The following is a 72089-nucleotide window of genomic DNA, read 5'->3' on the forward strand; positions in this document are numbered from 1 at the left end:
TTCTTTTGAAAAAACATTTTTAAAAGTATTTTTCTTTAAAATTTTATTAAAATGATCTATATTTCATTATTAATTATATAAAATAATTTAGCAGGTAATAGGATTGTTTATTGGCAATATCATCATAATGAAACTATTCTATCACTTTTGTCTGGCCTCTGTTTCTACAAAGAATTGATTTTCAGTCAGGTTGTTGATCCATTTTGGGAAATGGATCTTTTCTTTTTACTGTAAGATTTTCTCTTTGTCTTCAGTATTCTGTGGTTTTGCTACCATTTGTCTTTTTTAAATTTATCCTTAACTTTGTGCAACACTTCAAACTCTGTGATCTATTAAAAATGACATGATGGCTGACACTAATACGATGGATTGGCTTTCTCAACTTAGCGTCCCCCATCACCACCCCACATAAAAGACCTTTGATAAAGACCTTTGAAAACTTCTGTACATAATTTAGATTTCAGTATTAAATGCAGTATATTTTGAACTTAGGTAGTGTGATTATACTTCCAGCTTTGTACTTTTTGTTCAAAATTGCTTTGGCTATTCAGGGTCTGTTGTGGTTCCACATGAATTTTAAGGTTTTTTTTTTTTTTCCATTTCTGTGAAAAATGTCATTGAAATTTTGATAGGGATTGCATTAAATTTGTAGATTACTTGGGTAGTATAAAAATTTTAACAATATTAATTCCTCCAATCCATTAACATGGGATATCTTTCCATTTATTTGTCTCTTCTTCAATTTCTTTCATCAATGTTTTATAGTTTTTCGTATACAGGTCTTTCACCTCCTTGGTTAGATTTGTTTCTGGGTATTTTATTATTATTCTTGTAGCTATTGAAATGGGATTGTTTTCTTGATTTTTTTTTCAGATAGTTCAGTGTTAGTGGATAGAAACATTATTGATTTTGTATATTGACTTTATATCCTGTAACTTCACTGATTTCATTTATGAGTTCCATCAAGTTTTTTGGTGGAGTCTTCAGGGTTTTCTATATATAAGATCATGTTGTGTTCAAACAGGTACAATTTAACTTCTTCCTGTCCAATTTGGATGCCATTTATTTCTTTCTCTTTCCTAATTTCTCTGGCTAGGACTTCCAGTACTCTGTTGACTAGAACTGGTGAGAATGGGCTTCCTTGTCTCCTTCCTGATCTTAGAATTAAAGCCTTAAACTTTCCCCCATTGAGTCTAATGTTAGCTGTAGGTTTGTCATATGTGGCCTTTATTGTGATTATATTTCATATCCTTCACATTTACATATTTTGTCTCAAATATATTAACTTTGAACTTACTGAATTTTCACTGCCTAATAGTTGCTAAGTCGTCTTTTACATATGTCCTTTTGCATCATTATGCAGTTCCTCTAAAAGTGTTTGTATGGCTTTCTCCTTACTATTTGAATTCTTATTTATCCTGGTTCATTACCTTAACACAAATGGAAACAATAAAACTTAATAACTGTCCAATTTTATAATTGCTGGTAAATATATTTCTAACAATTAGAATTAAGGTATTACAGCCATAGGTGAATTACTAGGACTATTATTGAAAATTTACCTGTATTGTTTGTTCGTTTTTTTCTTTCAACACATGTTCACTGGTGAACTGCTATGTGGCCATAGCTGTTCTGAACTCTGGGAGTATAGAATTGAGTAAAACAAATAAAAATTAAAATGCCATCATGCATATTACATTTCCATGTATTTTGGATCTACATTGTTGGAGAAAATGATCATGCAACACAAGTGATATTTCTGTGCAGGAAGAAATTATGTTACTTCTTACACAAACTTTTGGAGTATTGTGTCCCTTTGATTCTTCATCCATTACACTGAAAAAAATTTATTTTAAAATACATCTAAAATACAGAAAGTTATTCTCAGGGAAGTTCTTAACCAAAAATCGGATTTTGCTTTGAGATGAGGTAACTTCTCAGGGCAACACATTAATTAAAAATGGTACAATCACCTTTTCAACCAGTTCTGATGGTATGTTTACCTCTAGGAAGGAGAGCATGGGATTGCTGCTTTTTCTGATTGACATACTATTCTTTGTAACACAATGAATTCTTATTCAGTTTATAAGACACAATCCAATACCAATACTTTTATGTAGCCTATTGTTGTTCTTCCCCATCCTCAGGGAAGTAACCACCTCTCTCTCGTGCTTTATAGTCACTTTCCTACTTACTAAATGAAATAGTTATTCCATTACCAAATAAATGATGTAAAACATCTAAAAAGCTGGTTTTAAAAGTTCAGCTTGTGTAATATAGTCAATATCTATCATTTCACTTACTTTAAGAGGCCAAGGTGAAAAATTAAAATGTCCTAGCCTGGGTCCTTCACTTCTTACCTCCCATCCTATCTTTGGTATCCACCACTCATGAAGAGTATAGACTTTTAAAGTTCAAAAAGAGAAGTATCCTTTATTCGAATCTCCCTAGGACACATTTATTTAATTGTAGTTTCTAGTAATAAGAAATATGCTTCAGTAAGTAGAAGGATATGATCTCAATACTTTGGCAAGCTTCTGCTTTCTATATATACAAAAAAAATTAAGTAGGAGCTAAGGGAGAAAGAAGGAAGGAAAGAAAGACCATAGTGGTACATTGGACTTGAAGAGGGAGAGAACATACATTGGGATACAAAGTGGATTGGGGAATGTGGAGGGGGAGGGGGAGGGAGGCTGTGGATAATTGGGTGGGGGACACGGGGTACAAATGCAATTTGTGATAATGGACATGCTGTCAGTATGAATCTGGCCTTCACGTCTTGGGCAAGAGGGGTAACAGTCAGCTCTGTATCTCATGAGTATTTATAACCAATAAATATTAGTCAATTGTCAGCTCTTCTTTTAAGCTGTTCTAGGGGAAAGAAAGAGAAGGGTTTTATGCAGCCTTGATTCTCTGTGCACTGTTGATGGAGTGGTGTTGGCATGAAGTAAGAGATCCCCAGAGAGAAAAACACATTCAGGAATTGATGGACAAGGTCATGTGGACCAGAAATCTCTCCCTATTAGAAGATTCTTCTTCCAGGCTGAGCTTACAGTTTCTACAATTTTCTCATAGAATGTTAAAGTTGTTTAAATCCTGATTTATAACTTCAGTCCTCCCAGACCTTTTAAAAGTTGAGTGTCTTTCAACAATGTGAAGGGGTGTGCTTAATGATGGGTATCAATGCTTCAAGAAAAATTGTCAGAGCAAATGATTTACTCACCAAAGACTGCACACATATAAATAAATGGAGTAAGAGCCAGAAATGGCAAGCTTGCTTTGTTGTCATAAATGATGGTTAATAAACAAATTGGTAAGTAGAGCTCACCATGATAGGTAATAAGGGTTAAAAGCAGAAATATTAAGGGTTAAAAGCAAAATGTTCTTTTAGAATAACATGAGAGTTTCTCAAAGAAAGTAAAAGATAATTCAAAATGTTGGTATCTCTCATGATAAATATGAAAATAGAATAATAGGTTTTATATTTTACCAAGTATATTTTCTGTTAAACTACCAAACATTTTCAAGCATGTTTAAATTTTATTTTTCTAATAAGGTTGGACATGGGCTTAGATCCCAAGGAAAATAGACCCTGTTTCCTTGGTATTCATAATTATACTCTCCTTGAAGCACTCTTTTTACTGTATATTAGGCAGGGTTTGTGTTTCATAAGAGACCTGATTACAGTAGCTTTAGCAAATACAGCTTTATTTATCCCATGCAAAAACAAGTCTACAGGTGGTATTCTAAGACTAGAATTCTGCATCAATAATGACATCAAGGACATTTGCTACATTTTCCTTAACAATGACTGTTTCACTGTCAGTTATCCCCATCATTCCTGGAAAGAAGAAGGAAAAGCCATGGAGATTGTGCCAGTTGACCTCTACTTTCATTTCTTGGGCTAGAAATAAGTCGCATGAACACTATAAAGTTCAAAGATGTTTTGAAAAATATACAGGATTTTTTAAAGTTTTCCCATCTGTATTTTGGAGGAAGAGGAAAAAGCCATTTGATTTTGAGTGAGCCAATATACAGTATCTGTCACACTTTCTTCTGTAATGCTACTACACTGTTATCATCCCAAGTCTCTGGCTGACTTTTCTTCCTCTGCATTTAAATGATACCACTTGGTTTGTAGTTGCAATAGTAATGCACACCACTCAAATTTCCAATTAAATACCTATTAAGTCAAACAAAATTTAAAAATGAGTATTAAGATAAATGATAAGATAATATGGTATATTTTAGGAAAAAACACTACCAATGGCAGACTTTGCATTGGCTGAGAAACCCATTTACACTCTCTGCCCTGAGGGAAAATAAGAAGTATTAATGGCCATAAAGAAGGTATAAAGAATATCTTATTATTTGCCACTTCAGTATAAAATTGCCTTCTTCTAATGCAGCTCTGTACTTTTACTGACTATGACCTAGCACAGCCAGAATTTTTTATCTCTTAGCGAGTTCTTATTTGTCTGCATCGATTCCTAGAGTACAATGACTAGAGTATGTAATATGACTTGGGACAAGGGGAAGTGGACAGTATCAATTCTGTACTGTTGTTCATAATGGGTATTTGTAAAGAAGCATTCTATGTGGGGGAGAGTGATGTCAAAATGTTCACCATGAGCAACAAATTATGCATATATATATACACACACACACATATACACATATACGTGCTTAATGATGATTTTACACACACACACACACACACACACACACACACATACATAGAGAGAGAGAGAGCATTTGTTGCTCATGGTGATTTTATATATATATATATGATCAGCAAACCTGGCTGCCAAATGATCCTTGTTTCACAGAACCTACGTGATATGAATACCTTCCAGAGTCCAAAAATTTTCTAGGAAGTGTTCACATTGCACTCCAGAGCAATTTCACTGAAGAGTGGGATATATGAGTGGCTAAAAACCAACCATACATCTGGTTTTATGCTAAACACTTGCCTGGAAATATGGCTTTCTGCATAAAGTTATATAAAAGAAGATCTGTATGGTTTATATAAGTCATAGTACTAATTTAGAAGTAAAAATCCTGAATACATTAATGTCTACACAGTAAATTTCTCATTTTACCAAGGGGGTAATAAAAAGTTACTTTCAAAAATTTTTTTTGTGAAAAATAGAGAAATAAGTTTTAAGTTTTAAGTCTCTGTGACAGAATATATAGAGAAAGAAATTAAATTATTCATTTTCTAACCTGTAAGTATCAGAGAATAGAGTTGGAGGAAACACAATTTCTCTCCATCTCCAGATATAATACGAGTTTGATGTCCTAATGTTCCTTTATTCTGTTGAGTCATGAGATACCTAAAAATCATTTGCTTTTGAAAGTCATAAATTAGTCATAAATGGACAGTCAAGAGATCACATATGACACACTCATTTATTTGATTTAGCCTACATAATTTGAGCCAACATTTTGATTTCAGAAAACATCAAATAAAAATGCACATTTATGATTTCTCTTTCAGAATCAGTAGCTCTGGCTATACTAATTTCACATTTCTGCTTGGCACCATTAACTGGCATTGAGCAGTCCCAGTCTCCTGTAGATGTGGCATGTGCTTTATCACACAGATTGCTTCAATCATTTAACTTGCTTGGCCCCTGCAGAAGCAGAACTGAATATAATAATTGGAAATAGGATAGAGATGAGTTTAGAGTACTTCATTAGTGTACTATTTAGAGTACTTGGTTAGCGGGATTATTTTTCAGGATGTTCAGTACATCGGAATTAGAAACAGTATAATATTAATGCAATCAGGCTATGAGTCAACTAGGGTACAAAATTTTATTTTATGGGACTGAAGCACAATATGTGCTCTGTTGTATTAGTCCATCCCTCCCGCCCCCACATTTATATAGATTCTTCCATTGACATGCATTTGAATATTTTGCTTATACATAAAGCCATTATTTATTTATTTGCCGTACCATTCTCTACTATAAGCAATAAAAAAAAAGACCATCTCTGAAAGTTAACTAATGCCAGATTTCAGTCAGCAATCCCCATACCACATCTCCTCTGATTTCTGTCATTTTTGATTGGTGCTTTTTTGTGTGTGGAACATGCAATGTGTACTCTTTTGTGCCTTGGATCTTTCATTAACATGATATTGTTTGAATTCATGCCATTTGTTGATTATATCAGAACCTAATTATTTTTTAATTTGCTGAATAGTTTTCTAATGTACAAAAGAATCACAATGTCTTTATGTGTTCTCTCTGCATATTTTGGTTGTTTCCAGTTTTTGTCTACTCTGAAAATAGCTTTTTTAAAATGCATTTTGTGTGTATCTTTTTGTAAAGATTTGTCTTCATGTCTCTTTAGTAAATTTCTAGCCAGGGAATTATAGCATCATAGGACAAATAAATCCCAAGGTTGTTATTTTTCTTAAAATTAAAGTTTTCCAAACTAACTGTACCATTATATACTCCTACTTACATGTATAGGAATTCCAGTTGGTCTATATATTCGCCAGACATTGGTATTATCTGTGTTAGTAATTTTTGTCAATCTTTTGAGTGTGAAATTCAATCATTGTGGTTTTAATTTGAATTTCTCTGATATCAAATGATGCTAACTGGCTAAATACCAGTAGATATTTGGCTGTAAACTTTATTATGGTGGGAGAATTTGAGTTTTGACCTTACCATTACAGTGAATTCTTAATATTTTATACTGGATTTTTAAAAATTTTTTTACCTTTAGGTGAATTACTTTTTTCATACATAATTTTTATTTTTGAAGTGTATCTGTTTGGTGTATCACTGGAAGCCTGATGTATTTAATAATATTCTCTAATTGATGAAATTTAAACTAAAAAATTTGTCTGCCCTGTGATAGGTAAGCAGTTTAAATCTTGGTTTAGCTCTTTGCATTTGGTAGTTATAATTTAATTTTTATTCTTTTAGCTTTATATAGATATATTTTTGTATTGAGATCCCAAAGGGCACCATTAAGTTCACTGATGCACTTGAAGGTCTCATGTGACTTAGAAAGACTCTTATACTCACGTTTATAGTTTATTACAGCAAAAGGATAGAGATTATGATACAGGAAAAAATCTAGAAGAAACCAGGCTCGAACTTTCAGGTGTCATCTGGTGGAGTTGCAGTTTTGCTTAAATCTCCCAACAATAATATATGAGAGTATTTCTGAAGTGCTGCCAACTAGGAAATTCACATGAGTCATGCTGTCCAGTGTTTTTATTGGGAGTCATTCTTGTAGGCATGCAGTGCCTGCATGATTAACCCCAGCAACTCAGATTCCTGTGCCCCCTCTCTGAAAACCAAAACAGGCATTCACCATAAATCACACTGTTAGCATATACTATCTGTTTGAACTGGTACACTGTGGCCCAAGAATTCAGGGATGCAAAAATATTCCTATCAGGCAGAATATGCCAGGGACTCTAGAACCAGTCAAAGGCAGTCATGCAGAGAGCCTTTTCTTGGGAATATGCAGGGTTTGAGCAACTCAGGCCTGCTGATAATTTTACATACCACAAAATTCATCCATTTGGCGTGTACACTTCAGTGGTTGTAAATATATTCACAGAGTTGTGTAAACATCATGACAACCTAATTTTATAACATTATCACTCTCAAAAGAAACCCCATTCCGTTAGCAGTCATTGACCAGTCCCACTTTCCACCCACCACTCTAGCTTTCTACTACTAATCTAATTTCTATATTTTTGGATTTGTAAGGTTTTTTTTTTGTATTCTGGATAGTAGTCTTTTATGAGACATATGCTTTGCAAATATTTTCTCAGTCTATAGATTGTCTTTTCACTCTCTTATAGCATGTTTTGACCAAAAAGTTTTCAATTTTGATGACATTCAATATGTCTAAGTTTTTCTTTTGTCACTTCTGCTTTTGATGTCATATTTAAGAAACTACTGCTGATCCGAAGTCATGAGAATGAACACCAATGCTTCTGCATTAGTCCGTTTCTGTTGCTTATAAAAGAATACCTGAAACTGGGTAATTTGTAAAGAAACAATATTTATTGCTTACAGTTTCAGAGGCTGGGAAGTCCAAAGTCCAGGGAAGATATCTGGTGAGGGACTTGTTGGTGGGCGGTGACTCTTCAGAGCAATGCATATTATCTATCACATGGTGAGAATGGCAGGAGCAAGACAGAGTAACTCCTTGCTCACTCTCCTTATAAAGCCATCATAACCATGTTCATGACCACTATTAAATCATCAGGGGATTAATCCATTCACTAGGGTATGGTCTTCACAGTCTAATTACCTCTTCAAGGCCCCACCTTTCAATTACCATAATAATCTTTTAATGCTGTCACAGTGGGGATTAAGTTTGAACATGAGCTTGTGAGGACAAACATATCCAAACTATATCAACTTCATTCTGATACTGCATAGTTTTAGATCTTATATTTAGGTCTATGATTTATTTTGAGTGAATTTTTGTATATAGTATGAAATACGGATTCAATTCTTTCTTTTCCATGTTCTCCGATCACCATTTGTTAAAAAGACTATTCTTAACAAAATTCTAGGTTTTCTTCCATCTTACACATATATTTTATGAAGTTCTAATATACTGGTATTGACTTATCTTCAAATTCTTTTAGTTAAAATAAAGACATTGTATTAAAGGACTCAAGTAGATAAGCAAACAAAAAGACCATTCCTTCCGCATTTAATTGTCTTGGCATCCTTCTCAAAAAAATCAATTAGCCTTAAATATGAGAGTCTATTTCTATGTATTTATCATCAGGCTTGTACTACTTTCATACTGTCTTTTTTATTAATATTATATTAATTAACAAATAATTGCATTACATTTAAGGAGTACAATGTGATGTTTTGATATATGTATATGTTGTGGAATGATTAAATCAAGCTAGCTAACATCTTTGTCACTTCATTTAACATTTTTTGTAGGTATACATTTGAAATTTACTTTTATTTTTTTGTTTACTTGTTTGTTTTTTAAATGCAGTACTATTTATTTAACTTTAAAAACATTTTAGCATTCAAAACATACAAAAAAATAACAGAACATTGCACATTGTCTTTAAATGCGCAAGTTTCTTGAACTTTCATTGATGCAATGTCTCTTCACTTGGCTGACAATAAAGAGTTCTACAGTTTGTTGAGAACAGTTTAAAAACTATCATACTTAAGTAAAAAAAAAAAAGTAAAAAAATTCAAACACTTCTCATGCCAGCTGATTCCCCTTTTCCACAGCTAAGAATGACAGAATACAATGTCACTATATATATATAAGCAAGACAACCTGAAGCTAAAATAGATGCCCACAACGATGTCAACAGGTCCAGCCTCACACTGCATGCCCCGAGCTATGGCCCCACCAAAACACACCCTCCCCCACAACCTCAATGCCAAGCAAGGAGCATCAAGAGTTTGTGTTGGTTGTTTTGTTCTTTTTACAAACTACAGATATGTACAGTTGATAACTCAGGCCAATAACCACAGAGTTAACACCACCTTACAAATTAAAAAAAAAAAAAAAAAGCTCCATATTTCAATGTCTTGTCACAGAAACAGCAAAGTGCACAGAGTGAGGAAAATACCAGTGTGCCTTTTCATTTAAAAAATGTTTGGAAATATGTACAACTTTGATACAGTTTCAGGGCGCTCCAGACACCCATGGCCACTTCATGTAAATCACTGACAATGTCTAGAGCACTTTGAGAGACTACAATATGATCATGATCAAATTTTGTAATTAAATCTAATGAAGGCAAAAGACACACCTTAAATAAAAGGCGTCAATTTCTCATTCCCCTGCTCTGAGGTGTTCATAAGGAGACAGACAACAGTTTTTTATTCTTCCCCACTCCCTCCTCCCCCTCATCCTCCTCTTCAACTTTCTCTTCCTCTTCCACCTTTTTCCTGACAACTTTAGGGGCACCCTTTGCACTACCAAACTTTACTTTAGATTTATAGTCAGCACCGTCTTTCTCTTACTTCTCCTTCAGCATCCCCGCCTTGGTGATGTGAGGCTGCTTTTCACTGTCGTTTAAGTCATTACACCTCTCACCCAGCTTCTTGGCTTCATCTCCAATAGAAATGCCAGAGTTTGTGGGTTTGATCTTGGGGTGGAATTCTGAAACGGGAGAAAAAATCCAGATGGTGGCCTTTTGGGAGTATTAGGGTGTTTCTTCTTGTCTCCTTTTGTTTTCTAATCCTTCATTTCCTGGAAATAGCATACTTTATCCACATTTGCCATTTCATCAAATTTAGACTTCTGTTTCCCACACATTCTCTTCCACCTCTCAGAGCACTTCTTGGAAAACTCTGCAAACTTGACAGGGACTCTGGGTTTTTCTTCCTATGTTCTCTGCAAGTTTGCGTAATGAAGATATGAGCAGACAAATTGCTCTTTGGTTTCTTGGGGTCACTTTAGCCATCCTTTATTTCCTTCTTTATTTATTGGTTAAGAATATTCATGGGGTACAGAGCAAATAGTCACCTCTCGTGCCTAAGATGTGATGGCCAGATCCATACTGGCAGCATGCCCATTACCATCTTTTTTTTTTTTTTAATTTTTATTTTGTCGATATACATTGTGCCTGATTATTGCTCCCCGTCACCAAAACCTCCCTCCCTTCTCCCTCCCCCCCTCCCCCCAACAATGTCCTTTCTGTTTGCTTGTCGTATCAACTTCAAATAATTGTGGTTGTTATATCTTCTTCCCCCCCCCCCGGTTGTGTGTGTGTGTGTGTGTGTGTGTGTGAATTTATATATTAATTTTTAGCTCCCACCAATAAGTGAGAACGTGGTATTTCTCTTTCTGTGCCTGACTTGTTTCACTTAATATAATTCTCTCAAGGTCCATCCATGTTGTTGCAAATGGCAGTATTTCATTCGTTTTTATAGCTGAGTAGTATTCCATTGTGTAGATGTACCACATTTTCCGTATCCACTCATCTGATGATGGGCATTTGGGCTGGTTCCAACTCTTGGCTATTGTAAAGAGTGCTGCGATAAACATTGCCATCTTGACTGTATCGTTCTCTAGTCTGGGCAGCCCAGGACACGACACGCTGCCCAGCGCTCCGCAGCTTTGCACTAGCGGCCTCCATGAGAGCCACCTACTCTCTCATTCTGAAACGTACAAAACATTGTTATTAACTTCAGTCATCCTGCTGTGCAATAGATCTCAAAATTTATTTGTCCTGTGTAGCTGAAACTTTATTTTTTGATTAGCAACTCTCCAATCCCTGCTTTCCCCACCCCCCACCAGCCTCTGGTAGCCATCATTTTACTCTCTGCTGCTATGAATTCAACTTTTTTAGCTTCTTCATGTAAGTGAGATCATACAGTATTTGCCTTTCTGTGCCTGGCTTATTTCACAAAGCATAATGCCTTCTAAATTCACCCCTGTTGTCCCAAATGACAGAATTTTGTTCTTTTTTAAAGGTTGAATAGTATTCCTGTGTGTGTGTGTGTGTGTGTGTGTGTGCGCGTGCGCGCGCGTGCGCGCGCGCGCATATCACATTTTTATTCCTCGATCAACACTTAGGTAGATTCCATATTTAAGCTATTGTGAATAATGCTACAATGAACATGATGGTGCAGATATCTCTTTAATATATTGATTTCATTTCTTTTGAATGTATTCCAAAAAGTGGGATTGCTGGATCGTATGGTAGTTCTATTTTTAATTTCTGGGGGACCCTCCATACTGTTTCCATAATGGCCGTACTAACTTAACGTTTCTCCAAAAGCGTACTGGATTTTCATTTTCTTTGCATCATTGCCAATACTTATCTTTCATCCTTTTGATAATAACTGTTCTAACAGGAGTGAGGTGAGATCTCATTGTGATTTCAACTCATATTTCACTAAGGATTAGTGATGCTAAGGCTGTTTTTATGAACCTGTTGCCCATTTGTATATCTTCTTTTGAGAATTGTATTTTCAGGTCTTTTGCTGATTTATTAATTGTTTGTTTGTTTGTTTATTTATTTATTTATCTATTTATTTATTTTTGCTATTCAGTTTCTGAGTTCCTTATATTAATCCATATCATATATAGAGTTTGCAAAAATAATTATTACTGTAGCATTGTGGTAAGTTATGAAATTATGAAGTATGAGCCCTCCAATGTGTTCTCTCTCTTTTTAAGATTGTTTTGAGTATTTGGGGTCTATTGCATTTCCATATGAATTTTAGAAACAATTTGTCAATTTTTGGAAAAATAGAAACTGAGATGTTTGATAGGGATTGCATTGAATCAGCATATAATTTGGAGCATATATCCATGTAAATGATGTTAAATCTTCTGATCCATCAAAAAGGCATGTATTTCCACTTATTTTGATCTTTAATTACTTTCATTGACATTTTGTAGTTTTTGCTATGTGTATATTACGTCTTTTTAACTTTTATTTCTAGTTATTTTATAATATATTATGCTATTAAAATATAATTGTTTTTACATATCATTTTTCATTATTCATTGAAGGTATAGAAAATACAGTTGATTTTGGTGTAATAATCTTGTCAAACCTGTTTATTAGCTGTATTATTTTTAGTGAGTTTCTTAGGATTTCTATATACAAAATCGTACCATGTACAAATAGAGATAGTTTTTACTTTTCTTTTAAATATGTATGACTTTTATCTTTCTTGCTTAGTTACCATGGTTAGAACCTACAATATATTGGTGAAAAGAAGTGTACAGAGCTAAAAATTGTCTTGTTGCTTATCTTAGGGCCAACAAATTCTGTCTTTGTTCATTACATATGATGTTTGCTGTGGGCTTTTTATCAATGCCCTTTATCGAGTTAAGGAAGTCCCCTTCTATTCCTAAATTGTTGGGTGTTGCTATGATGAAGGAGTGTTAGGTCTTGTCAAATTCTCTTTCTGCATTTTTTGAGATGATCCTGCTGTTTTTGACCTTTGCTATTTTATTATGGTATATTACATTGATTTTTGTTTTATGTTTTGTCACCATCCATTCCTTTTGGATCATGTTGTACAGTCCTTTTTATATGTTCCTGTATTTGGTTTGTTAGTATTTTGCTGAGGATTTGTATTTCAATATTTATGAGGAATATTAGTATGTTTTCATGTGATGTCTATGTCTGGTTTTAGTATTAAGGTAATTCTGGCCTCATAGAGTGAGTGGGAAACTGTTCTCTACCCTTCTATTTTTGAAATAGTTTGTAAAAGATTTCTGGTAATTTTACTTTAAATGTTAATAGACTTCATCTGTGAGGCTACCAAAGCTTGGATTTTCTTTTTGAAAATTACTAATTGAATTTATTTGCTTGTTACAAGTCTATTCCGATTATCTATTTCTCTTTTGGCCATTTCGGTAGTCTATGTTTTTCTAGAAATGTATCCTTTTCATCTAAATTTCTAGTTCATTGGCATATGATCACCTATAATATTATCTCGTAATTCTTTTTATTTCTATAAAGTCAGTAGTAAACCTCTTTTCTCATTCCTGTTTTTACTAGATTTTGTTTCTTATGGTACTTTTTTTTTTTGTCAGGCTATTACAGTTTATAAAAATTTTGTAGATATTTTCAAAGAACCAAATTTTGGTTTTGTCCATTTAACCTATTATTTTTCTATTTCTTATTTTATTCATTTCAGTCCTAATCTTTATTATTTCCTTCCTTCTACTTGATTTGATTTTAGTCTGCTCTTGCTTTTTCTATTTTCTCAAGAAAAAATTAAGTTATTGATTTGAGATGTTTAATTTCTTGTAATATGCATTTATAAATTTTCTTCTAAGTACTGCTTTAGCTGCATACCATGTGTTTAAATGTTCTTTCTGTTTTATTTATCTCAAAGTATTTTCTATTTCTCTTGCAAATATTTCATTGGCTTATTATTTAAGGACAGATTATTTAATTTTCACATATTATTGAATATATAAAATATTTGAATATATAAAATATTCTTTTGATTTGTAATTCATTTCCTTTATGTTAAGAGAACATGATTTGTATGATTCTGATCCTATTAAATGTACAGAGAATTGTCTTATGGCAAAGCATACTTTAGTGAATATCCCATATGAACTTGAGAAGAATTTTTATACTGCCATTGTTGGATGGAGTGTTCTTTAGATGTCTGTTAGGTCTAATTGGTCAGGGCTTCAGGTGGCTCTGACCCCACAACTTTGATCTGCACAGCCCACACCACAGTTTTCATGGGTTGGAGTCATTTGCCTGTAGCTCTCCCAGGCTGGAGTTACATTCTAGTGGCTTCATTGGTCTGGGGTCTTAGGGACAACCTGTCCCCCACAGTTTCATTATGCATTGACCTAGTGGGTCTCTCTATGATGGTCCCCCTGTGGCAATTCTCTGATTTGGCTTCAAGGGTCTCCAGGGAATCCTTTGAAATATAGGTGGATGTAGCCATGTCTTTGTAGCCTGTGCACTCTGCATGTCTGCAGAGTTAGCACCATGTTTACACTGCCAAGATTTACTGCCTACACCTCTTGGAGTGGTGGCCCAAGCTATACCTGGGCCTGTTGGCACCACACCTGGGCTTGATGAGAAGTGCTGTGCTAAAATGAATTGAACAGAAACCTGAAACTGCCCTGGACAATTAGCCCTGAGGTCCCAGAACTCCTGTGCCCCTCCTTTGAAAGTGTTCTGACTTCAAGGCCCTGGCACTTTGGGCTTATGATGGGTAGGAAGCCAGGAAGATCTCAGAAATGCTTTCAGAATCATTTTTCCATTGTTCTGATGAATAGCATCTGGCTTACCTCTATCCAGACTAATATCTTTATCAAATGTTCACTTGGCCCACCCTTGTTGTTTGTGCCCAAGCTCACTCTTTATTCTTTAAAACCTGGCCAGGCTGAGATTTTTCCAAATGTTTAAATCCTGCTTTTATTTTGATTATAAATTCTATGTTTAACTCATTTCTTTTTCATCACATTTTACTGTAAGCAGTCAGGAGAAGACATGCAGCATCCTAAACACTTTGTTTAGAGATTTTTGATGCAAAATAGCCTAGTTCATGGCTCACAAGTTTTGCCTTCTGCAAAGTGCTAGAACACATACACAATTAGGACAAGTCTTTGCCACTTTATAACAAGGATAGACTTTCCCCTAATTTCCAGTACCTTGTTCATCATTTCTGTCTAAGACTTCTATCAGAGTTGCCTTTATCATCCATATCTCTCCCAACATTCTGTTCACAAACACTTAGGTACTCTCTAGGAAGATTTAACTTCTCTCTACAGCTCTCATCTTCTAAGCCCTCACTGGGATAGTCCATTATGGTCCAACCTCTACCCATTACCCAATTCCAAAACTGCTTCCACAGTTTGGGGTACCATTATAGCAGCACACCACTTCTCAGTACTAATTTTTTCTTAGTCTGTTTTTGTTGCTATAACAAAATGCCACAGACTGGATAACTTATAAATAGTAGAAATTTACTTCTCACAGTTTTGAAGGTTGGGAAATCCAAGACGAAATTGCCTATAGATTGGTATCTGGTGATGTCTCCCCCTCTGCATCCAAGATAGCACTTTTTTGCTGTATTCACTAGAGTGTGTAAACATCGTTTCCTCACATGAATGAAAAGACAGAAGTGCAAAAGGGACTAACTCTCTCCCTTAAGCCTTTTAATAAAAATACTAATCCCATCCATGAGGGCAGTGTCCTCATGGTCTAATCACCTCCCCAAGTCCCTACCACTTAATATCATCACATTGGGGGTTAGGTTTCACCACATCAATTGAACGGACACATACATTGAAACCACAGCATATATCAAGAAATAGATTAAAGGAAAAACTCACATTAAAGAGTTATAAGAAAATGTAATATGATATGTGATTCTCAATTATTTTTTAGAGTCACTGAATATTGAGCACACCTAAAATAAATTTCAAGTCAAATTAAGCATTAGGATTTTGATTTGCAAAATCCCATGCATGCCTATATCATCTTTTGTTTTGCAGACGAGAAGTAATTGCAAATTTGGTCTATTTCTGTATATGAGATAGTAATCAGTGGAGGTATAATCAAATTAGTTTTTAAGTGAATAATTTTTTTCACATTCATTATGATGAATTATAAGGCAGGAAAGAAAGGTGCAACTTTTATTCAGCTCTCACATAGTTGGGCTTTTTAAAATCAACATAGTCATAGGGTATCAAATTTGCTTCTTCTGGTACAATTCCTTTCTGTATTCAAAAACAATTGCAGTTAATAATGGTTACAATAAGAAAGGCAATGTATTAGTCCATTAATGTTGCTATACCAGAATACCTAAAAGTGGGCAATTTATAAAGGAATGAAATTTATCTCTTACAGTTTCAGAGGGTGGGAAGTCCAAAGTCCAGGGAACACATCTGATGAAGGCCTTTTTCTGGGGGATGACTCTGTATAGCAACTCAGGGTATCACATGGTGAGAGAATGGCATGAGCAAGAGTGAGTTAACTTTCTCACTTGCCCTGGTTATGAAGCCATTAGAACCATGTCCATTAGGCCGTGAATGGATCAATCTATTTACAAGGGTAGTCCTCATGATCTAATTACCTTGAAGCCCCCACCTTTCAAATACCATAATTGGATGTCTCACCCTCTTAGCACTGTTACAATGGGAGTCAAGGGGACATTCTATCCACAGTATTACACCCTGGTTCCTCCAAACTTATATCCTTTTCATATACAAATACATTATTTTTATCCCATGGCCCCCAAATCTAGACTTATCCCAGCACCAACTCAAAACATCCAGTTCATCTGTGAAATTAAAACAAGTTATCTCCTTCCAAGATACAATGGTAGGACAAGCATAGGGTACATATTCCCATTCAAAAAGGAGCAATAAACCAAAAGAAAGGGTAACATGTCCTATGCATGTCTAAAACCCAGCAGGGCAGGCATTAAATCTTAAAGCTGGAGAATAACATCCTTTGACTGCATGCCCAACATCCTCTGCACACTGGTGTGGGTTGGGCCTCCAAGTCCTTGAGCAACACTGCTTCTATGGTTTTCCTGGGTTCAATTTATGCTTCACCTCTCCCAGGCTGGTGATACATGCTGGTAACTCTACAAATCTAGCATCTCAGTGGTGGTCTCATTCCCATGGCTCCACTAGGCATGGTCCTGGTGGGGGTTGTTTCCTGTGACTCTGACCCCACATTTGCCGTCAACATTGCTCTACTGAAGGCTCTCTGCAGTGAATATCTTTCTGAGTCTCCAGGCTTTTCCATCCATCCTTTGAAATTGGGGAGATGGCTGCCATGCCTCCACACTTCTGGCATTCTTTTAGTCTGTGGAGTTAACACCACGTGGATGCTACCCAGGGTTCCAGCTTGAATCTTCCAAAGCAGTGGGTCCAGCAGCATCTGGGGCCAATTTAATCATGGCTGGAGTAGCTAGAGCAGCTAGGATGCAGGGAGCAGCATCCCAAGGTGGCCCTGGGTAGCGAGCTCATGGAGGTTGCCTCAGGGACTGTTCCCCTAAACCATTGTATCTCCCCAGGCCTCTAGGTCTGTGATGGGAGGGGAAGCCTCGAAGATCATCTGAAATGCCTTCAGGGTCTTTCTTCCATTTTCTTGATGAGGCTACATTTATTGAATAGTTAGTGTCATATTTTAGTATGTCTAATTTTTAAAATCTCTCTCTGTTTTTCTCTCTCTCCTATTAATCTCTTTCAAAACTCAGACTCTACAAGTAAGCTTAAAACCTACTGGTTTATAAATATTTCATAGTCATTAATAAAAAGATTTGTTTTGGAGATAAAAAGCAACTAGTGATAAAATAGTGACCAAATCAATGCCTGTAAACTCAGGCAGGGTCCAATGAATACATAAATAAATAAAGGTGTTGGTATATTTTATGTCATTGTCAATGCAGAATGCAGGAGATCATACTTCCCAACCATTTTATTCCATAATTGAGAATGCAATGCAACTGAGTGGTATGACTGAGGATACCCAATTAATTAACATAAAATTAGTACTAGAACTTATAGTTAGCTGTAAGTTTAATTGTATTTCTACCAAATGTTTAAAATAATCATATGTTTTCCATCTTAGGATGATGAGAGAGCTGGGTTATTAGTAGTAACCATGCTCATGGAAAATAACATTTTAGGTCTTAAGCAAATAACAAAAGTTTGAACCTGCAGAAAACGGAAAGAATCCAAGAGATCCTCAGAAGATTATATTTTGAAAATCTTTGCTGCAAGATATTTTATCTTCTGTTTTTTTTTTTTTTCTGTTCTTCAGTTACACATTCACTACTAATTTATTTTCCATTTATCTCCATAACTATTTTCGGCTTTCCCTTTCAAATTTCTTATTTGGAATATCTAGGTAAAGTTTCTCATCTTATTGAGGTTAGCATATACTCCATCATTTCTTCTTCCTCTGCTAAACTGCATGGAGCAGATCTCTCCAATAATTAAAATACACCTACATAGAGGCTGCACCATTTTGCAGTGGAGGTTCCTCAAACAATTGCAGATAGATCTACCATACGACCCGGCTATCCCACTGCTGGGAATATACCCAGAGGAATGGAAATCATCAAGTTGAAGGTATACCTGTTCCCCAATGTTCATCGCAGCACTCTTTACAATAGCCAAGAGTTGGAACCAGCCCAAATGTCCATCATCGGATGAGTGGATATGGAAAATGTGGTACATCTACACAATGGAATACTACTCAGCTTTAAAAACGAATGAAATACTGCCATTTGCAACAACATGGATGGACCTTGAGAGAATTATATTAAGTGAAACGAGTCAGGCACAGAAAGAGAAATACCACATGTTCTCACTTATTGGTGGGAGCTAAAAATTAATATATAATTCACACACACACACACACACACACACACACACACACACACACACACACACACACACACACACACAACCCGGGGGGGGGGGCGGGGAAGAAGATATAACAACCACAATTACTTGAAGTTGATAGGACAAGCAAGCAGAAAGGACACTGTTGGGGGGGGAGGGAGGAGGGAGGGAGGTTTTGGTGATGGGCAACAATAATCAGCCACAATGTATATCGACATAATAAAATTTTTTTAAAAAAATATAAATAAATAAATAAATAAACAAACAAACAAATAAATAAATAAATAAAATACACCTACAGCACTTCTGCAATAACTTTGTATGGAGGAAAAGATACATATAATTCTCATTGAAAATTTTCTTCAGTCTGTAAAGGATCTGAAGAAGTTTTTTGTTTGTTTGTTTGGTTGGTTTTAACGAGGTTTTCATGATAAAAATATCCTTTGGGCAAATAGTTTATACTAAAATCTTAAAAAGAAATAAGTGCATTTGAAGACTTCCTACATATGTACATATTTCTAGAGAGATAATTACTATTTAAATTTAAAAGCCACATGAAAAACTATTACACAATAGCAAAACATATTGTACTAGTGAGTTACAAAATTTTATATATGCCTACATCATTGTTATCACACACAAATTAATTTATAAAACATTTCCACTACTCTAGAGTCTCTTTATTCCCACTTTTCATTCCATGCCGTTTCTGTGGATAACAACTATTCTGATATCTACTTCCATAAATTAAATTTGCTTATTTTTTCTTGAATATAAATAGAATAATCAAATGAACTTTTTCAATTTTGTCTTTTTTACTAAACATTAAATCTGTGAGAATCTAATGTTAGTACAAGTATCAGTAATTTTCTTTTCATTCTTCTGTTGTATGCTACTGAATTAATGTAACATATCATATTTACTCTTTACATTGCTGATGAGTGTTTGATCTAGATGGAGATTTTAACACAATATGAAAAGTTGATTTAATGGAAATTCAGAGAAATATGTTCTAGTATTAGTAGACTAGATAGTTTTATCCCCTAGATTCTGATCTGTAGAATGGTAAAGACATTCTAAGTCTTTTTAACAAGAAAATATTGGTCAGTTGTGAGATTCTATTTAGTATTGACCTGTTGCTTCTGACCAAAGACAAGACAATCAGTGATTAAATAAATATTAGAAAGGTAGAAACCTACCTGTATCAGTCTGCTAGTGTTGCCACAACAAAACACAACGGACTGGGTGGCTTAAGCAATAGAAATTTATTTTCTCACAGTTTTGGAGACTACAAGTCCCAGGTCAAGGTCTGGCAGGTCGGGCTCACTTCCTGGCTTGCAGACAGTTGCTTTCTTGCCATGTTCTCACATGGTCTTCCCTTTATGGAAGCAGAAAGACAGAGAGACACACACAGACAAACAGAGAGAGAAACTGAGAGAGAGAGAGAAAGAGAGAAAGAAGGTGCAGGAGCAAGCTCTCTGGTGTCTCTTCCTATAAAGACACCAATCATATCAAAATCAATACAAAAATCATTTTTATTGTTATGGTCCATCAGCAAAACAAAAGTTAATTAATAAAAAAACACTACTTGCAGTGACAGCAAAATGTGTGTGGTTTTTAGGAATAAAACCAAATAAAAGTAGTAGAAGATTCAAATAGTTGAAATTATACAAATACATTCAAAACTTTAAGGAAGTAGAGAAAAAAACACATTCATTTTAGAAATAAAATTTAAAATAGCAATTCTCAAAATTATCTATATACTCAGTATCATTTCAACCAAAAAAATGTTTTTTTAATTAATAAACTTTATTTTTGGAGCATTTTTAGGTACACAGAAAAATTGAGCATAAAATACAGAACCAAATTTTAAAGTGATTTTCCAAGGAACTTGATAAACCGATGCCACACAGAAAACACAATGCTACGAAAGAACCTGAAAACACTCCTTATAAGACGTATGTTAGGGTACTTGTATTGTTGAGTATCAGTATTTGTTACAAAGCTACAATAGATAGGGCTTTGTAAATTAGCAAACAAAAGAAAACAAAACAAATATATATGTATATATAAATTGAAATAGCACACAATTGTGGAAACTCACAGAGGTTATACTGAAAACCACTAAGGAAAGAAAATTTAGGTCAATAGAGTGACTAAGTCAATTTGTTATCTTTATGGAAAAAAATAAAATCTGGGTACTCATTACATCATTCACCATAATTAATTTTAGATGGATTAAAAAAGTAAGCATATATAAAAATAACTAAAAAGAAAATGAATTAAAGGAAAATAGAATTACAACACTGGAAAAGACTGAAAATTAGACTGCATTAAAATGACTTTTTTTAGCAAAAGAGACCAAAGTAAAAGTGAAAAAATATACAAATTAATACCACAGTTTAAATATAATCTATAGAGAAACCCAAGTAAACTAGGAAAGAAAAATAAAACAATGTATAATAATTTTTAAAAAGTATAAAATTTCCATACACAAGGGAACGAATTCTGGATTTAAAGTACTAAAAGAAGATCTTCAAACTCCTTAGTAATCATTAAAACACAAATTAAGACTGCAGTGATGTCAGATTTTACGTCAAATGAGAGTAACAAAAGTTAAGATGTATGAAAATATAAATTAGTGAGAGATTGGAACAAGAAAAACCCTTCTATGTTTCTGGAGGTTAATTTGTTACAACCACTTTGAAAAATAGTTTGGCATTATATACATTTTCAACATACACCCTTCAGTCAAGCAGTTCCATTCCTAGATATAAATCTTACATAAAGTCTTGAACATGAGCAAAAAGGGCAATATTCAAGAATAGTAATAAACAAAATTATTCATAATAGCAGAAACCTCAAAATAATGTTTGTTGACAATGTATAAATAAATTTTGATACATTTACAAAATGGAACACTCAATATTGAAAATAAATGAACTGGAGGAGTAAGAATAACACGGATAAATTTTAGAAAAAAAATTAATTGAAAAAGCAAGTCACAAAATTGTGCTTTTGATGTGATTCTCTAAAATATGAAAAATGTGTTAGTGCATTAATTAAATATGCACAGATATGTACATAGTTCCATAACTATGAAATATTGAAAGAAAGCGAGAGAATGATACATGTGAAATTCAGGCAGGGAGATGAGATTAAGACAGTGCACTTATGTAGTTTATTTTTGGCAATGTTTTGTTCTTAAGTGTATGGTGAATTTAGGGCTGTTCATTTTATTATCATGTATCATAACTTACATGATTAATACATTTGTTCCTTTCATGGTACATGCTTTAAACTATTCCATGGCAAAACATTAAAAATAAAATAAAAGGAAATAGAATTTGAAAAAGGCAGTCTAGAGTGTTGCATACCCATGTCCAGCACTAGTAATTTAAAGCCCAAAATGTGGCATGAAATTGTTTTGTAGTCTGTACTAACTTTAGTCACCTTCATGGTTTTAACCTGAGACTGCAGTCGCTGCTGAGAAAGAAAATGGAATAAATAAAAATTGTTCAACCTACATGAAATCCACATTGAAACTCTGTAACTTTTGAGGTGAGCATAGTCTTGCATTAACGACTTTCTTTTCCTGATCATTACAATGTTGCCTTGTCTATACCACTAGCTGTAGTACCAGCTGTGGCCACATGCTGAGGTTCCTTAGACACAGAGGCCTGCACAATCTGTTCCCCCAAGCCATGCACCTTGTGTTGCTCAAACCTGCACCTGTTACAAACACTTACCTGCCTTCACACACCTGCTGCAACATCTGCATCAAGAAACTAGTTTCACCTTGGTTATTTTGGACCCAAAATGCTACTACTTTTGGCAGTTTCTCCAAGTTTCCTTGCCAGTGCTCCGTGTGTTAGTCTGAAGATGATAATTTTGCACATAACCCTAATATTCAAGTTTTCAAACAATATGAATGTTATGTTACATTATGTTATTCTGTACTGTGCTGTGCTGTACTGTACTGTTCTATGTTATATTATGTTATCATTGGATACTTCAGCTTGTGCCTGAGACCAAAATGGTCTTTTTAAGACTTCCTTCACCACAAGCCTAGACCTTTGGACTCCTTGCTGGGGATAGTACTTTCCCAGCCAGATTTACAAAGGATTGCACTCTTCCTTGGATAGGATTGTTAAACATGTGGAGCAAAAGAAAATCTTGTATTTTATTGGTGATAGTGTAAAGTGTTAGAATCATTTTGAAAATTATTTGTCATTATCTTATGAATAATCATTCATACTGCTAACACTATCTGAGGGTTGTATTAGTCTGTTTCTGTCACTAATAACACAATACACAGAACTGGGTAATTTGTCAGAAAATGAAATTTATTACTTAGAGTTTAAGAGGTTGGGACATCCAAAGTCTAGAAAACACATCTGGTGGGGGTCGTGGTGGTGGCTTTACATAAGTTCAGGGATCTCACATGGCAGAAAATGGAGGAGCAGAGAGAGAGAGACTCTCATGTGCTCTCCTTTTTAAAGCCCTCAGAACCAGCCCCTGACCACCATTATTAATCCATTCAGCATGGCATGGTCCTAGAATCTAATCACCTCTTCAAGGCCCTACCTTTCAATTATTATAATAGGATTTTCCACCCTCAAAAGTTACAGTGCAAATTAAGCTTCCAATATAAGAACTCGGGGGGACACAATTCAATCAATACACAGCAAGGATGTTCATGGAAAAATTTTATACACACACAGACACACAAATATATACATACATACGTTCCCAGCAATTATGTGGAAAATGTTGGCTATGATATTCCCTAAATTAGAGATTAGTTTTAACATGCATTGGTTTATTACATAATTTTTATGATAAAAGTCGTCAAGTGTATAACCATGTTCATTTTGTACTGGACAACATTATATGTCGTGTTCTTATAATTACCAACTATGTATTTGCAATATTTTATTCGCTCAGAAAATTTACACAATCTAAATTGGGATTGGCATGATTTACTTTCATTGTCTGCTGTGACTCAAAATCTATAAATTAATGATTTAAATATGCCCAACATGTTCAAGGGCTACAAAAACAAGGAAAGGTATAGATACTTCTTTCATGAAGCCTACTGATAAGCAGAGAAAGACAAACATAAAAACAAATGCAATTAAGTTTTACAGATTCTGTGGTATAAATATGTATAGCACATACTAGGGGTAGAAAGGAGGGTAGGAACAATTTCTATCTGAGAATTTTATGTCAGGAATGGCTTTTAAAATGCAATATCACTTGAATAGAGTTACAAATGAGAAGTTGATTTTCTTAGACCAACTGATGTGGAAAAATTTTTTTCCAGGAAAGAGATCAGATGAATCAAATACCCTAGAAAATTTAAATAAATAATCAAAAGTCCTGAAGGTCGTATTTCTGGACAGACAAATGTGTTTTACTTCATAGACATCTTTAAGGAAAGAAAAACCAGAAGTATAGCCAGGTAATTCTCATTTCCTTAATATTTTAAGATAAAATGGCATGCCATAGAAAAGTCAAGTTATTTGAACTTTACATTAAAAAGATTATTTTTATTTTTATTTCATTTATGAAAGTGTTTAGGATAATAGGTTTTTGTGTGGACATAATTTTTCAACTTATTTGGGTAAATGCCAAGGAGTGAGATTATTGCATCTTATATTAAGAATATGTTTAGTTTTGTAAAAATAATCAAATTGTCTTAAAAAGTGTCTGCTACTTCAGATGTTATGTATTCTAGCTGCAAGTGTTGCCCATAGAAATTGTTTTTCCTAATATTATGCCTATATTACCATTTAGGTAGAACTTGACACTCTGCAATGGAACTATGAGTGTTTGGCATATCTAGACAGCCCCACAACCTAACATAATTTTCATGGAAAAAAAATAAATATTTCAACATGATTATCTCATGTGTTATCCATATATTAACAGTTTCTGGGTAAAACAGCAAGCAATTTATACTTTGAGAATAGGTGGGAGAAAAGATGATTTCATATACAAAAATATTAATGAAATATTTAACAACATCAAACACAACATGAGAAAATAAAGAGATCAATAATAGAAACTTTGAAGAGGAAGGGGAATAGGTCTCACAAAGCTCACTTGACAGTGTATCCTTTTCATCTATCAGCTTTTGTAATATTTATAAAGCTGACTGAAGAAGTTTGATTTTCTGGTTCCCATTTGCATCACAAAGTGCAACTCCGGATAAAAGTTACCAATTGGAATGAGGGTTGGGGCTGTGAGAAACATTAGTAGTGAGAAGCGAACAGTAGTGAGAAGAAATATTTACTTTAAAAAATCTAACCTAGAGAGCCCAGATCTATAGTTACTAGAAGTGGGAAAGGGGGAGAGGGATGGAAGACCGGGAGTAACTGGATAAGGGACAGAAAAAGTAATTACGATTTATAATGATGAATATGCTAATAATATTGATCTGATCATCACATACTGTACACTAATACTGATAGTCAAATCTGTACCTCATAAATATGTATAAATTAAAAAAAATCTAACCAAGTAAAAAAGAAAAAATCCATAAATGCTGCATCAAATATAAGTATCCTAAACCACAAGAGTAGTTGAATTGTGTTAAATAGTTTGTGTTTGCTAGGGCAGTGCACTAAGAAAACACTCAGATTTATTCATTTATTTTTTAATTACAATGGGAGTCATCTCTTCAAAGATGTAGATATTTAAGCTACTTCACTGTTTAACATTTTTTCAGTAATTTCCTATAGCTCTCAGATGTTACTCACTATATCATTCAGATGCTTTTCTTTTTCACTGATGGAACACTCTGCCTCTATGCTTCATGTAGTGAATCATGGCACTACCACTAACTCAAGGGTATCTTCCCTGAACCTCTCTAGACTAGCTAGTTTTTCCCTATCATATATACCTCTTTTCCACTTTAAAAAGAATCATCAATTATAGATACCTGTTTAATGACAGTCTTCTTACTGAGACTGTAAACTCCATGAGGTTAGAAACAATTAGTAGTATTAATCAAATTGGTATTTAATGAATGAATTTATATATAAATAATAAGATAAACAATTTTTATACCTTTGACTTAAAATATCACCAAACAAGAGAAACCCGCAATGTCTTTAACAACATACAATGAAAAACAAAGAAATACTATAAAGACCAAGATGAAACCTCTACTTCCAAAAAAAAAAAAAAAAACTTTGTAAATTGTTGCTATACTATCAGTCCAATTTTCATTACCTATCATGCTTAAGGAACTGGTTTAAGAATAAATGGATTAACCATGCTCAGAAGCAGCACGGTGATCCTCCACATCTGAAAATTTACTCACAGATATTTCATGGCTTTCCCCAAGTTTACCAGCGTGTTTAGAACTGTAAGAACAAGACAGACAGAAAAAACAACCCTAAAATTCTTCTTTTTAGGAGGAAGGCTGTGCTTCAAAACATGTGTATTAGTTTGCTATTGCTGCTGTAACAAATTACCCCACAATTGCTGGCTTGAAACAATACCAGTTTATTAGCTGACAGTTCTGAGGCCCAGAAGTCTAAAATGGATAGTTAGGGCTGTGTTAATTCTGAAGACTCAGAGGGAGAATCTGTTTCTTTGCTTTTTCTAGTTTATAAAGACTGTTGGCATTCTTTGGCTTGCAATATATAGTATTACTAAAATATTTATTAAATTATCATTGATTAAGTACTTACTACATGGTTGGATTTGTACTGTGCAATGTATATTTTTCATTCCATTCTGATGATGATACTGTAATATATGTGATTATCTTTCCTCAAAAGATAAGAAAATTGAAACAGAATAAGAACAAATGTTGGCCTGCTTCAGTTTGAAAGCCTTACTCTTCAGTGAAAAGAATTCATCACCAAGATAGCCTAACAGAAAGTGTAAGTTATGTACACAACCATCAACACCTACTATTTCTTACATTCCATTCTGTAGCAGAAATAACATTATATATTAGTATAAATGATACGGAGTTTTGTTAACAAAAGTGTGCTGTAACCAAACATTTTTAATACAAATAAGTTGACTTTTATGAGTGGTGACAGACAGCATGAAGCCCTTCTATGATGCATAATTTACTATACACATACTTTTGAGAAAAATACTTGATATATTTAATTTGACTGAAAGAATAATAAAAATTACTAAGAGAAAAATTGGGAAGATATACAGAAGACACTAGAGAGTTTTCTTTATTTAAATTGGACCTATTTTGGTTATATTTGATTGGAAGAATTTACAGACTAGAGGCAAAATCTTGATCATGCATAGTTCCTAGATGACCTTTTCCCCTAAACCACATAAGAAAATTGCCTTTTAATCTTAGAGGCTATACTCTATAATGAATGTGGATTTTTTTTTTTTTTTTTTGTCTTATGAGATCTTAAAATCCAGCCATCCAACCAACCATCCAAACAGCAAAACAAACAATCTCTTTCCATCCTAGTCGCCTGATACTCTTTATTTCTTACTATTTTTTATTTTAAAAAGTAAATTATTTCTGAGGATGAAACACTAAATAAATTATTTCTAAACAATGTACCTAAATTGTTCTCCAAGGTAGAGTAGCTTAGAGTTGCACAATTCATTCTTGTCTTGCCAAGCAGTTGTGTAAGTAATATTAAAAAACTTGAGTCTCCCCCCTATACTGGAAAGAATAACAAGCTCAGCCAATGGCAGATGTTATCCATTAAAGGCCCTTTTTCATTTTGTGATTTCTTCTCTAAAATCAGTAAGCATAGCAGGTTCAATAAATGAATAAACATATTGTAGATAATGGGATTCAGTTTTCTCACTGTTGAAGGAAGACATTACAATTAATAAACGGGTGGGGGTGGGGATGGGCAGAGAATACAGAATCAACCTTATGCTGCTTGATTAAGTCAAGAGGTATCAGTTTGAATTCGTGTTTTAATATACTGTTGTTTTAATATATATTAGATATAGAAATAAATTTAGATGTATATACATGGGTTAATACATACATATACACTTATTTCCTATCTCTATCCACTGAAAGTGCTTAGATGCATTGTCATTCACCTCAGTAACAATGAGCACAATTAGCTTCCAGATCTTGGTTTCTAATACTATTCTTTAGGGAAAAAATGAAAGTGAAGCAAGACACCTGGGAGAAGTGGATGATTCTTGTCAGAGTTAGAGAGTGTGCAAAATGAGCCTATAGCGTCTATGGTGACAGAAAAGAAGTGCTAAAAGAATAATAAAAGTTGGGGCACATTGTGAGGGCACAGGAATCAAAGTAAAGTTACTCCAAATGTCTGAAGATGAAAGAATTTGAGCTACAGTGTAAATAATAATATTAGTTTATAATCAACTAATAAAATAAATACCAATAAGTTCATACTAATATCAATAAATAACAATAAAAAATCAATTGTGGGAGAAGCAACTACTCTTTGTTACAGAAGAATTTCAATTAATAGACATAAAAAAATGAATGAAATAGAAAATATCCATTAGAAAACTAATGTAGGCAAGATCTGATGGATGCTAAAATTAGTGGGCAAAATTTAATGAGCAATGGGATATTATCAGAATCTCAAAATAGCTCCCTCAAAACAAGTCTTTGTTAATTACAAACAGAAAAAAAAAAAGTAATTTTACAGTGGAAAAAATTTGCCACAAAAATCTTCAGTAAATATAGAAATGATTAAATAATAACTGCATATTGAGTAATCTAATTTATACTTAATAACATTTTTAAAAGTGTTTTCTATGCTTACCAGAAATCTGAATGACATTTTTTATTCTCAGTTTTCTTCAGGTAATACTTTTTTATGTGAGTATAGAAACACATATTTGATCAGTAAAATAAGGTGTGTATGTGTGATATTCAATATTGATATTGAATCTCATGGTATTCAATATTGAACTTATATATTTATGTTTATAGTTCTGTAAAGTAATGATTACATAAACACTGGAAAACAAGACTAATAAATAAATAGTGGCAAGAAAATGAAGGTATCAGCTTACAGAAAAAGAGGGAAAATACAATAATTCCAAAGTATATCTAAGTTTGCGATTGTTTATTTCTCTGTGTGTGCTTATGAGTACTTAAATTGAAAAACTTAGTATGTTTTTCTTCCCTAAAAAGAGGTGATAGAGAAAATGCAAGGATTAGAGTTAAACAGATTGACTAGTTTTCTAGAGCATTGAGAGAAGTTAGAATCTATGACACTGGTTAAAATGTCTGCTTTGTAAAGAAAAAGAATATACTTAACTCACAGAGGAGATAAGTAAGAGACAATAGATGAAGATACAGTATGGATGAAAAGGAAGTGGAAATAAAATACAACAGAGGATACAAAATCCCATTAAATATCTAAGATATGTCATATGCAGATTTCAGGATGGTATTAATGAAATCGAAGACTAGAAAAAATATTTAATAAAATATTTCCATGAAACATGGTATTTAAGTTTGAAAAAAAATTATTTCCTTAAAGAAATAACTTTATTTATTGGTTCTCTGTGTGATTTTCCTAATCTGAATGCATCATGTGTAAATATTGTAAATCCTAAGGCAGAAATGCCTTTTTGTGCACAAATATTTACTGAGTTTTTGATACAGTTCTTGATGTATAGTGGGACCTCCACATACATGTTTGCATAGAAAACTGAATCACAGCAGGTGAATTAAGGTGTTACTTCAGACTGAGTAGCAAAACTTCTGGGTGAAAATATTTCAGTGGCCTAGAATCCTATTGCTTTTGAAAAGGTTCTGAAAGTGGTCAAATTTTTGAGTACTAAAACTCAGAAAGGATAACTAGATTTTTCTTCTACACTGATGACAAGGGATCATTTCTTCCAACTACTTATTTTTTCTATTTATTTTTCATTATAATTATGGCCTTTATTTTCTTGATCACTTTACCTTCTTTTCTTATGGAATGGACTTGACAAAGAAGCAGTCAGCACTTAGAAGGTTGGAGAGTCAGGTATTTTACTATGCCAGAGGGCCCAGATGAGCAAGTGCTCCAAACTCTACACCCTGAGTTTAAGTCTTACAGGGTTTATATAGGCAAACTATTCCAGGTTTTAGATTTCACTTTCTCGGCATTCATGTAGCCAGTACAGTTTACAGAAGTGAAAGTTCAGAGAAGTTGATCATCAGTAAAGCTGAGATTTTTTTTCTTTCCAGAGTGTGTCTTGCCCTGGAATGTTGGTTGGGGTTTCTCCCCGCTTTTTGGGCATTCATTTTTCCAATGGCCAAGCTCCCTGCAGAAAGCACACTGGTTGGATTGTAGGGGTGCCTGTCCTCCTCGGCAGCGGTTCTTCTTCAATATGGAGTTCTGGTCTGGATTGAGTGCCACTGCCAAGAGTGCCAACTTCTGCCTTAGGCATGTATCCACTTCCTTTTGGACCTCCCAGTCCCTATTGATGAATACCTTTTTGGCCACCTCCAGGAGCTGTGTGGCATTCATCCTAGCAAAATCTTCCAGCTTTTGAAGTTTGTGATGGATATTGGCATAGGATGGGGCCACAAAGGCTGCATTGACCATCTGTTGATATTTGGCTGCCTTGGGATCAAATGCTATGTAGATCCAGAAGGCCTTTCATAGCCTTTCATAAAATTCTGCAGGTGGCTTATCCAGTTTCTAGGTCATGATGTTTGTCTTGGACATATTAGTGGGTTTCCTGGCTGCTGCTCTCAGCCCTTGGAGGAGCGCCTCCCTATGTAAGTGGAGTTGATTTCTCCCTTCTTCCTCACTGAAGTCCTGGTTTGGAGCAGCACCTGCTACAGCATCTCTTTCCCAGTTTTCACGATCCATGGTGGCTGCGGGTGCCTGCTGTTGTAACCATTGCCTAACTCCAGTAAGCATACATCACTGTTACTTGGTGCTGAAGAGGGTGATGAGTAACTGACAACAGTCTTCCCAGGTGGGCTGGCGGCTGAGGAAAATTGACTCCAAGAGACTGATGAGAGCCTGGGGATTTTCTGAATGTGATGGAGTATGGTATTTCCCATTCAGGAAATCTGTAGTTGTAAAGAGTTGGTAGTAGAAGAGGGGGCCCCTTGCTGTACACTGCAATCTGGATTGATTTGCTATGGGTCTCAGGTCTCCCACAGGGGCATCTGGAAGGCTGAAACCTGTTGAGTGTAGCAAAATCACCTTCACAGTGGTTTAGGACTCTCTGGACTCTCTGGTGACCATGCTGGTAGGGCTGTTGGAACTGAAGTTGGAGGCTGTCTGGCAAGGGGTGCCTGGGGCCAAGTGTTTCTGAAGGAGTGGGATACGGTGGAGGCAAGAGTTCTTCATCTGGATCTCCTTGATATGTAGGATTTTTTGTTTCTTGCTGGTTGTGCTCCAACTTCTGGACTGCTTGTGCAGCAAGAACCTTACACTTTTTCTTATGAACACAGAATTGGACCCAGGGTAGCAGGGTCAGAACTATTGCCAACCAGGAGACTATGTATGGAAGTTGATCCAGGTGCCTGGCTCCCCTGTTATGACCTCTTAAACTGCTCAAACCTTTGGGATTTCTAGTGTCCCTTCTGAAGGCCACCCAACCCTAAAGTTGGGCCATTCTAATTCACACATGATCTGGAGTTTTACAGGGGTCATTTTAATTCCATATTCCCCAGAGTAGCCCTTTTTAAAGTTCTTTAACACACATTTAAAGACAGTAGGTTTTGAAGCACTTGTCCCCATACTTAATTCTAGCCTCTCTTTCCTGTCTCAGGTGTTTATATCCCAGATGGTGTTTGCTGTCGTTCAACAAAAGTTCAGAGCTCCCAAAAGTTGTTACCAACACACAAGGCTTGGGTTGCCTTCTCGTATTAAACAAACAACTGGAGAGTCCAAAAGTTGCTGCAAGGACTGAAGGTTCATTCAGATTACCAGTACTCAACAAAAAGTCTAACCAAGCAAACAAAGAGAAAAGTTGAGCAGTGGGGTCCATTTTAACCTAGTCCCAATTGGAGGGGCCAACCCATTCCACTGACATAGTAGTTGATAAAAGCAGTTTTCCCACTGCTGTCAACACAAAGAAGAATAGTACTAAAGAGATTCAAATCAGAGAAACAAATCACGGTCAGGAGCCCTCCAGGGTGCACCTATACAGTAGTAGATACTGTCCAACCAAAGAGTAGAAGAGAGCTCTGAAATACAGAGAAAGGTAAAGAGAATTTTAGCAGCTTCCGGACCTTCAGTCTCTTCAGAGGCATGGGAATGAATTCTCACCATTCTTATGTATCCCCCATCAGGGGAGACCTGCTCAGGCAAGGCGTTCATGGTGTAGGACTGGTCTTCCCACCTCTGCTAGTTACCCAGCAAGGCAAGCTGCTGCCAGCCAGAGGAGCATGTTTCTCACAGGCAGAGAGGACATTAAGTTGTAGTTGTCCGGCAGTCATTTTAAAGAGGAAGAAAAGGGGAAGAAAGGAGAGTAAAAGAGAGTAAAGCATTGCTTTGTCAGAATTTAGGCCAGGGACTCCAGGAAAGACTTACCAGCAGCAGAGACATGGGAGCAAAGAGTCCCAGTGGCCACTTACCTCTTGCAGCTAGAGTCTTCTCTGGTGCCCAAACCTTCCCAATTTTCACCAGTACTTAAATTAGACTCTTGGATTCCAAAGTCATAGAGATGAACACTGTACCCAGCAGTAAAGCAAGCAATGCTTTATTAAAGGTGGAGGTAGACTTAAGCATAAGCGTGGTGGCTTCCCTTCTTAGTGGCTGAATGGGGGCTTCACCCCTGGGGATGTATGGAACTCATGTGTGGGGAGGGAAACTCTGTTGCAGAATGAGCAATGGATCTCCTGGAGCAAACAATGTGAAAGTATGTGTCGCTCCTTGGGAGTTAAGTAAATGTCACCTAGGCCCCCAAAGAAGTGCTCACCTCTCTTTTGGATGCACTAGAGAGCACTCAGACAAAAACAAAGGCCTTTTTTTCACCGCATGTGGGACCCCCTCCCAAAGCCCTCCCTGCAGCAGAGACACAACAGACAAAGGCGCAGGGAATTCCCTCTCCCTTTCGAAAGAGGAAACAATCTGGCATCCACCGGAGGGACTTTGGGTCTGTCTTGGCTAAGGTGTATCTATAAATCCCGGACCTGGTGCAGTCCACCAGAGACTGGAATCACCATTATGCCATATGATGTGACCATGGAACCACAGGTTAGGACCCACTCAGAGTCTTGATTTCATACACACTCACACACACTCACACAGAAGCTAAGATACTTTTCCCTCCCCCAATCGTGATCTAAACTGAACAGAGGGACTTTGAAACAAGTTCCCAACCAGTTGGGCCTTACTATAAAGCCCAGCACAGATGGACTTACAAGGTCCAGACCAGATGGACCTCACGACGAGGTCCTTAACCCAGATGTGTCCTCAAGGAGACCCTTTCAGAAGGCAATCAAGCTTCCCTTCTACCCAAAAGCAGGCCTGAACTGAACTGACGATTGGGGGTTCCTACCTTTCCTGCAGGTGGTAGAGGTCTGACTGGCCCTTCCCTCCTTTGAGTCCAGTTGAACAGGTGCTCCCTAGGATCACTGAGGTCCCATTCTCCAAGGTCCTGACAAAATGGCAGGGCGATGCCTCCTCAGTCCTACATGGCATTGCAGATCCACTGAGTCGCCCTGTCCAGACCAGTGGATCAAGGGAAAAATCCAAGTCACTTCCCAGCCAGCGCACCAGAAAATGTTATGGAACGGACTCAACAAAGAAGCGGTCAGCAGTCAAAAGGTTGGAGAATCAGGTATTTTACTATGCTAGTGAGCCCAGAGGAGCTAGTGTTCCATGCTAAAGCCCTGAGTTTAGGTCTTACAGGGTTTAATAGGCAAACTCTTCTGGGTTTTAGGTTTCACTTTTCCATCATTCATGTAGCTGGTACAGTTTACAGAAGTGGGAGTGCAGAGCAGTTGATTGGCAGTAATGCTGATACAATAAGCAGGTTCTGTTTTTAAAGGCAAAACAACTCACTGAAAGAATTAATTTTGAATTTTTCCAATACTTTTATTTTATCATTTTTAAATTATAATTTGTACTATATTAATTATATTATCATATTATGTTATATTATTTTAAAAATTGAATCTACCCCTTTCTCATGTTTTGCTAATTACTGTTCCCACTGCATCAGGAAACCAGAGCAATTATTTTTTAATCTATAAGAAAATGAAATTTATTACTTAGTTTATTTTTTTAAAAAAATAATTAATTAATTTTTATTTTAACTTGTCAATATACATTGTAGTTGATTTTCATGTCCCTTTACCCATTCTTCTTTCCCCCATGCCTCTCTCCCCTACCCCCCACTACATCATTTCTGTTCACTTGTCTTAACAAGTTCAAGGAATTATTGTGATTGTTGTGTCTTCCTCCCCACCACCATTTATTTGTTTGTATATTTATTTATTTATTTTTAGTTCCCACAAATAAGTGAGAACATGTGATATTTCTCTTTCTGTGCCTGACTTGTTACACTTAATATAATTTTTTCTAAGTCCATCCATGTTGTTGCAAATGGTAGTATTTCATTCTTTTTTATAGCAGAGTAGTATTCCATTGTGAAGATATACTACAGTTTCCTCATCCAGTCGTCTGATAATGGACATTTGGGCTGGTTCCAACCCTTGGCTATTGTAAATAGTGCTTCAATAAACATGGGAGTACTGGTATCCCTTCAGGACGATGATTTCATTTCTCTGGGTATATTCCCAGCTGGGTCATATGGTAGCATTTTTGATTCTTCCGTTTTTTTGTTTGTTTGTTTGTTTGTTTGTTTTTTGTTTTTTTAGCTTATAAAGCAGCAATACACATAAAATCTGAAAAATAGTAAAAGCTTTTTGAAAACCAACATTGCCATAATTTTCTTGAATATATTTCTAAAACATTACATAAATATCTTTATATTTCCCCTTATCAAACTTAGTTATATATTTATTTGTTTTATGGCAGGGCCATTGTCTTAAAATATTTATTGAATAATAGATATTTTCTTCACTGATTTGATATACCGCTTTCATCATATACTAAGCCAGAGTTTTCATTTGTGTAAATTTATGTATTGTAGTCATTTTCATTCAGAGGCTTCTTCCCTAATGTCCTTACCTTTTTCAAAAATACTTATAGCATTATAATAAATTATAGTAACAGTAGGGTTAAACCACTCTCAAAATAGAATTTTATATAATTTTAGTGAAATTGCAAAAAGTCCTCTAATATCTAATTGATATATCAGTTGGTATACCATTAGAGACACAGGGTTGTCTAGGAGAATTAGCAATTTCCCCCCAACCCCCCAGTGACTCATCCTTTCTTACTATTATTCTTCAGGTAGGTAAAACACATTCTTCTTTTTTCTCCTATATATGTGCTTTGCTTTTCTGTTTGTAATGGTATATTTTCTTCCTTACATTTTCTGGTTTTATCCAGTATATAGGAAAATTAACAAATTTTTATCGAGTAATGTTGTAGCAGGTCATCTTACAGAATATTCGTATTATTTTGACTGGATTTTCAAATTGATCTCTGTAATTTTTCAGGCATATAGTTTTATTAACTAAAAGCATTTAGATTCATTTCTAATTGTTTATTTTTACTAAATAATTGCCTAGGTATGTGTCATTAAGTAAACACTTATTATCCATAAAGTACTGAAAAACAACTTCAAATTGACAAAATGAAGTATTTATATTTGGCCAGAATAAAAACTTCAGATGAGATAATTTTCAAAAATCTATGAGTAAACATATGTAGAGTATAAATGATTAAAGAATTTTAATTTTTCTAGTAAAATGCATTCACTTTACATTTATTTTATGAGTATCTTTTTATAAAAGCTTTGCTAGCACTTTTTCAAAGTACTATAAGATATTTGCATGCATATACTGACATCTGGTGGATATTCATTATATTATTTCTAATGCAAACTGAACAAAAGTAAATGAAATACATATATCACAATAAAAATAAAGTTTCATCTAAATTTATTTTTTAAAAATAATAAGGTATTTTCTTCTTTTCTTTATATTCTTGATACTCCAGATATAAGAAAATTAAAAACAGTTTTTTAGACACTTAATAAACTTATTATGAACTGTGTTTTCAGTTTGTAGCATGTGTAGAAATATCATATTCTAGTGTCAAACAGAAGGGTTTGCACAGTGTCAAAGCTTTATCTTTGTGGTATGTACATAAATTGTACTCTATACCTATATAGTTGTAGTTAAGATTGTTATATATCAAAACATTGTTAGAAGAATTGATTGAAAAAGAAAGGAAATAATACATATTTGGCAGTGTTTTATTAGGAAAATCTTGAGAGGTAGGGAGAAGATTGGGGGAAAGAGTTCCACTAAAGTACAATATTCCAAAAGTAAGTGTATCTTATTTATCTTTGAAAAAGTAGACTATGTAAAACAAAGCATTTCAATTTTAGATGGCTAGTTTCGTTACACAAAGATCTCAAGTAAACCCCCAAACCCAACAAGTAGCTACTGGACATAATATGCTTACAAATTGTGTATAACTCCATTTTGGAATTGTGATTTTACAAATATTTATAAATCTGAATGCTGGATGTTAAGTTCACAAGATAGGGCTTACTTATGTCTTCTTATGATGATAATCCATACACTTAAATGCTGAGTGACCCTCCCTAGCCTACAAAGGATTATTCCTGAGATTCTAGGCATCTCCATCCTTGAAGTTCTTGCAGTCCCCAGGAATGCTGACACAGTAGAACTTCCAATTCATCCATATCATAATATTTCTTGATCTTGCATGTTTGTCACATTGCTTGTTTGTGAGTTCTGAAAAAAAAAAATCTGAAATTCAAGTCATAATTTATGCCTGTCTTCAAATATGAAGTGATTTTGTGTCCTGGCCTATTTCTTACATCTGACAATGAGTATCAAATTTATTAAATTGACAGGTACAAGATTAATTATAGTCTGAAAAATAAGGAAATGCAAGACCAACCCATATGTATACTTCAATTTCACACTATAGAGAAGTAGATGTAGAGTCAATATAGTATTTCATATGTTCTTAGTATCTATTTCCCAATTGTCAATTCAAATTAATTTCATGCTCGTTAAGAACTGTTAAAGTACATTTTTCTATCCTTCTTGCAATTTGCTTATAAGTATTTCAAACAATTCTCATCTTTCTTTTTTGTTGTTTTCTTCCTTTTCTTTTTCCCTCCCTCTTCATACCTATCTCAGTCCATCTCTGATTCTACACCCCCTCTTCCTCTTTTATTTTCCCATACTGCTCTATATGGCAGGCAATGAGATTAAGAAAGATGTTATGTGACACATTGGACATAGCTGAAGTTTTAAAATCTTTACTTTAGTACTGAAAATTATCATAAAGTTTATGTAGTTTTACTTTCTTATTTTATACACGGATGAAGAATTAATTGCAAATATTTCAGGTAATTAATTCGAGATCATTTGGAACACTGTCCACAGAGCTGGATTTATCACCTAATTCATTTGTCCAGTAGTCTTTCCCTATTTCCACCCTAGTTAGTCCACCTTAATATAGCCATAATCTAACAATCTTTTATGCCTCCGAAAGTTATTTTCACTCACAGTTCAAAGTGAGACTTGTCAGGATGGATTCTATTTTAAGGATGGTACTTTGAACTCCTCTGTTTCCTAGTTTCCTTGATTTTAAGTTTTACTTTCCTTAAATTAGCTATTTCTAAGTGTATGAGTGAGACATGTACTTGAGTGAGGGCTTGTCCTTTAAAATTGTTATCTTTATGTACATCCTCATAAAGGTATTTCCTTTCTCTGCTTTGCAGATCTGAAAGTAGGTTAGGGGGTAAGATACTCATAAAGTAGATGGAGTAGAGACAAGATAGATAAACCTCATAATTTGTCCTATGGTATTGGCCATACTGTTTCTAAAAGCTTAGACTCTATGCCCTTCAGTCATTAAATTCAGTGGCCCTTATATTGGAAAGTTCTAACTCAAATTTTTATCTTTGCTTTGACCACTTCTCATTTATTCTACCAACTCTGTACTAAATGTTCACTATTTGCCAGGATGTGTGCTAGGACCCAGCAGCCCAGAGGTAAAGACAGCAGCCCTTGCTTTTAAGAAGCTCACTGTCTAATTTGGAAAGTCTCTCTTTCTTAAAATTTTCTATTCCCTCTGATTTCTTGATTGAGAAAACTTCCGTATTCTTTTCCATTTTTGAGAATTCTTAGTCTCTCTTTCACTCTCTCTCTCTAGGATAGATATACATCCTAAAATTTGTTTCATTACACATTGCTTTTCTTTCCCCGTATACTACCTTTGGGTGATTTCATTGACTTTCATTGTTTCAACTACTAATTATACGCCTTTTCCTTCCAAATTTATTTATCTTCCTAGACCTCTCTTAGCAGTCTAGGATTAATTAATCAAGCTATTTGCTTGCTGAACAAACATAGGCAACACACAGGGGCTTAAAAATGTCAAGATTGAACAAATTTTCTTTCTCCGAAGGTTTATTTCTTTATTTTCTCACTCTGCTGGCAGAACTGAATTTGATCTATTAATCCAACCTATGACCTAGAAGTCATGCTTTACTTCTTTTTTTCTCTTATTCCCTTCTGTGATTAATCATTAATTTCCCCAATTTCACTCTCACTGCATTTTTACAGTCAATGCGTCTCTTCCGTCCTTATTAATCTTTCCTTCATTCACACACCAAGTCACTTATAACGAAAAACCATAGTAACTGTATTAGATTCTCTTGCCTCCTTTTTTGTTCTCCTCACATCTCCCCACTCACACATGTCAGAGTAACCTATCAAATGCATGTTCAAGTCATTACCTAAAGACATTCCATGCCTCCACAATTTTATAGGATAAATTCCAATCTCCTTAATCACACGTACACATTATAGAATCTGTTACAAACCAGTGCCTTGCACTTTAAACCTCAATATTGAATTAGTCATGGCATCATATACGTGCTGCCTGTATAACATGTTCATATCTAAAATACCTCAAAGCGTCCTCACTTCCCTTACCTCACTCTTGTTCCTGTTCACTAAGACGTCCACCAGCAAGCCTAACCTTATATTCCATGTTTGGCTGCCGTTACCCTTCTGTAATTTCCTGTTATTGTGTGTATATTACTATCTTTGACCATCAATCACACCTCTTAATCAGCATTTATCTGCATCCTCATGCCTCCCCATATACATTTCTGGTAAACTATAAAATCTGTGAAGAAGAGATTTCCAATACAAAGCATAGTACACCATGCAAGAGAAGCTATCAAATATTACATGAATGAGAATTTCAAATAATAACATTACATTTAGTTGGAAATGATTTATTATGTATATATTTTAAACATCAATCTGATCATGCTACTTCCCTGCTCAAAACGCTCCAATAGCTCCTTACTATATTTGTGTGCCTTAAAGATCTCATTGATCTAATTTTTAAGAGCCTTACTGTTTTAATGCCTAGAATACTCTTCTCTCAGATCTTGCATGGCTTGCTCTTTTACTTCCTTCTGACCTTTGTCCAAATTTTACATTATTGGACAAATCTTTACCAACCTAAGTCTCATTCTGTTTCTTTTTCCCTGCTGCATGCTGTTCATAGCTGAATGCATCCTGTATATATATATATATATATATTTGTTTCACTTCTCTCTGTGTAACGGAGATGCAAAAAAGATTACTCAAAGCAACATGAATGCAATGAGAAGCCCAAAGGGACTGCACCTCAGCAATTCCTCTGTTAGGAGAAAACTGGGTACAGCCCCAATTCAAAGTTAGCTTCTGTTTTTTATTGTAAAGACAAGGAAGTTTCACAAGAAAAATCAGTTGGTTTAATCATTTCAAAAGGACACAAAGACATGGGCAATGTGACAAAAGCAATGTGACAAAAGTTATCTATGGCTAGGTATAGCTTAAACAATGGAACATAGTAACATCATTAAAATTAACAATGTAACATTCCAAAATACAATTTGTGACAAGCTAAGTTGATCTAACTGTGATCATTATCTAGTCTGAAATATAACTTCTCCTTAAATGATTTAAGTAAGAGTTACATTCTTATTATTAAATCTAGGTATAATTGTCTCTAAAGTTTCCACCAACAAACAGCTTGCCCTTAGCAAACATTTTTTTCACATTTTTCCCTATAGCAATTCTTTAAAATCTCTTAACAGGAGCAGTATGTCAACCACCTGTTAGCTCTAAAATCATTAAAGTATTCAATCTTATACTTAAAAAGTGATTTGAGTTTATTAGATTGGCTGTTGCCCCTTAGCTGTAGACTGTTGCCTCTCAACCAAGGACTTTTGTCCAATACATGCATTACCTAAAACCCTATTCTAAGAATCAATGGAGAACCAACATTTACTTGATTAGAATTGAAGATGGGCTGTCACTCCCTAGCTGTAGACTGTTGTCCCTTAACCAAGGACTTTTGTCCCATACATGCATTACCTAAAAATCCTATGCTAAAAATCAAATGAGAACCAAGATTTGTAACCCTCTACATTTAGTTTATTTTATTTGTTTGTGCATCCCCCCTGAGTCTGCCAGACTATAAGATCTATAAAACTAGGATTTTATGTAATTTGTCCACCGCTATATTCATGACATCCAGGATATGATGGATTTACTGTGATAAATGTTGGAACAAATGGATTAATCTCTGCCCAATTTATTTCCAAGTTTTAAAAATATGTATATCATTTCTGAAAAGTTTCTAGGTATTGAGAAAAATACCTTAATGGATCAACATTGATGACTATATATAAAATTATGGTACATATCAACAGAGAAGAGATGTTTAGAATATCTACTGCCATATAGTAGTCCCTAAAAATGCCTGTATTAATTTGTCTATGTCCTAAACTTATACATAGATTTTTTTTCTACTTACAAAATAAGATTATGTGGAAATTTGGGTATGAGACTGAGGCTACTAATAAAAGCAAGAGTTACTGAAGGTTCTTGTACATGGAGCAAGAAATAGTCTATGCTCTCTGTGAATTCATCATATGATTGTAGAGGCAGGATGTATATACAAATACACCATTGCAAAGGGAATTAAAACTTACTAACTTTTCAGTACATAATAAGAGGGGGTGCATTGGGACTTACATACTTTATAAGTATTACTTTTTTAATTCTTGCTACTGCCTAATATATTAGATATTCTTATGTTCATTCTAAATATGAGTATCAAACTAAGACTCAAAGGGGTTTGAAAACCTAAGACTCTAGGTTCATAAATAGCAAACCTTTGTCAAAAAATGGAATGTATATATACTGAACACATTGCTTGGCATATAGGACATTTGAAGTTATTCATTTATCTTTTGAGAATTTACACTCCACACACTAGCTTTAAGCACTATCATACCATATTATTATTATCATTAAGTATATTTTAGTACTACACAATGATTGCCTCCAAATCTTTCTAGAGATTTTTTTTTCATATTCTTCTAGATGAAAGATATAAAATAGTTGGAGAAAAATGAGTATTAATAGAGATTTAATAAAAGGAAAGATTATGAAAAAAATTATAAAATAATAGATTAAAATTAGCCTTTATTAATATTAATCTGTTATTTGATATTTTTTGTGTGTGAGTAATTAGAAGTTGATTATATCTACACTAATATCAAGGTCCATGGAATGAACTAGTAAAAAAATTACCCAACCTTCATTCTAATTCTTTTACCAGATGCTTTAAATTACGGAAATGATAATATTATGTAAAAGGACATGTAGAAATAATTGAAACATTTTTGGACATAGTACATAATTGAAGAAATTAGATATAATTATGTACAAAACCTCTCTGGTCATTAAATATAGGTCATTTCCCATAGGCAAAAATATGTATGATGTCATTTTTGCAGAGATGTAATATTATTTCCTTATTTGAAGATGGGATACTCTAAAATAATTCATAGAGTTTGGAGTTTCCAGGTTTAATATCTATATTAATGAGCTTTGTATTTAGATAGCTATTTAGAACATTTGGCTATTATATAAAGATTAATATTGATACCAATGCAATCACTCCTAGATATATTTTACAAAGTCAGTACTCTCCCTGGAAGTAATCTTCTTTTATCCAGGGTACTTGCGGCTTTCTCAGTTAAATTGTCTATCAATATCTCATGTTAAAGGGATAAGGTAAAGAAAACTTGTTTCAGACCTTCAAGAGTAGTTTATTTTCAGCAACCTAACATTAAAAATTAAACCTTTTTATTATCCTGCAAGCACAAATTCCTGGAATCTTTGTTGAAAGTTTCATTACATAATTCAAAGTCGATAGGCTAGGGATGCTTAGAAATTGATTAATGCCTCATTAGACTAAGACTGTTTGAGTGTTCTGGCTCCTTTATGGTTAACATTAAAATCAAACTATAGCTATTTTACTGCTGGTGTAAGTGCATGGATATGGAATTATAAATAGCGATGTCAGGTGACATGCAGATGAACAACAGCCATAGAGGATGAGTGCAATAGAGAGGCCAAAATAAATGCCCAAAACTTTCTTGCCATGCCAAAAAGGAAGGTTGTTTTGAACATATTGGCTTTGCTTGCTATGGAATAAGGATGTAAATCCAGGAGAAGTGGCAGGGTAGGCAAGATGTTGACACTGGGGAATTGGGCTGGAGAAACTAGTTGTCCTTGGTGTTCATGACCCACTGGCTGAGATACTGAATCACTGGCTGATGCATGTGTCACTGAGTAATGACAGTCCTGCCTGATTTTATATGTCTGCATTTTGGAATAGATTAAAATTATATATATCTCAGACACATATTTTTCTTTATCTTTTCCCCAAATTAATCCCTGCTTAAAAATTCTAAATAGTTATTATTGGGATTAATGCAGTTCTGCTCTGCTCAGTCACCCTTCCCATGTCCAGCTGCTTCAACAGAATGATCGATTTTGTGTGGAAGCTACATAATGAAAAGAAACAAATTTCAGTTATTTTTGGCTCTTTGAAATGTAGTACAGTTAATTTGATCGATTGCAGAGAAGTAAATTGTTAACATGACTCCAAAATCCTAATTATCCAAGTTGTTGCTGATTTGGCAATGTCAACATGAGGTATAAATATTAGGGATTTTTTATAGAAAGCTAAAAGAACAATTTAATATTTTATTCACTATGAAAAAAGTAGACTCAATTATCTTCTGTTACTTATATTATTTTTTCAGGTGAGATCAGTGTAAGTCCTAAAGTGATTTTCAGTAAACTAATAATTTCAGAAGATTCATAGAAACAAACACCAAAAATACAACAACAAAAAAAGTATTTTCTATTTTCATTAGAACAGAAACTATTTTATGTGATTTAATAAATGTATCTATATATATGAAATGGAAATATATTACTATGTGCTTAAATTTATGGAGAATGATTTAGATTATACCTAAAATTATGTGCCACACACTTTACTCTGTGGTTTACATGTGTTATCTCCTTAAATCTTCTCATTGACTCAGTTATAAGGTAAAAGTTTAGATGAGGAATCTGTGGCACAGAATTACCAAAATGATTTATTCCTTATATGAAAAAACAAAAATAATGCCATGCATCCTAAATAAAATGTTTCATTTGCTATGCGACTCTTTATAATCTGCATTTTATAAAGATATGGGATTGTTTTCTTACTGTTGAGTTCTTTGTATATTCTGGATATTAATCCCTTGTCAGATGCAGAGTTTCCAAATATTTTCTCGCATTCTGTAGGCTGTCTTTTCACTCTGTCAATTGTTTCTTTTGCTATACAGAAGCTTTTTGGTTTGTTATAATACCATTTGTCTATTTTTTCTTTTGTTGCCTGTGTTTTCGGGATCATATTCATAAAGTCGTTGCCCAGTCCTATATCCTGAAGTGTTTCCCCTATGTTTTCTTTTAGGAGCTTTATTGTTTCAGGTCTTATATTTAAGTCTTTAATCCATTTTGAGTTGCTTTTCGTATGTATATAGCAAGAGGTGCAGGTCTAGTTTCATTTTCCTACATATGGATTTCCAGTTTTCCCATTACCATTTATTGAAGATGCAGTCTTTTCCCCAATGTATGTTCTGGTTGCCTTTGTCAAAGATCAGTTAACTGTGAGTTTGTGGGTTCTCTACTCTTTTCCATTGGTCTGAGTTTCTGTCTTTATGCAGCATCATGCTGTTTTGGCCATCATAGCTTTGTAGTATAGTTTGAAGTCAGGGAGTGTTATGTCTCCAGCTTAATTTTTTTTTTTTTTTTTGGCTCAGGATTGCTTTGGCTATTTCATGCTCTTAGATTGGAAGAATTAACACTGTAAAAATGTCCATACTACCCAAAGTGATCTACAGGTTCAATGCAATCCTTATCACAATACCAATGACATTCCTCACAGAAATAGAAAAAAACAAAACAAACAAACAAAAAAAAACAATCCTAACATTCATGTGAAACAGCAAAAGACCACAAATAGCCAAAGCAATCCTGAGCATTCATGTTTATCTACAGCACAGATAGTTATGCTGTTGAGAAACTGAACAATGATGTTAAGTGTGAAATGTCTTACAGAAGAGTATGTTGTTGGAATGACCACCATATATGACCTGAAGAAACAGAAGGCTAAACTTTTGAAGTTCTATGCTGAAAGTGATAAACATAACTCAATGAAAAATGGAAAAATACTGCATAAAGCTGTAGATGAAGATCTCAGTTATTTAATGAAAGAGTGGGCCTGTCAGCATTGAAGAGAACACATGCCAATCAATGGTGTACTGATCATAAAATAAGCAAAAATCTATGAAGCGAAAATTGAAAGGAACTGTGAATATTCAACAGACTGGTTGCAAAAATTTAGGAAAAGACATGGCATAAAATTTTTAAAGATTTATGTTGATAAATCATCTGCTGATTATGAAACAGTGGAGAAATTCATTGACAAGTTTGCCAAGGTCATGGCTGATGAAAATCTGATGCCAGCAAAAGTCTATAATGATGATGAAATGTCACTGTTTTGGCATTATTGCCCCACAAAAACACTGACTACAGTTGGTGAGACAGCCCTTACAGGAATTGAGAATGCCAAGGACAGAATTACTTGCAGGGGTGTGCTAATGCAGCAGGCACGCGTAAGTGTAAACTTGCTGTGATAAGCAAAAGCTTGCTTCCTTGCTGTTTTCAAAGAGTGAATTTCTTAATAGTTCATTACTATGCTAACAAAAAGGCTTGGATCACCAGAGACATCTTTACTGATTGGTTTTACAAACACTTGGTGCCAGGGGTTCCTGCCCACTTCAGGGAAGCTGGACTAGATAAGGACTCCAAGATTTTCTTATTCTTTGACAACCATTCTGCTCATCCTCCAGCTGAAATTATCATCAAAAATAATGTTTATGCCATGTGCATTTCCCCAAATATAACTTCATTAATTTGATCATGTGACCAGGGTATAAACTTAGATTAATGAAGAGTAAATATAAAAACACTTTCTTGAACAGCATGCTAGCAGCAGTGAACAGAGGCATGGGTGTGGAAGATTTTCAAAAGGAGTTTAGCATGAAGGATGCCTATTGCTGATGCCAACACTTCGAACACAGTGACCAAAGACACAGTTGTGCCTGCCTGGCACACTCTATGACTTACCATTATGTTCAGTGATGATGATGAACAAGGTAGTGACTTTGAAGATTCCATATGTTTTAACAAAAAACTAATATCTGATCTACTTACATATGCAAAAAATATACCTTCGGAGTCTGTAAGTAAGCTAGAAGAAATGGATGTTGAAGAAGTTTTTAACATTGATAATGAAGATCCAGTCACTCATTCATTTACCAATGGTGAAATAGCTGAGATGGTTCTGAATCAAGAAGATCATGATAACAGTAATGATGAAGATGATGTTGTTAACACTGTAGAAAAAGTGCCTGCAGATGACATGGTGAAAATGTGGGATGGGTCACTGAAGGACTAGATCAGCATGGATTCATAACAACAAGAAATCATGTCAGTTTATAATATCAAAGAAAGACTTCCCAGACAAAAAAGCCATTGTTAGTGAGACAGGTGACTCTGAAGGAAACATTAAAAAAAGCCATCCAACAGAATGTCTCTTCATCCCTAGAGGAACCACTTCCAGGTCCCTCAACTACTTCTGTTGTTTCTTCTCACCTAAAATAATAAAATTCAGTGTACAGTCATCTTTTAATTAAAACACAGCATCACAGACAGATACTGAAAGCCCACTGTTTGTTGTTGTTGTTTAGCAGCTGATACAGCAATGCTGACCATGCTACTGTGCTGCTTAGTGATCCTGAATGCATTACTTTTTCACTGCATTAATGGTATGTCATATGTTTTATTGGTAGGTACTTATGTGTGAGATAGAGACACCTTCACTTTCTTATGGTTCAACATACACAGACATTGTTTTATGAAAAAAAGATTTAAAATATTGCATAAAATTACCTTCAGTCTATGCATATAAGGTGTATAAAAACGTAAACAAATTTCGTGTTTAGACTTGGGTCCCATCCCCAAGATACCTCATTTTGTATATGGAAATACTCAAAAATCTAAAAAAAAAAAAAATCTAAAATATTCTGGTCCCAGGAATTTTGGATAAGGGATATTTAACTGATAATAATATGACCATCTACACAGTAATCTAAGATAAAAAAAAAATGGGACATATTTTCAACCACTTCTTTTCTCATTCCTTCATTCTCTTAATTATTTAAACCTCTAATTCTTTTTCCCAGATTACTTAAAAAAATTCTTTTATTGTTTTCCCAAACTATAGATGTTTTAATTAATTCCCTATTAAGACTTTCCGAGGATACAGTATCTTCCCTTTCTTGTAGATAATTGACCTTGTACTAAGTGTAAAGCACAAATCTGATAAGATCCTTTCACTAAAATTACAATAAGAACAAAATAAAACAAGCAAAACCCAGCAAATTTCCAATGGTTCTCTATTAATTACAGGATAGAAATGGGTAGAAGCCAAAATTCTTAGTGAGACCCTCAAGAACATTTATCATTTTTCTCTATCCTATAATTTAAACCTATTTACATATTTCATTTGTCAAACATCTATAGACCTCAGTGTTATGTACTAAGTACTTTTCTAAATGTAAGGAATACAGCAAGAACACAATGGACTAAACTTGACCATGTGCATCTTTTAGTTTAGTCTCACCAAAGAACATTTCATTCAATGACTGTGTCAGACTTTATTAGTCAACTTTGCTTTTGTATCTGTTCTAAGGATGCTCTGAAGTCTCTTCTCTTTCTGACAAACTTTTCCCTGAGCTTCAAAATTGAGAGCATATGTTACCATTCCTTGAGAACTTTCTCTCGTTCCTCTATGGTTAGTTACTACTATAGTTGTTTGTTCACACTGGTATTTTAAAATATCAGATGTTATATAATTAGCAATTGTTTGCTTATCTCAATTGTTCTTAAATTCTGGAGGTCACTGACATCTTTGAGGATCTGATAAAAGCTATAAATCATGTCTTTTTGAAAACTGAACATATATGCAAAACCAAATTGAGTATAATTTCAAGTGATTCGAAATTTGCTGAAACTTGTTACTGTAACCTATGTTTAGTACCATACATACCATGCCTTTCTTCAGAGCACTGAGTATGTTGTATTTGTTTTAGATTGTCATTGCATTGTTATTTGTCTTAAAGAAATGGAGAGATTTATCAATAATGGCTACTGGGAATTTTAGTGCACTAATACAATATGCATTTTAAGAACAATAGCTTTCACCAAACTTTGCATGCATGTTTCTCTGAAATTTCATAAAATCTAATCTATTGATCAAAGCAGACTAATAAATGTGACAATGACCCAAACACACAGTTTAAAACTGTTAATGTTGTGCAAGTTGTGTGGTAAGCATTTACTGCCCTTCTTTTTTGACTATTTCTCGGATGTGCTTTATTGTTTTGAACCAGATTTGCAAATTTGAGAGGGAAAGTTCTGAAAGGGCGTTAATGCAGCTTGCTTCTCACTTCTATTTTAAGGTGCATAGGTAAGTCTGCATTTGAAAGCGTGCATTCTGGCTGTGTGAGCTCAGTCTCTCTTGTGAATGACAGCATTTGCAATTGAAGTCCATCTGGAACACCTCAAGCATTCAATTCATTTATTAACTTATTACCAAGCTTGGCATATGAATCCTCAGACTATCAGTGAGGCAGAAAACTTAAATGAAATTAGATAAACAGACTTTAATAGAACAGTATGTGTATTAGAGATATTAAAAAGAGCTTCCTGTTTTTCATTTTTTAGGAGTGCCTGTCTATTTATCTCTTTGATGCCAGATTAGTATAAATTAGCTTTGCCCTAACTTTGCAGCTGATTTTAGGACTGTTGTAGATAAAAAGAAGTGAAATAACTGTTGTGGCCAGAAGAGGGAGATCTTGTAAAAATATTTGCAGCACCAGTCTAAAACAATTTTGAGGTTTGCACATAGATCAATACAAAAATGATTAAAATTTCAAAAGTTAATGCTTTCTATAATTGGGTGAGTTGATTTTGTAGTATATTTCTTGGGAAAATGGGCATAGCAATGCAATTTATGTAAACTTTCAAATATAAAGTATTATTTATAATGGTAAAGTATTTATATGATAAAAAACTTAAAACAACAAGAATATGGATATTATTAGTGAATTCTATTGGTCTCATTTATAGGACTGTATTTAATTCCTTTTGATGAATTTATTTAAATTTAAATTCTTTACATCATTAGTGCTCTATAAAAAACAAATTTACAGCTGACACAATGGCATATAAAAAAGAGCAATTTAAAATTTATTATTAATCAGTGGTAGCCCAAATATATACACACCTACACCTCTTTGGGCTCCTATACACATGCTCTCTTCCTCTTTCCCTCTCTCTCCCCCTAACCCCACACACATACATGTAAACTTGTTTGTATATATTTGTATGCATATATATTTGTATTACAGTGTAAAACCATTTATCTTTGCCCCTCTTGATGGCTGTAAAATAATGTGAAAACAACTACAGATGGGGCACTGATTGTACCACCAGGAAGGCTTCACTTGATGAATTTGTGACAAAATATGAGGAGAAGTCTGTCACTGATTATTATGACTATTTTCTCACAATCAATCCACAAAACCTAAGAACTGGCTTTTTTTTGTTTGTTTTGAGTACCACCAGTAGCATTGTACATTTTCATAAGTACTACCAAAAATGTATCATAAAGGTTCCAATGTTAAAGAATATTGATATTATCATCAAATATATGTTTTGTAGTTGCCTTATGTATGTTACTTCATTTCTCAAACTGAATGACTCCTTCTTTTGCTTGAATTATTAGATCCAGCTCTTTATTTTGGGATTAGTGTGCTGCATTCCTCCCAATCTCAAATCAGTACCTGGAACTCCAGAACGAAATCAGCAACACTTGTTGCTATGGCCAAACTTCTTTATATTCATCTGAACTGGAGAAAGCTGCAGATACTTGTGTGCATATGGTACTGGAATCCTCTGAGTACCTGGTGCAGGAACCCATTTTCAAGCCTTGTAAATTAAATAACAAATAAAATCTGTTTAGTTCTGGAATTGACATGGCCTTGTCCCCTACCTACCAGATCTCAGCCTCTCTACTGAGAAGCAGTATGTTGAAATCTTCCTTATGGGGCTCTTTGGAGCTGACAATAGACTTTCTTTCATATAGTTTAATTTAGTTTTTACTGACTCATCCTAAAATGCACATCTGTACATGATTAAAACATGTTGCAAACTTCCTCTAAAAAATGCTTTGTATATTTTTCTATAATTAAATGCTATTGAATGTGAAGGGCTCTCCTTATTTTCAATGTCATACATTTATTTTTCAAGGTAAAACAATAAGCAATTATTTCTGTAGAAAAACTTATCAGAATCCAGAACAGAAATATAAAAGAAATACTTCTGATGCTAAATGTGGATGACCTGACTAAACTGTATGCCTCTCTCTGGTGTCAGAAGAGAGAAATAACAGGAACATGCAGTAGGATGCCACCGACATGTCATATGTAAAACAATGTTATACATGGCATAGGGATAGATAGATATAAATAATAAAAGTATAAAAGCACGTAAGATTGACAAACTGCATAAAGATACCAGTTATCTTCTGGAAAGTAAAGAATTCTACCACTACTTGTAACATTTAATTTTTAAGTTAGTAGGCAAATACAGAGGTATTCAGAGTACTTTATACCTAGTTTGTGTCTTAAATGTTATGTAATAAACATAATTAGGACTTTATCTATAACTTTGAGATCTATTTCTCACTATTGCCCTAAGTTTGCATGTAAAATTTGCTTTTACATTTTAAAGAGTGCTTTAAATAGGTCTGCAATAGATGGTAAGGGACACCATTCTGTAAACTGAGAATTACATCTCTTTCTGCACCTTATTTTTGAAAATAATAAATAATAATAGAAAAGATAAAAGAGCAGCAGAGTTTTTATCATTCCATTATGCGAGAAAATATGTGATGCTAACTTTTTTTTTAAAAAATGTACTTTCTTTGTCTATAGGCACTTTAAAGATTTTGTTTCAAAAAAATTTCTCAATCTCACTGAACCATCTGTTTCAATACATCTGCTTAACATCACTAGAATAAAATTAGCCACCCCATTGTCCTTAAAAACATTAAGCTGTAATCTTTTTTTTTTTTTTTAACTATCATGAAAATTCCACAGGTTTTATTAGAACCCCTTACACACATTGGCCTTTGCTTCTTAAGAAATAGTCTTTTGACTACCTCTGCCATTCATACTATTTTTGATTCCAGAGGCCAGCAGTTTCCCTTGGTTAAGAAGTATATGTATGACAGTTCCAGAGTCTAGTGTCTTATAAACTTTTGTGTGTGCTTGAGCGTGTGTGTACAATTTAGTTTATGATCTTTTTATTTAAGTTCTGCTTTTCAGATGGCCCCTCTTCCTTCTCTTTTGGCTAGTTTTGGCAGGCACTGTAATTTTTATTCCTCAGTAATTACAAATCTTGGAGGTAACTATAGTTCAGCTAGAGTCAAAATGCTATCAATAATGAAAATAAAACATTCATTCTTTACATTTATAACCTTAATGTTATAATCAGAGATGGGAGAGGGGTAATCTAATTAGCTGCAAAAGCACAAAGAGATTACATGTATCTTGCTTCTTACCTCATCTCACTTATGTAAAAATCTAAATCAGTGTTTTATAGTGCTGGCCCTGCTTTCCTGATGGAAAAGTAAGGTGTATGACAATTGTTCTGCCAAGAAAATCCTCATTGGCAGACTGTGTGTGTGTGTGTATGTGTGAGCACATGCCTATGTTTATGCATTAGCCATGGGATTAAGATACCTGATAAGTGGGTAGCTTTCTAAGAAAAGAGATGTCATATATCTACCACGTACGAGAGAAGAATATTTCATTTATAAATTCCCTCCAATAATTTTCTGGGTCAGGAAAATCTTAACAGTGAATATTCATTCTCTTAGTTTATAGCAAGTTGATTCAGAATGTAACTTTAAATTCAGCCTTATAAGCGACACGATTGTATTATTCTTCAGGCTAATCATTTTCTTTCTTTCTTTTGGTGTCTGGCTGGTGCAGGGATCTGAACACATAACCTTGCCTCTAACCAACTCAGCTAACCAGCCCACCCTAGACTAATTATTTTCATAATGCATTTCACTATTATTTCCAAATAGTTTTTTGTTGTTGTTGTTCAAGACCAAGTGGCCTTATGAGCTCTAGATTTTCCATTAATAAAAGGTGCTAAGTTCCCATGCAAAGAGAATAGTGTAACTAAAAAGAATGTACTTTAGTCCTAATTTGCTGCCTACTAGCAATCAGACTTTGAAGGAGTCGATTTATATCTTTGTACTTCTGGTCCATCAGCAGCACAAGAGATCTAATTTGGCCATGGTTTCCATTTTTATTTGTTAAATGTCAAAATATATGTGCAACCATATTAACACAATAAAAAAGCCTACAAAAGGTTTAAGGCATAATTTTTTAGAAAGATAAATTTTGGAGCTCAAATGTAGTAGGGTCTACCTAAATAGATAGGGAGTGTGAACATTCACTCATCACCTAGAGTGCCAGAAAAGGGAGAAAGTGAAAGAGAAAATCAAAGCCAGTGAGATCCCTAATAAACTAAATAAGGGTGTATATATTTGTGAGGTTAAAGAAAATGGCACAGAGAATTTGACTCAGAAAAATGTTTGTAACACTCCTTATTCTCACTTTCTACATTTCTTACTTTTTTACTTTCTGTTTAAATTTCTCTTTTTCTCTCTCTCTCCATGTTGTATTTGAGCAGTTTATTTTCTTATTTTTTTGTGAAAATTGACCTCAATTCTCTCATTTCCCTATGTGCAAACAATACAGAGAGAATACTATTTTTTAAAACTAGATCAATTGTATTTCTTGTTATTGGCATTATAATTTCTTTCAGATTTATTAACAATAGTGGTAAATAGAGTTCAGCTAACCATTTATCCAAATGTTACTTAAATTCTACATCTGTCTTGTGTTGTATGTTTATTAAAGTTTACTGGTAATGGTACAGTTTTATTTCCAAATTATTTTTAATATATGCACTAAATTTGACAGAATGTATTTGTACATTTATGAAAATTATCTACATATCCTTGTTTTTAACCTGATATACCATAAAAACCATTTAAGAGGACAAACAATACATAACAATTATCAATAAGATTCATCATTTCTTTCATTTTTCTTCTCTTTCAGATAATTTTCTAGTTTCAAATAATACTATATAGGCTGAGATGGTTTAATTGCAACATTACTATTTAATGTTTGCATGATTAAAGTTCTTTAATTGTTAGCTATTAGAAAGGAATAGAGTTTAAATCAATGTAAAAAATGAATGGCCAATATTAAAATTTAAATGTAAAATTAAGCTACTATGCTAATTTTGCATAATGGTAGTAGCCCACCTACATCTATGTCTAAATCTATTGCTATAGTTATCTAAATCTTTGCTTATCTTATATCCATGTCAATCTATATACATGTTTTGTCTTCACATTTTGATTTGATATATTTATAAGGGTTATAGTGGATTCAAGACTTTTTTAGATTTGTAATTATTTGACTTTTAAACCTGGCATTATTTCTCAGGTCTAAAGCATTGAGATAAATAAGTATAGCAACTCATACCAGAATTTGAACCTTTAATTAACACTTGTAGTAGCATAATGTTTAATATTTAGTGTAGAATATAAAGTAGAAGAATCTGAAAATATCCTGTAACCCTGAAAGTCCTGAAAGTCTTAGGATGCCAATAGATTAACTTCATAATGTTTCTTAAAAATTTTAAGAAAAGTTAATGTTTTATGTTTATAATTCATGTTTTATAATTCTTTTTATTTCTTGACATGGTCTAAAATTTTATCATTTATTATTTTTGATATATTTTATACTTAGGGTTTCAGTTTTAAGTAAGTTGTAATTTCTGTTAGCTAAATAAACACTTGAAATTTAATGTATCGTGGTGGCTACCATTGCAACAACTATTTCACAGTGATATGTATACACATGTCATTCACATAACTGAATGCTGATAATATGACTATTAATTTATTTAGGTCAATAACTGTGAGCCCCAAAATAACATGTGTGTATATTTTAAATGGTCTGTTGGAGGCCAAAATGATCTAATTTCAAGGGGAAGGGAATAAAACAACCAGAAAATCCTGGATATTCTTCAATTATTAAAAATAAATAAATACACAAACAATCGGGGGTGGGGGGTGGGGAAGAAGACACAACAATCACAAGTCCTTGAACTAGTAAAGACAAGTGAACAGATGGGTGGGAGAGAGGGGAGGGAGGAATCAGTAAAGGGACATGAAAATCAACTACATTGTATATTGATAAAATAAAATGAAAGAATAAATTTAAATACCTTTAGAAAAATTTTCCATAGTTAGTAAATAATGTATGATAATTAACCATTGAATAACTGTTTCTTAAATCCTAAGGTATGTTTATGTAAACTACAAGAGTCCTAGCAACCATGCCGTATGGATGAATATAACATTATATATATATGGCTTGAAATAGTAAAAATTTTCTAATAAAAGATGGTGAATTAAAGTCATTTAAAAAGAATTCTACCCTCCTTTGAAAACCTATAAAATATAAAAACAAAACAAAACAAAATCCCTGAAGTATACAGAATACTATCTTTATCTGCTTATATTCTATGTTTCTAGCCTGTTCATGAGTTTCTAAGTTCCTGCACATTTTTCTCAGCATCACCTTCTATTTGTTTCATTTTTCATATTTGTCTTTATAATGCATTGGTTTCTTATGCTTGTGTTTCTTCTTTTATGTCTTTAATTTTACACATATGTATTTTAGAAATTCTGCGCGTTAATCAGATAATATGATGTCTTGGATGTTACTTCTGGCTTTGTCTTATGACTTTCACTCATGGTGGATTGATTTCCAGTATTTAAAATCATTTAATGTGAAATCTTCTTCAATGATACTTCATCCATGACAGCCTTGATGAATGATTTTTTCCCTGCAGGAAGATTTTGAACTTATCCCATATAAGATTCCCCCTCATCAACTAGACCACATTTTTAAATTATGTATTTGGTTGGGTTTTTCTGCATGTAACCTGAGGTACATTTGTTATGTTTAAGGCATGTTGTTCGGATCTGTGTATTTAGTGGTGACTGATCAGTTCTGAGTCCAACGGGCCACGTATAGCCTTCTCTTAATGTTTCTAATTTTTCTCACTAAGCTCTTTTTTTTTTTTTTTTTTTTTTTTCTGATGGCTGGCTAGTATAAGGGATCCAAACCATTGACCTTGGTATTATAACACTATGTGCTGTAAGTTCTTTTTTTATTATAGTTACAGACAATACCACAAATAATTTTCAACAAAATGTGATATGTTTATCTTTTTATCTTTTTAGAAAACTAAGAATAACTTGGAGTATTCATAGCTCAACAGACTCAGCAACTTCTTGAAATATTGACAGTTGATTCCTGAATCTAATTGTCATTATATAATTTAATAACAATGTTATTAATTAATTTTATTAATATATTAATATTAATAGATGTTGACAATTTTGTTTACAAAGATCTGCAATGATAAAAACTATATATTTTCTGAAAGTTCTTTTCTAAGTCAGACAAAACACATTAAAGCACTTTTCCTCCCATTTGAATATTTCCATAGATGGGAAAAAAATGATCTTTTGACTTTAGTCTATCCCTTCTAAACTTGGCTTTGTGATGCAGAGGGTTTGTGACTTTGCAAACTATGTTTCTTTTTTGCCACCTTGTTTCCTGTTAGGCTCTTCTAATTGGGATTTCCATAAAGAGGACCATAAGGCTAGAGGAGGAGAGAGGGATAGGTTTCTTTGTGTTGATTCTTACTTCTGATTTTATTTCTATCCCCGTGTATAAGCGTGGGAAAAACACATAGTGTAGTGTGTTTTCCCTTTGTACTCTCTCTCAACAAAAAGCAACAGCACAGAAGACCAACTTCTGTGACCAAAGGTGTGGGGATTTCTCCCCCTAGCAAGCAAGCCAGAAATTATTCGGCAGACACCAGTGGGATGTCCTCCAATTCAATTCTGACACTATCTACCTGGAGATAGTGTCAGACTCCATAGGTTGAGGACTCAGTCCCCGAGACTGCCTCCCACTTCAGATGCCAGTCACAAGTCCAGGCCTCTGGAACTTCTAACAAACCAGCTATAAGTCAGGGTTCCCACAACCCCCTCCTTGAGTTCAATTAGTTTGCATGAGCGGCTCACAGAACTCAGAGAAATGCAGACTTATGTTTACTTGGTTATTACAAAGCATATTACAAAAGATACAGTTAAAGAGAGGCATAGGGTGAGTTGGGGAGAAGTACATGGTGGTTCCCTGCCCTATCTGGGTAAGCCACCCTTCAGGAATCTCCTTGTGTTCAGCTATCCAGAAGCTCTCTGAACTCAGGCCTCTTGGGTTTTCATGGAGGCTTTGTTACACAGGCATGGTTAATTAAATCATTGGCCACTGGTGATCAACTTAACCTTCAACCCCTCTCCTCTCCCTGGAGGTTGAGGGGTGTGACTAAAAGTCCTACCTTGGTTTTTCCTATGACTAGCCACCATCCTGAAGCTACCTGGGGGTTGCCAGCCATCGCTGGCATATAAGACTCTTATCACTTTGGAGATTCTAAGGATTTTAGGACTTGTGTGTAGCAGATGAGAACAAAGACCAAATATACATTTTCACACTATCACACCCTGTTAGTGACACCAGCATTGCTTTTTCATTCAGTACCAAGAGTTTGTTATGCTTTGTGGTTTTCCCATCTCTCACAAAAACTAGTCTTGTCCCATCAGCATCAGCACCTGGTAGCCAGATCCCTTTCTCAGAGGTTCGGTTTCAGCCCCTAGGGAACTATTTCTCAGCTCGGAGGCACAAATACAGCTAAGCATCACCACCTTTTCAAATGTATGAGTTTCAGCTCCACAGAGCCCTTCTTCCAGGCTTCCAAATTTTAATAATCAGAACCTCTTACCTTTGACTCTTAGTCCTAGAGATGACAGCTGCTGCTTGCATATGCTGCTTCTGTCATAACTCCGCAGACACTTTTTGTCTTTTTAGTTTTTTAATATCTAAAATTCTTTATAGTAAATTCTTTCTGTTAAGCTATCACAGTTTCTATTTCTGGACTATATCCTGTCTGATTTCAATATTGCATATTTTATAATAAAAATTTGATGAACAATATAATAATTAGGTTTGTGTATTGCATAATATAATTCTAACTTATTGTTGTTTTTGTTATTGTTATCATTATTGTTAGCATAAGACTCAAATTCAGTTAACTTTCTTATACTTCAAGGCAAAGAGTGATCAGAGAAGTAAAAAGATGAAAAACATGTGTAGTGAGAGTTCAGAAGAAGAAGATACTATTTCTTGTTGGAAAGTTGTTTGGGTAGATAGAATTTCTATGAACAGAAAGTCTGAAATAAAAAAGATATTCAAATAAGAAGGAGCAGGATGGACAAAAAGGTACAATATCAGAGACATTTGGGAAAAGCAAAAATGAGAGCATTTTGATTACAGAATGTCAAAACTCAAAAGCACGGTGTGTGAGCCCATGTAAACTGTAAAATGGTAATATCTGTTAAAAGACCAGAAGTAGAACAGCAAAAACCAATTTCTGGATACTAAAGTTTTAAAGATTGGTAAACAAATTGATTATTAAATACATAATTGAAAATAGCAAATACCTTGTAGAGATATCTGGAATTAAAGTTAAAAATAGGTTTGAGATCACTGACAAAATGATATTAGTCACCAGCAAAACTTTTCTTTTTATATAGAGTGCCATAATGTTGCAAGAGGTAACATTTGAAGAAATGGTCTAAGTCAATATATTCTTCTGTCCCACTGAATTTAAGATTAATCATGTAAATTGTTTTAGCTGGTGGCAGTGAGCAGACATGTTGATAACTGAGACTTAAATATGCTTATTTGGTTTATATTGTTCTTTGGTGCTCATGAGATTTTCCAAAAGAAAAATATACCTGGATAGAAGCTGGAGCAAAAAAGAATGCAGAGAGTTGTAGAGCAGACAGACATAAACCTAACCCAAAGTTGAGCCAAGTACAGCAGATCTGTTGTCCGTTGTCTGAAACAGAACTATTCCAGTTGAAATGTAGACTCTGGAGCAAAAAAAAAAAAAAAAAAAAAAAAAAAAAAGTTTGCTGTAGGCCATAGGGTGATTTGTTATGAAGCATTGTCAAAGCAATAGTTGGCTAATCCATCTAATATTTATGATTTTATGAGTAGAAACAACGAAGGTGAATAGCTTAATTAAAACTTGCTTCATGACCAGCCATAAAAGTCTTATTAGAGTGCCTATGAAATTTCTGGATATTTTTTCTACAGTTGTGTTTCTAAGAATAATCTCTCAAAAGTTAAATTAAACCAACTTCAATTTTCTCATGTCTTTCACATTCCACCAGTTCTAAAAGCACAGTTCCATTACTTCAAAAATTAACCTCAATGTGACCCCAGTAGTAAGATTTTCAAGTCAAATGTTGGTGAAAATGGAAGTCACTTTTTTAAAAAATTTATGTTATTTTATCAATATACAATGTGATTGATTTCTGTGTCCCTTTACCGAATCCTCCCTCCCCCCTCCCTCCCCAATCTCATATCTGATCGCTAAAGACACAACAATCACAATTCCTTGAAGTTGTTAAGACAAATGATCAGATATGGAAGTCACCTTTTATTCAGGAATACTGGTGACCTGAGGAGACATGTTAGGCTCACCCATCTCTTTGGTAAACCTGAATGAAAATGGCCAGGCTAAAATCATCTCAAAGACTCAGGTTTACTGAAGGGTTTTTTAAAAGGGGGATTGAGGGAATGAAACATGGGAAATAAAAAGCAGGAGGGAAGAATACTTGTAAGGGTGAAAATTCTTGTTAAGGCTCCATCTGGCTTCTGTTTTCATCCTTGATGTTATCTTAGAGTTCTGCAGGATTTTGATTTGCTTCATGGTGGAATCAGCATAACTTTATTGGTATCTGTCCTGGTTTCTCAGGGTCTGGATAGTGCATGTCTCCTTGCAAGTTTGCAGCTACGGGCTGACTGGAAAACAATTTTACCTTATGTAATTGATGTCATCTTGGTCTGTAAGCAAGGTTTAAAATATAAAACAACCATAGGAAAAGAGTTAACTCAGAGAAATGTATGCTAAGAAAAAATCTGTGTCCTTTTTTTATTAGTGCATGACATTTAAGTTCCCAACATGGCTTCAGTCCTGCTCACTCTAACATATGGGCATATAGACATTGAGACTTAATATTCCTCAGAGTCCCAAAGCCCTCTCCTAATCAGGATTTTCTGAGATTTTTCCTTATCTAGAAAGATCCACAGCATTTTTTTGTGTGTCTCTATATGCAGTGGATTGAATGCCCCCTTCAAACTCACTGAAGCTTAATCTACACTGTAACTTTTAAGAGGGTGGGTAATTTAAAGGTAGGGCCATAAAGAGATAATTAAATTGTGAGGACTGTGTCCTCCTGAATGGCTTGATCGATTCATGGAGTAATGGGAGTGGTTCTGAGGGCTTTAAAAGGAGAGCAACTGAGAAGCTTAGCTCTTTCTTGCTCAGCCATTTTTGCCATGTGATACCCTGTGTCACTGTAGAGCCACCACCATCAAGGCCCTCCCAGGTTGTATTCCCTGAAATTTGGACTTCCTAGCCTTCAAAACTGTAAGCAACTAATATTGCTTCCATGCAAATTACCTAGTTTCAGGTATTTTGTTATAAGCCACAGAAACAGATTAATACACCATATTAGCGAGCTTGCTGCAAATGCCTAAAAGATAATTTCAGGTCCATGATTCCTGCTTTCCAAAGTATTTTCCTCTTGATCTTGTCATGTCTCTATTGGAGAACCACCCTCTACACTATTACCAAATAAAACTGCTTGGCTTCTGAAGCTTGTGGATGGAAAGATCTGATGAAAACCTCCATAGGCTATCTTATGCTATATGTGACAGAACCTTCTCCCTTCTTTAGCATTTTCTTTAATTTCACAGGATTTGAGTATTTTGAGTTCTTAAAAGACATCAGAAATGTTCCTATTATATCCTTTCTTGTTCATCTAACACTTTTTATTATTTCTCATTATCTAACATTCTTTCTTGTGGTTGTGGGTTGAATTTTGCCACCCCCACCACCCCCACCAAAAGATGCTGAAGTCCTAACCTCCACTGCTTGTGAATGTGGTCTCATTTGGAAATAAGGTCTTTGCAAATAATCAAGCTAAGATGAGGCCATTAGGATGGGCTCTAGTCCGATATGACTGGTGTTCTTTGGACACAGAGGTGGACATGCACAGAGTGAATATGATGTGAAGACACAGGAAGAATGTCATCTACAAGCCAAAGAATGCCTGCATCTACCAGGAGCTGAGGGAGAAGAGGCATGGAACAGATTCTCCCTCACAGTCCTCAGAAAAGAACAACCATGATGACACCTTAACTTTGGACTTCTAGGCTCCAGAATTGTGAGACTATATATTTCTGTTGTTTAAGGTACTGAGATGTGTTGCTTTGTTATAGCAGCCACAGGAAGCTAGTCCACCTGTGATGCAGTGTTTTTTGTGTACCATCTCCTTGTATTAGTTTTGTATGCTTTTCAAGCAGGCCATGACAAAATAATAATAATAATAATAATAATAATAATAATAATAATAATAATAATAATAACAATAATAATAAAAGTTAATTTGCTTTTAATCTTAGCTCCATTCCTTCTCTACCTGATTTGAGAAAAATACTATTTGCTATGAAAGATCATCTTTCCATCCACTTTCACTTTGCTTTAGGTCCAGATGTTCATTTTACTGATGTATTCTTCCTGATTCTGCTTTATGGCTCTCTTGGAATGAGAGGTGCAATGTTTTTTAATTCTTAGAGGGAAAAAATCAGTTCTTTCTAAAAAAATCATGCTTCCCCAAATAGAGTAATTTCACTGAGGTCATCAACTACCTGTCCAGAATTCTGAAAAGCTGGATATAAATTATTGTTTCATGCTTTGCTTAAGTTTAGAATCTCATTTTCCAAAAAGTCTCACCTATAGTACAATAATTGTCTACTTTTCCAATTACATTATATTTTAAATCAAATACTTGAATTTCTTATGCCATCTCAAACTTTTTTCAAAAATGTGTCTAAATCTTAATTAATACACTAATGTAATTGTTCCTGTGAGCAAAAGGCACTATTAAAGATATAATTCCATTTATATTTCTGCCTCCCAGCCTTCCTTTAGAAGGCTTTTATATTTTATTTTTATTTTATTTCACTAGCATCTTGACTATCTCTTACCATATAAAATCTCTTTGAATCCTAATTCAGAAAGTAAGTAGATTCAACTTTGCTAGTTTCAACTTTCAAAACAATTATGTGTGGGCACATTATCTTCTTTTCTACTTTGTGGATTTCTATTTAAGACCTTCACCTTTTTAAAACAAATCTCTTTTCTTTTCTAGCTAAATCAACATGCCTTCTTTGCTTTTCTTATATCCTCAACACAGTTCCAATTCTGACTGCTTTTTAAACTTATTCATTCTTCACTATGTCTTTTTGTAATCAAATGTAATTGACAAAATGTTATGAGAACAGTATTTTTAAATGATCACTTTGCTTCTGGGTTTATAATAATTACAATGATTTTCTTCCCCTATCTCAGCTTAGTTGTATGATAAAATTTCATGGTATAAAATATCTGATCTACATTATCTGTTCACTGAGCAAATCCATCCCACTGTGATGTTGATTTACTCACAGGTGGGAGGTTCCTGAAACCCACAATTATAATCTGGGTGAACGTCAGAGCCAGTTTGAAAACATGGGTGAGAGGATGACTACTGGAGCATCTGGAAATGCCACAAGGATTTAAGAGGTTACTCTTTCAACAGGTGCTTCCTTGGCTTTGAGTGCTGTTCAAACACGGTACAGAGGAAAACAATGTGGAGGGGCAAACCTCATTCAGCCACAGATCAATGCCCTAAACTTTATAAATCCTCAAAGTTACATACTAGTACTCTTTGTGTTTTTGTTTGTTTGTTTGTTTTCATTTTAAAAGCTCATTTTGTACACCTGGATGAGAAAAATAAAAACTGAGGTAGCAAAATCTGCTCTACTAATCAATGTCACAGAATCTGCGTACATTTACCTCTTTTGAGATGAGCCTTAGTGGAATGAAAATATTTTTCCCAATAAGACAGCAATAGACTTGTTTATGATATCACTTCTACTGCATCAAAATCTTCAGGCTCTTCTCACAAAATTTTCCTAAAAATGCATTTTCTTTTATATATACTCACTTGGTCCCAAATTATCCTTTAATATGTAAGTGGTTCAGATGAAATGTGGTATTCTCATCTTTGAAATTTCCTTTCTTCCCTGTCAAGTGGGAAAAAAAAAGCATGATTTTTTTAGGGCTTTACAAACCTTTGATTCTCTTTTCCTCAGCTCTTCTCTACCACTCTGCCTCCAATTTCAGGACTTTTTTTTTTTTTTTTTTTTTTTTGTATTAATTGAGTTGACCATTAGCCACTGAGAAGACTCTTATTTTCATTCATTAACTTCCTAATTTTAACTCCAGGTAACCAAAGGTAAATTTATACCATTGCAATAAATGACCTTATGTACATCCCCAGTGATAAGGTTTATAGTAAGATAGATGTATTTGCTCTCACTTAGGGAGTTAAATTGTCTTAGGCAGCTAAGCCTAGTATGAATGTGAGGAAATGACAGCAAAAGGAAATGCCTAGGATATAGTAGGAAAAAAATATATATATAAATGAGGGTATTTCAAAAAGTTCATGGAAAAATACGAATATTTTGACAAACTTTTTGAAGACCCTTCATGTATGTAGATATATATATTCACACAAACATATATATAAAATCTCCATTTATTTGGATCAATAAGGGAAGTTGAAGAGCAGTGAGGAACATTAGCATGACTTCAATGCATCACAATTCTGCCCATTAAAAAATCTTCACTAATCAATATCTTAGCCTCTGAAAATAGAGTATCCTGGGCAATGAGAAAGTATGAACAGCAAAAAGTATGGATTTGCAATGTTTGCTCTTTATGTGGAGAGAAGACAAAAAGTAATCACCTTAATCTCCTGAAAATTTATTACTGCGGACCAAAAATTAATTTACACATATCAGTGTAATTGATATTAGTGAACTTATGAATGGAGTTCATTACATACCATGAGAGGAAGTAAACAAACCCTGCAGAATCATTTATCAAAAGATGAAAAAACAATTTTTTAATAAAATTCTATCTTTATCCTACAATAGAGTAATAATATATTAGGAAGGTGCCTTCTGTAATATAAGAGAAAAATCACTGACTTTCAGAGTCTGTAAATAATTGTGATTACATTAAGTTAACTTCCAATTCCGTCACTTTGACAAATTGCTGAATCTATCTGAATCTTAGTTTCTTCACTGGTAAAATGAGAATAATAAAATTACCTATCTTATAGGATTATCATGGGGACTACAAAAAAAATTACTTAAAGAGGTCTATCACAGTGCATTGTATATACTTGGTATTCTATGGGTATTATTTACTTTTATGTAGTGTATGTATGTATCAAATTCAGAGCAGCAATTGGCAAAAATGTGACCATGATATATACAAGCATTACTTTTCAGATGCATCAAGTTCTCTGTTGTCATTCATATGCTCTTCAATAATCTCCATCCCCTCATCTTCCTCAATCTTTTGTATCGCTAAGATCAAACAAGGGGGCCAGAGGTAGTTTTTATTTCTAGGCATGGATAAATACATTGTTTTCCCAGTATGGTGTCTAGTTAGCATAAACTAGGAAGAATCATGGATAGGAGATGTGCTGGTAAATGTTTAATGTCCTGCTATCAAAGGGAGAGTAAAAACTAATTTGTAGTGTTTGTCCGTTTTCATTGTGTAAATACTCCCACCATGGCCAATTTCAAGATGCTATCAGGCTGTACTGAACTCAGAGTTGGCAAGAGATACATACAATCAGCTCTCATGAGCTGGTACAAACAACTTCAACACACCACTGAGCATATTTGGAAATAAGGGGTAGAGACTCTGTATTATTGCGCTCAGTATTATAGTATCCAAATATATCTTTTCTCTATCCACTGCTGCATAATGTGAAAAGCAAGTGTAATGTGACAGCACCTAACTTCAGCTGTTGCCTGTATCTCTTTCTGAGACCCCAACCTGGGATGCTGTGAGAACTGCAAGTCGCTTAGGCATACATTAACTGAACATATAACTGTGATAACACGCAAAGGGTTAACCTTTGGCTGATGAGCAATGGGTACTGGCAGATAAATCCTCTTTCCTTCTGCAGGCAGACACGTTTGAGTTACATTTTACATAAATCTTTAGGTGGGGTGGGAAGGGGTGTATACTCCCACCAGGATTGAGTGATAGTTGTCTACAGTATTTACCTGATCCGTAATGCAATCTCGTATTAGTTGTCAGTGCATGCTTGTTTCATTTTCATCTGATTAACCTACACAAAATGTTTTCTCAGGCTCTGCTTTCTAGAAAAAGCAGCCTAAGACATACCAGCACCTTCTTGAAATTCAGTTGTTGAAGTCCATGAGGGTAAACTGAAGTGACAATGAGTAACATTGAGCCTGTCTTGCTGTCTACTAGTCTACTTTCTGTCTCCATAGATTTGCCTATTCTGAACTTTTCTTACAAATGGGATCTTATAATTTGTGGCATTTTGTGACTGGCTTCTTTCACTTAGCATAATGTTTTCAGGGTTCATGAATGTTGCAACACGTTTCAGTATTTTGTCCCTTTCTATAGCTGAATAATATTGCATTACATGAATACATCACCTTTTGTTTATCCAATTATCATTTGATGGACACATTTGGGTTATTTCCATTTGGTGATTATTATGAATAATGCTGCTATTGTGTATATGTTTTGGGGTGGACATATGTTTTCAGTGATCTTGGATACATAGCTTGTAGTGAAATTTCTGCTAACTCTATGTTTAACAGTTTGAAGAACATCTAAACTATTTTCCAGAGTGGGGGCACCATTTTATAATCCCACCAGAAATGTATGAGGATTCCAATTTTTCTACATTCTTACCAATTCTTGTTATTTTCTGTCTTTTTTGTTTGTTTGTTTGTTTTAGCCATCTTAGTGGGTATGAAATAGAATCTCATTGTGGTTTTGATTTTGATTTCCATTTTCCTAATGACTAGTGATATTAAGAATTATTTTATGCATTTATTGTTTATTTGTATATCTTTTTGGAGAAGTTGGATGTATCTTTTTTTTTTTCTTTTGTTCCTTGTGTCAGTATTAGAGATTTTTACTGTGTTAACAGCAGAGAAAGTTCTTTTTTTCTTTTTTTTTTAAGTGGATATTGCAAAACATTTGGTTATAGCCTTCAGAACAGCAGGGATGACCTAGTGAGATTATACAATAATAATAAGATCAATTCCAGCTCTTTATTATTTGAATATGTTTTCCATATTAAGAAGGATGATGGGACAAATTCATTACTTGGCATTTGAGAGCTAATAGTCAGGCCCCATGGCTCTGTTCTTTTAGAGAGAAGGCAATTAGCTGAAGATATGTAGCTTGTCCAAGATCACCCAGCAAGTTATTGGCATAGTAGGAATACGAACACATGGGCTCTCAGTTTTCCATCTGTTGTCTGGTTCATTTGGCTGCTTAGCTAGGAGTGAGTGTATGTATGTATATTTATATTGCATTTCAGGAATTAGCAAAGGAAAGTAGGATGGTTTGTGCATTGTTTCAAATAGACACAGGGAAGTGGTATGATAACATTCTTTATGCACTGAAAAACATATTGAAGGTAGTGAACAGGTGATTCTAACACACCAAAGGAGAAAATGAATGGCGTTGTAAGTCATCACATCTCATTTTAAGCATTTGAAAATTAATTCTTAATTTAAATATGGTTAAATAAAGTAGTGAAAGTTAATTTTATCCTCATAACTATAATTCTTATGAACATTACAGATATGCAGCTATTTGAAGGTAAAGATGGATAAACTAAGCAATGAACCCAAACCTCCTTGTCTTCTACCACCCGTTCCAGAACTGAGAATAGGAGCACAAGTAAGAAAGAGAAAAATTCTGGTCATACCATTCATGAAGAATATTCTCTTACCTCTCCAAGTGATCTTATCTCCATCCAACAACATGAAGACCACAAGTGATATGAATGCAGGAAAACATTATCTGAAGTCAGAGCAACCTAAAGAAAAATATTACAAGTGGAGGTATGCTTGTGTTTTAAGAGAGAGAATTATATAATATACATTTACATGAATATTCTGTGGTCAACCATTAAGATAGACTATAAGACTAATTCATATAAAATAATGGTAGCTATACTCACAGTGTTAGCTAAAATGTTCTTCCTATCTTCAAATAATATAAAGTAAATTTGGAAGTAAGAAATATGAACAGCATTTATAGTTATTGTTCAGGATAGACTACATTTTTCTATTTAGTGTATCATTATATTTTAAATTTTTTCATTATTTCATTAGATGTGCTTTATTTTAGAAGTGAATTTAAAAGGCCAGTATTGTGTTAGGAGTCAAATTGAAGTCTATTGGGAATTTCATAGTTAATTTTCATTTATTAATGGTTGCTAATGACCAGATATAAAATTATTAATGTCTAAATCAATAATTATCAATTTAATATATGAAAATTAGAAGTGATGAATTTTCTTGATAGACATGTAAGTCATACACCACATCTTGATATATGCTAAAACTGTATCCTCTATAGAGAAGCTTGATAATTAGTAGGATACTGGATTTAAAAAAAAAAATCCTATGTAATTATGTAGCCATCGTGTTGATCTCCTTGATTTTTGAGTAGAAGGAAAATAGAGAAGTTATCATTATATTTTAATCTCTCTAATTCCTTGGTAATTAAATTATAGCACTAATAATCAAAATAAACTCTAACTGAATTGATTATATAATTTGTAAAAATATGGTATATAAACCAGACATAAAGCAGAAAAAATTCAACACAGCAAAATAACTTAAAGTTAATATTTGCTATTAGACACTAAAGGATGTTATTTTATGTAATGAACTATATTCATTTGAATTCTGAGTCCAATCTAATTTGTTGAAGGTCTTCAGCACAACCCCTGTGTGTTCTCTGGGCCACCCTTGTCATTGATATGTACCCTCTAGAGAATGCCAACTACCTAAGGTATTTTTTAACAATCTCCTTGTTATGTTATGTGGTTTCTATTTTTACAACGTATGTGTCAACTTCAAGGATTTTAAGGTGATTCACAAACTTTAAATTAACCTGGTGAGTATAAATTCCAAAAACATGCCAAAGGGTGGAAAATGAACACTTATTTTTGTTGAGTTGTAGCATTGTGCACAAAAGAGCGATCTGGCAGCAATGACAAGTGACTTAGCATATGACACTTTGAGGCCAAACAGTTTCCAGGGAAAGAAGGATTCCAATTTCTTTTTTTCCTGTTAGGTTGGGGGCTATGAAACCTTAGACGAGTGACTTTCAAGCCTCCGGCAGCTAAAACTCAAGGAAACAGAAGGTAAGTGGGTTTGGCAATGATGCCAGATAAAAAGAGTACAATTGAACTTATGGTAGCCTATTTTTATTTTCCCCATAGTCCGTTGTTCTTTTCCAGAGATCTACTTTATTTTTCTCTACTATTTTCTATCCAAGAGAGTTAATGCAACATACAACATCAATAACACAACTACTCTGTGAAGTAGACTTGAAAAGTCTCTCCTAACAGTGAGGTCTAGAAGTAAAATGACCGTAAAATAGAAATCAAGCGTATAGGTGAGGTGATGGATATGTTAATTAGCTTGATTTAATCTTTCTACAATTTATACATATATCAAAAATCACATTGTTCCCCCAAGTGTATGCAATTATTATTTGCCAATTTAATTGTTTTTTTAATTTTCTAGAGTGCAGATTCTATTTCTAACTGTGCTATTCTGATAAAGTCACTGTGTCCCTTACTATTTTTTTTCATAAAATGGAAGAGTTGTAGTGTTTCATATATAACTTTCATCTCTGCAATTCAATTATTTTATCTTCTTTATTTTGTCATAATTTTCTACAGTTCTTTTCATTTTATGTGACAACACTTGTTTCTTTCTGTCGGCTATCATCTTTTACATTAGTTCCTTTAGGTATAATGTATACCCAAATTATATTCTGTATCTTTGCCTGTTACATGCCAGCTGTTTTCATTAAGGTACACACTCTAATATTCTAGGTATTTATACATAAGCTGAATTCATACCATTTATCTTCAAAAAGTATAAATAAATGTGCTAAAATGCACAACCTTTTGACCCCCTCTCGGTCACAAAAATAAGTACCTTGGTTCTTAAATACTTGCTTAATAAAAGATAAAACATCCTCGTTGTCTGTGCTGAACTTGTCTCCTTGTGTAGAAATATCTTTCCCTGTTTCAGACTCAATGTATCCTCTTTTGTTCTCCTTAAAGATGTGCATCATAGGACACAGGGCTCACCACATTACTATCTCTGTTCCCTGTGGGGAGGGGACAGGATCTTTCTACTACAACACAGAAAGAGGGTATGCATACCAACTGCTCTGCAATGGCTGTGAGAAGAGCCCTGCTGAAATGGGGAACCCATACTCACTGCTAAAGTTGATCTTGACTGTCTCTTCTCTACGTATAAGTAAAACTTTGTTTCAGTGATTGTGTTGTATTTCTTCTTAACGACTCCACTATCAAGATACAGACGGCAAACATGCTGGGATATCTACTGCTATTCAGAGACAACAGATGCCAATGAATTGTTCATCAAAATGGCATTTTTTTCAATCACAGTCTGGTAATCAACATCAAATATAAAAACCAGTAGTTATAAAATATATGGATGGTATTTATTGAGTTTACAAAAGAATTAGGTAAGATCCCTACATAACAGCTCATGGAACAAGATATTTTACTCAATAAATCCCAGCCCATCCTCCACCTTCCTGTAACCATGACACTCGAATGTCCTCTAGAAAAAAATTGCTGTGGATTTTTATGATGAACAATTCTATTATAAATTCCTACCAAATATGAAAAAGTGTCATTGTGTGTTCAAAGTTTCAAAATTATATCCTTTATTTTTATAATACAACTACCATTATTTTAATGAACTTTACAAATATATCAGTTGCTTTTATATTTCTAAATTCAACAACCAATTATCAGTGATGCTACTACAAGAAAATTTCACATTGTTTTGAAATGTCACATGGTTTCTCTAAATCTGCATTTGAAATTATCCTTATACCTCAAAAAATTTTATTGTTTTTTGCTGAGATATCCCCATCTGTTTACTTTTATTATTTAAAGAAAATCAGCGAAATTTTATATTTTCATTCTGAATCTTCGGCACTTATTTGGGAACCTTCAAAAATTGTTTTCTTTAAAGATGGGCAAAAGTAGAGCAATAGCGTTTTACTGTACATGTAACTGAAGAGATATTTAAAAGAATAATTCAATGAAATTATTTAACTTATGTTTATAAATTTGGAAACATATTAAAACAGATATGTTCCTTCACCTATGAAATGCTAAAATTGTCGGAAGGAATAGAAAGCTTGAAAGAAATATTAATCATTATATAAATTATAAGGTTAGTTTTATATCCTTACATCCCCCTATAAAAACTCAGTCCTATAGATTCTCACAGGCATGTTCTACTACACTTTCTTTTTTCTTAATTTTATTCTTTTAAATTCACAGATAAATTTGTAAATATTCATCACATACAACACGATATTTAGAAATATCCTAGTATATATATTGCAGAATGGCTAAATCAAGCTTAACATACGCATTACCTCACATAGTTATCATTTTTGTGGTGGGAATACTTAAAATAAACTCTTACAGCATTTTCCAGGAATACGACATATGGTTACTAACTGTAATCACTACATTGTACAATAGATCTCCTAAACTTATTTCTCCTATTTAACTGAAATTTTGTAACATTTTTCCAATATCTTCCCCACCTTCTGTAGTGCTATTTTACCTGCCCATAATCCTGTCGACTGGGCCAATTGTCAAGCTAGGGTTGGGTGCTCACAGACCCCTAAAGCCCATTTTCCAGACTGCGTCACAAACCCTTCACATGCCAGGCTGGGTCCCCAGACCCCTCATATGCAGGTCTATGAGCTAGGTAACCAGCAAAAAGGTCCTTGGATGCCATAGGTTCAAGAGCATGGCTATGCACTGCAGACACCCAAGACAGATGCTAGCCAAGTCACCGTGCCATGCATAACTCCACACCCCCACACATAATTTGCTTACAAAGAATGTGCCACACCACCCCCAACCTGACCTAAGGCGAGAGACTCTGATTAAATTATTCTATTTTCCCAACAATCCACCCCTTCAGGGTCTCTTGCTGTATAGACTACGCATTCAGAATCTTCAGCAATGTTCCCTTAGTGAAGATAAGTGACCCTTACATTTACATAACCTATTGTCCATTCAATATGCCTTAAGGCTAGTACTTCTGTCCTTTTAACTGTTAGCTGCATATGTACGGTTAGTAGTCACCATTGGTGTGATTCTCCATGGGAATCTTGCAGTCATACTGATAGACAGTTCAATGCATATTCAGTAGATGGTCACGCCAACGTATGTATGTACCCAGTCAACTCTGGTGCAGTGCCTGCAGCCAGAACACTATGAGTAAAAAGACAGAAGAGTTATTGGTACCAATAGGGGAAGTTCTCACCTCTCTGGTAGGATACATGCTAGTTTTCTCTCTCTCTCTTTTTTAGCTAGCCTATATAGAGGCTTCATAAAGATTTTATTGAACTTTTTATTACAAACTCAGAAAACTAAGACTTGAATTTAACTTTCTTATAATTTAATAAGTGATACAAATTCTACTTTAACATCATGCTTATAGGAAACTTCTTGATGGTTTCTCATTTTTGTCAGGGAAAAGCTAAAAATATTTTATTATCTACTGTTTTTATTTTACTGTAATAGTGGAAAAAAACATGTGACAAGAAAATTAAATAAGAGGTGTAAGTAAACATTGGAAGAAGATACAACATTGGTTCAGTATAAAGACATTTTGGTCATTAACACAGAAGGAATAGACAACAATTAGAACTAATACAAAAGTTCAGCAAAGGTGCCATATGTGAAATCAGCTTATGAAAATCATTACTTTATTTGTACTAGTAATAACCAAGCATTAATATTTTTTAAAAAACATGCTAAAAATAATAAGACATTGTCTAAGAATTACCCTAACAAAGAATGCATTGGCCTTATTGTTCAAAATGTTGATAATTTATTATTAAGTGTAACAAAGAAGGTTATTAACAGGGAAAAAATATACTACTCTTTCTGGTTAAATATTCTAGCTATACCTCCTGTTGCTATTTCTTAGTGGAAAGATAATGGAGAGTCCAAAACTATGTAATATTTTCATAATGTATCTCATTTTTCAATTTGTTTATTGTAAATAAGCCTGAATTCTATGGGTTATAGGACTTTGGTCCATGCAGTACATCACATAAAATTATGGGATTACAAAAGAGAGATATTTCATAATCAAAATGACTCCTTTCTTGCAACTTTTTTCTGCGTGAACCATTTGAAATCTTGTATGCGACATGTAAACCATAGTGCATTCTACCACATGAAGAAAGGAACTGAGGAGCTGGAGAATTTTCAGACATACTCATGTTTTGTCTGTGCTTTGAGATGCATAGATCCTTTGAATTATTTAAAAGGTTGGCACACAGAAAAAATCTGTGATTACTATGAGTCTGATTTGAGAAGCTGACTTTTTGTGTTAGTCAAAACTTATAAAGAAGACCTCTGTAAAAGGCAAAAGTTAACATGTTCATGGAAGGGAAAAGTTAATTTTTAATATGTCAACTCCGCTAAAATGTATATACATACTCAGTGAAATTTCAACAGATAGCTAGGGGGACGTTTTGGCAAATTAAGCCTATTCTATAATTTCCATAGCAGCATAAAGTTAAGTATGTCTATTACATTTATAAAATGGAAAGCATTTTATCTAACTATTAGATGTTAATAAAAAGTGTAATTCCTACACAAAATGGCAAATTAACCAGGGAGAGCCCAGAAGCACATCTATGTACATAGGGTTAATTCATATTTGATGAACAATAACATATTGGGGGATGGGGAAATTACACTTTTTTTTATTAGATAGCCCATGGCAATTTGGCTCAGTACACATCTTTTAAAAGTTGGATTCCAAATCTGGGGGAAAAAAATGTTTTATGTAGATTAATACCCAAATGCCAAAAATAAAACTAAAATTAATAACATTAAAAAAAATGTTATTTTTATGATCCCAGAGTTTGAAAAAAATTCTAAGGAAAACCTTCCAGTATAAACCACATGTAAAAACTGTTACTTTGGTTATGTAAAAGTAAAGTATTTTTAATTAATAAACCTCATCACAATCAAAGTTATCTGCTATGCAAAAGATTAGGGATGATATAAGCAATGTTAAACCCAGTAAAAGATTATTGTTTGTTTTATAAAAGGAACTCATTCAACTAATCATGTGAAAGAAATATT

General features: G+C 34.1%; 1 pseudogene; it reads right to left on the bottom strand.

Moving 5' to 3' along the window:
- Positions 1–9829: 9829 nt before the first annotated feature.
- LOC134381617 (high mobility group protein B3-like) lies at positions 9830–30653 on the bottom strand (annotated as a pseudogene).
- Between the last annotated feature and the right edge of the window lie 41436 nt (positions 30654–72089).

Source organism: Cynocephalus volans, chromosome 7 (assembly GCF_027409185.1).
Source record: "Cynocephalus volans isolate mCynVol1 chromosome 7, mCynVol1.pri, whole genome shotgun sequence".
In the NCBI taxonomy this organism is placed as follows: domain Eukaryota; kingdom Metazoa; phylum Chordata; class Mammalia; order Dermoptera; family Cynocephalidae; genus Cynocephalus; species Cynocephalus volans.